Genomic DNA, 60,948 nt, shown 5'->3' with positions numbered 1-60,948 from the left:
CACATTCCCTACCACCAGTGTCCCTAGCCTCCCTCCCGCCACCCCTGCCCCATCCCACCCTCTGCCTCTGTGGCATGGTGTCATCTTTTTGACCTGCATGGTGACTGAGAGGAGTGCAGAGAAAGTAGGAATTTGCGGAAGAATTGCTTTATTTTGTGGCTTTGTATACCTACAGTAGGAGTGATACAGGGAAAGCAGAATGAACGTATTTTCTACTTTTAAAATTAAAATTTTTTTTTTTTTTACATTTTCTTCTTTGTTTATCTTTTATAAAATTCTTTTTGATTCAGCTGTGCTTAGAGCTTACTCAGGGATCAAGCCTGGTGGGGCTTGGGGGACCATGTGGGGTGCTGGGAATCCAACCCAGGATGGCTACATGCCAGGTAACCGTTGTACCCACTGTACTAACGCTCTGGCCTCTGGGTATCATACTTTCCTCTCCCTCAGTACAACCCCGGACAAGTGACTTCTGTAAGCCTTGGCTTTCCTGTTTGAAAAATGGAATTGGTTAGCAATAAGTACACGGTGCTTATACATTAAGTATTAACATAGCATACTTGGCACTGTTTCGAAGATTGACAGTAATGTAGGTAATGTACCCAGCATAATGCCTGGCTGTCTCCAGGGAGTTAACGATTAGAGGGGGTCATGGAAAACAGCCTGGAGGTGGGCCTGTAATACTCCAGAGGACCACTAGATGGCAGAGAGTCCACAAGAAAAGCTGTCCTGGTTGAGTACTGGGGACTTGGCAGGGATTCCTTGCTCGCTGCCTCTGGGAAGAAAGAGCAGACTGTCAGATGACTAGGGAAGGAGCCTACCGCCTACAGTATTTCTCTACTCGCACCTGTAGACTTCTCAAATCTGAAAGTCTTAGTACCCCCAGAGCCAATGATTTTGCTCATTTCTTTTTTCTTTTTTTTTTTTTGGTTGGGACGGGGGGTGGGGGGGCCTGGTTGTGCTCAGAGTTTACCCCTGGCTTAGTACTCAGGGTTCACTCCTGGTGGGCGCTGGGGACCACATGGGGTCCGGGGGATCAAACCCAGGCCGGCCACGTGCAAGGCAAGCTCCTTTCCCTCGTACTGTCGCCTCGCCCTGGTTCTGCTCATTTCTGAAGTAATTGCTACCAGTTGCCTTGATTGAGTGTCATGAAATCACTGGCCTTTCAGTTAATTTTCAGCCAAGCACCAACTCTCATATCAAGCTCCCTTTTTTATAAAGATAGACAGATTCTGTCTCTATAAACAGTATCATTAAATTTTAGCTTCCAGGGAAGAATGAAATGTGTAGGTGGGGTCTGAGAGTAACTAGCTTCTTTCTGTGCCGAAGAAATTTGGATTGGTTGGAATGTATGCACACAGAAATCCTGACCCACATTCTTACACAGTCTAAACCTGGTGGTTCAAGATGGATAAGGGAAATACTCAGCTTTCACCTGGACCCCTCAGAAGGATTTCCTACCCTGACACAGCCCAGCTTCCTTTTGCCCCTCGGGGAGGGAAGCTGTAGATTAAAGAGTGCACAGCCTCCCTGTTTTGGCAAAGACCCTTGAGTAGAAGCTTAACAGTCTCGGCGTTTGGGCAGATGCCTTTCTGAATTAGGAGACCGTGGGTCCACTAGTCATGAGGCCTGATAGGAGACTGACAGGGCATCGGTAGGCCTGAGGCTTAGACAAACCCGGCCACGCCCCAGCAGCCCGGCTTTTCGGTTCACTGGCTGCCAGCTGGCCCTGCTCTCGCCCTGCCTGGTGGTGTCTCCATCATTGTACGCCACCTGGGAGCCGGCTACCCAGCGTGGTACTGAACACATCGTGAGTTCAGGCGTTTGAGTAGAGGAAAGGCGGGGAGGGAGGGGAATTGGGAGTGTGCAAGAAACCGGTAGGGGAGTGACATGTACGAATCATCACACCGTCTATTCATAAAGCTGCTGGCAAAATGTTTCAGGTTTGTCTTCAGGAAAGCTTGTGAGACAAATTGAACGGGTGTTTATTTCACAGCTGAAGAATCTGACTTAAAAATGGAGCTTCTCTCAGATTTCCCGGGTTGAACCCTAGTGTTGGTTCTGACTTCCATGCTGTCGCTGCCTGGTGCCTGCCGTGTGCGCTCAGCGGGCTCAGTGCTGAGGAGGGCTGCGACTACACTCTCACACTTCACCGTCGGTTCACCTCCAGCACCTTTCCCGGCCACTTCCCCTGCGGAGCCGAGCTCCCCGGCACGGGCACGTTGCTGTCATTTGCTTAGGTTGAGGACAAAGTGGCTCTGGGAAGATCTGTCTGTTGCTGTTCTGGCTTCCAGATTAAGGAATCTGGGTTTTGCTTTCTTCATATGAACTTTCCCCTTTGGATATTAAAGGGGAAATTCATCCCCCTTTGGGGTTGAGAACTTGGACATCAGGTAAGCCGGAACGTTAGAAGAAAAAGGGGTCGGCTGGAGTTGCTGTGGAACTTGGTTTTTATCTTGGTTTCTATCCTATCTGCCCCATCAGATAACTGGCTTGAGACAAGTCTGCTTCTTTCATCGCTACAACCAAATTGTTCCCGTGCTGTGGGGCTTGTGAGGATTGGAGCAGTTTGCACAGAGAGAGCTGAGTGCGCTGCCTCGTGCTCGCCCCGGGTCTGGCCCCCGAGCTGCCACGGGCGCTGCCTGTGTGCCTTCTGCTCCGGAGAGCTGCGAGCTGGGGTGTGGAGCCCAGGCTGGTTCTTGGGAAGCTCACCCCAGGGGCTCCAGAATCAGATGCATTTGTACTTTCCCAGGAGAAGGGGGAGGATGTCTTTAAACTTCTCGCTGGCTGCTGGGCCTTGGGACAAAGGGGAGACAAGCCCCAGGGCTGAGACAATCATGTCTTTATTATCTCAGATGTCTCAGGCCTGTCCCCCGCCTGGAGATATATGGCTGAGAAGGCGAGCTCCGTGGCCTCGGCCTGGTTCCAGGGCCCAGGAATGTCTGGCTGTTTTATAGCAAACAGGATCACGCACAACAGCCCGGCATCCCGGCATCCCCACCCCTGCAAGCTCCTTCTCCCGGCCAGCTTGTAAAACAGTGGGACCTACAGCAGTGTGACAGGGCCCCAGGCCTCTTGGGGTCCCAGCAGCCTGGCACAGGGCAGTCATCATGGGCAGTGGCAGTCCTGGCCCAGGCTCTGGGCTCAGGACCAGCAGTGCAGGCCTGACCGTACCCAGGGGTCATCTTCCAGGCCAGCCTTGCCCACTCAGCTCTCGCACACGAGCCACGGGCTGGCCGGACCGTCCCCATCCTCTCATTTGACCCGTTGGGAGCAGCTGTGGCGTCGCTGGGAAGGCTTGTTTACAGATGCCCTTGGCGCAGGATGGGGAGGCCAGCAGCGAGGAGTCCTTGGGTTCCAGCGTCCAGCTGCTCGCAGGTGTTGGTGGTCCTTCCCGCTGCATCTCCCCGAGATGAGTCCACAGTGTTGTCTTTGGCTGGGGCTGCAGGAACTTGGAGACGAGGAGGCAGGGAAACATTGGGCCAGATGATTGTCCGGCACCATGTGGGCCAGCCCTCTGGGTGCAGCAGTTGAGCACCCACACCACAGCGCCTCGGGGGTCCCACAGGCCTGGACCAACAGTGGATGGACTTGGTTTCATCTGTCCCCCGCGCCCGCCACCCCAGCTCCATTGTTCTGAGGACTCTGGAGAGCTGTCACAGAGCTACAGCGTTTGGGAACTGCCCAGCACTTGCCCACTTCTGGGCTGTTCTGCACGTGGCCGCAGTCCACCACATGCCGGCCCAGTGGTGGGGTTTGGAGTACCCGCCTCATTTGACCTAGAGCTCCCTGCAGGAGCCTTGGCTGGGCGGGGATGCCTGTATGGACAGTTGTGTGCCGTGGACTCCGGGAAAGTGCAGGTTTGTAAGAGGCCTTCTCGGCTTCTCTGTCGAGTGTGTGCCAGCGGGAGTGCGGGAGCACCGGCCCGGGTCACGTGGCCCAGGAGTCTCGTGTTCATGGAGTGCCAGAATGGGGGCAGGAGCCTTGTCAGCGGTGATAGTAATGGCTAGCGGCCAGTCGGGAGATGGGCAACATGGCCGGTTCTCCATGGCTCTGTGTTCCTAACTGAGAAACGGCTCCGTGACTTACCCAAGACAGCTGCAGTCATTAGGTGACAGGGCGTTTGTTGTTTGTTTGTTTAGGGGCCACACCCGGATGTGGTCAGGGGTGACTCCTGGCAGTGTTTAGGGCTCCCTGTAGTGCCAGGAATTGAACCCAGGCAAAGCATGCCTTCAGCCAGTTGAGCTATCTCTCAGCCCCCACTCCAGGGCTTTTAACCACTAGTTTCCCCTTGCATGGGGATGGGGCATTAGAATACATGGTATTCTTTTTTTTTTTTTTTTCTTTTTGGGTCACACCCGGCGATGCACAGGGGTTACTCCTGGCTCTGCACTCAGGAATTGGGGACCATATGGGATGCTGGGATTCGAACCCAGGTCGGCTGCGTGCAAGGCAAACACCCTACCCGCTGTGCTATCACTCCAACACCTAGAATGCATGGTATTCTAGCATGTATCTACATGTATTAGAATACATGGTATCTAACTTGCGATACATGGTGTCTAACTTGAAAAGTCACCAGATTTATTTTGAAGCATCAGTACTAAGAAGCAAGAGTTTGGGTCTCCAAGGCAGGGGACATTGGTTAGAAGCCGAGAACGTCTTGCTAAAGCGTTGTTGTCTTTGCCGGGCGACCTGGACAGAGCCCTGACCCCGGAGGGCAAGTGGAGGGCAGTGCCCCGCCTTCCTCCTCACTGACTCACTCCTCCCATCCAAGTGAACAACTCTGGCTGCACATGGGTGCCTGAGCAGTGAGGGCCAGGGGTCACACGGCAGTGAGCTCAGCTTGAGTGCGGGAGAGGAGAGCTGGGCTGTGTGTGTGAGCACCGCCACCCGCAGACACGTGGCTGTGGTCACTGGACTCGGAGGAGGACAGTGCATGACCCTGCCAGAAATGAAGAGACCTGGGGCCCGAGTGATAAGACAGTGGGGAGGGCTTTTGCCTTGCACATGGCTGACCCGGGTTCGATACCCAGCACTCCATATGGTCCCCAAGCACCGAGGGGAGTGATCCTTGAGCAAAGAGCCAAGAGTTAACCTTGAGCATTGCCAGGTGTGGCCCCCAAACAAACAAACAAAAAACATCACAATGCAGGGAGCAGGTTCGAGAGCTGTTGAGCGGATGCCTGCCTCCCTCCTGGCTCCGTTCCACAGTTGCTCTGAGATGGTAAGTTGTGGGGTGCCGAGACGCAGCCTTGGGGCTGACTTCCCTAAGGTCACCCAGCGAGGGCAGGGCCTGGACGAGGCTCATTCCCCATCTGTGCATGCAAGCTCAGCTCTCGGGCCTTCTCCTGCCGGGACGTGCCTGTTCTTTCGAAGAGGAAGCCCCAAGTCCCCCTGGGAAGATTGCGCTCCCCTCGGCCGCCCCCTTTCCAGACTGAGCTGTGTGAACCAGCGTGGCGCTGCAGCCTCCTGGGCACTTCAGATCCTTCCAGCTCCCTGATGAATCGGGGTGTGGGGGGGCAGCCACTCGCCCCGTCCCGATGGCACTAGCCAGGCCATCCCTGACGCTTCCCAGGCTGCTCCAGCTGCTGTGGAAGCTGGCGCTAGGCGGCAGCCTGGGCCGCGGGAGGGCCTGGGGGACGGGAGGACTCCCAGAGAGACCCGGCACGTTCCACTGTCATCAGAGCTTGACGGGACCGAGGGCCTGCAGTGTCCCCGTGCTCCAGCACACCCTGCAGAACCTGGGTGCGTGGACACTTCCCCAGGCCACGGAGCCAGTCCTGTGCAGAATTAGCTCCTGTCGGAGCCACCCTGTCTGCATGGGCGCGGGGGAAAGCCGCACAGGACAGAGGCTCGAGACTAGACCTGGGTCGGCGCTGTGAGGTCTTTGTTTCCTTTGGAACTTAGGGCCTTGCACATGCAAGGCAGGTCTACCACTGAGTTCCATCCCTATTAATAAGATGAGATTAAAGAAAATAATAATAGCTATTATTACTATCTGGAAGTTACTGGTGCCCGCTCGAGCAAATCCGTGGGCAACGGGATGACAGCGATACAGTGATTACTATCTGTGTGTCGGTGGTGCTTGGGCACACTCAGTGGTGCTCAGGGCTTCCTCCTGGCTCTGTACTCGGGGATCACTCTTGGTGGGCTCGAAGGACCAGCTGTGGTGCTGGGGATCAAACCTGGGTTGGCCATGTGAGGGACAAGCACCCCGCCTGCGGTACTGTTGTTCCAGCCCGACAGGTGAGATTTAGAGGTTACTCACGGGCGGCCAGCAGAGGAGCAAGAGCGAGGGAGACTCCGTTTTCCTGGAGAGAGAAGGGGACAGGAACCTCTGAAGGCTGTGGCCGCACACGGGGTCCTGTGACTCAGCTCTCTGGGAAGAGGCCGGCTAGAAACACGCCTCCCTCCCTGTTGGGCCTGAGCGGCGGGCGGACCCGCCAGCTTCCTGACACGTGGGCTCAGGTGAGTGTTGTCAGAGCAGCAGCAGCAGTGCTCAGGGGTTCCCTGTTGGCCTGGCCGCCCTTTCCCGCTGCCCCCAGCTGGTCTGGATGCGCTCCTCGGCCACACCGGCCGTGAGGTGTGCAGGGCTGCGTTTCCGGGGGGGCTTCTGACCTCGCCTTCAGGTGAGCTCCCGCTAGAGCCACCCCTGGGGCCCAGCAGAGTCGTCGCTGGGCTCGGCTTGTCCTGGGTGCCATGTGCCGCCTCAGTTGGGAGAGTCCTGCGGCTGCTTGCTGCGTCTGCGGGGCAGGGCCATGTCTGAATTCCCTGGGCTCCGGCCACCGTAAAGCCTCGAATGCTTGGGTCTCACCCAAGGGCCTGACCTTTGCTCGCCTCACCTGTTGGATTGGCCAGGGCAGCACAAGCATGACTTGGCCCCACATTCCCTTACAGGTGGCCTAGGAGGGCGCAGGGCCGGGTGCCGGGTGCGACTTCTTGTTTATGGCGGAGTATATGGCTTCTCGTTCCCAGCTTCCTCTTCCTGGCTGGTCCCAGGCTTGGGGACAGTGGCCGGGGCACCCGGCCAGAGTATGCCCTGTCAGGTACTGTCAGCTCTTCGGCAAGCCCCCCGGCCCTCCTCCTCACCTAGAGAAGGCCCTGGGTTATTGGTGTTGTTCTTGGCGGACCACCGGGGCCCGCAGCAAACAGGGAGGCGAGTGTGCAGCCGGCCTGGGCCTGTTTGTGTTGGCCTGGGCAGGCGGGGGATTAGCTCAGCTGGGCTGCTAATTGCCTTCGAAGTGCTGGGCCTGGATGCTGACAAGGGCTGGGCCCCTAGGCCCCTCCTCCCCGGCCGGCACTATGCCAGGCTTGGGGGTCTGGCCCAGAAGGGCCCCTGCTCTCCCTGTCAGCGCCTGCTTTGCCTAGGCCCTGGAGAGGCGGGCAGGGGGTCACCAGGGCCGGCGGCTCAGGAAGGAGTGGGGGAGACACTATGAAGTCATCGCCTGGCCGGGCCACTCCACCCCTCCCCCACGTCACGGAGACACCCCCCCTCGTGGAGTCAGCGCCTTTTCCTGAAGTTCAGCACTTTCTCTCCTTGCTGGGAGGCTGGGCGCCTCCAGGCCCTTCCTGTCAGCGTGTCCTTCTGTCCCGGGGTCTGTCCTTCCTCACCCTCGCTGCCGTACAGCCTTTCCTGTCTCTCCCAGGTGCCCAGCCCCTGTGCTTCCTTCCACCCGCCGGCGTCCTGGGCTTCTCGGCTCACGACACACTCGAAACCCTGCCCTTGGTCTACCCGGGCCTGCTGGCTGTCAGGAAGGGGCTGGGCGGAGTCCGCTCCATCACCCCAGTCCTGAGACCCTCAGGCCTGAGCCTGGCCCCGGCCTGGAGTCCGGACAGGACCCGCCCAGGTGCCCAGAGCCCCTTGCCCCCAGGTGCCGCTCCTCAGGTCCCACCCGCTCTGACTGTCCGCCCGGCCTCCTGCTTCTCTGCAGACCCTCTCACTCTTCTGTCAGGGCCTCGGCCCCCGGCCCCGGGCGAGTGTTTCCTGCTGGGTCTGCCCTCAGCTCTGCCTGCTCTGCCCTCTGGGTGGGGCCAGGGCACCCGCTCTCAGCCCCTAATGATCCATACCCTCTGTTCCCATCTCATCTCATCTCATCTTACCTCCCGGCTTCTCAGTTTTAGAGTCACCCTCTCCTCCACCCTGAAAAGGGAAAACCCATGCACGGTCACCTGCCAGGCTTTATATTTGTCATCTTACCTGACAGCCCCAAGAAGTAATTTTGATTTTGGCGGGGGAGTGGTATAGGGGAGGTTTGGGCCACACCCAACAGTACTCAGGACTTACTCCTGACTCTGCACTCAGGGATCACTCGAGGCGAGCTCGGGTACCGTACATGATGCCAGGGATTGAGCCCCAGTTGCAGTCACGCAAGGCAGGCACCTCACCCACCGTACTGTCACTTTGGCCCAGTAGGTTTGATTCTGAGTGATTTAGTCTCTTACTGTTCAGTCCCATTTGAAGGTGGTGTAGGGACAAGGTGGAGCTGGGGTACGGTGACCACCCCCTGTTACAGATAAAGAAAATGGGTCTCAGAAGGGGATAATGAATCTTTTGAGATACTGTATAGCGAAGAAGAGTCAGAGCCGGGATCCCAACTCACTTCTGCCTGACCCAAAGCCCAGGACTTCTTACAGATCTAGAAACCAGTTGGACATGGACACCTCAATGTCTTTGCTACCCTCATGGATTCTTCCTCTCACCTTGCTTCTCTCTGCCCTTGACCCCAGCGGATGCTGCAGTGTCCTTTTCTGTCCAGCCTTACTTGGCCTTGTCCCCTGTGTTTCTCTCTTCCCACTGTCTGTGGGTACTGCTGCGTTCCTCTAAGCCCTTCCTCAGGTTCCTTGGCCCCAGGAAACGTAAAGTTTATGGCAGCCTGGGAGGAACTGCTGTGTGAGGGGACAGGTGTGGCATGAGGGTAAGGGTTGAGGTCTTCATCCCCCTGGACCACGGTTCCTGAACACTGGCCCTGTGTCTCCTCATCAGCATGGCTTTATTTACACATTCTCCTTGCCTGTGGGACTCCTCGGGTCTGGGATTCAATCCTGACCCCAACTTCCAGCTCAGACTATCTGGATCCCCGCGTCCTAGCTGGGATTTGGTTCTTTTCCATCTTTCCCCTTTCCCCTGCATTGCCACCTGCCTCTCCAGAGTGTCCTCTCTCGCCAGAATCATCTGTCTTAGAAAGGCTTGGGCCAGTTCATTAGGTCTAAGCTGGGCTAGATGCCTTGTTACGGGCTGGTGGTGGGGGGCGGGGTGTGTGTGTGTGTGTGTGTTTTGGGTCAGTTCATTAGGTGAAAGCTGGGCTAGTTGCTTTCTTACAGTATGTGTATGTGTGTGTGTGTGTGTGTGTGTGTGTGTATTTGTGACTTACCTCATACTCTTCAGTTATTCAGAAAGTAAGAGGCCACAGGCAAGGGGAACCCCATCTCTAAAATTTACTACTATAGGGGCTAGAGGGATAGCACAGCGGGTAGGGCGTTTGCCTTGCACGCGGCCGACCTGGGTTCAAATCCCAGCATCCCATATGGTCCCCTGAGCACAGCCAGGGGTAATTCCTGAATGCAGAGCCAGGAGTAACCCCTGTGCATCGCCAGGTGTGACCCAAAAAAGCAAAATAACTAAATAAATAAATAAAATTTACTACTATTTATCTGCTTTCCACATGTCCTTCCCCAAGTCTCTTCTTCCTCTTCTGGGGGGAAAGAAATAAATCGCTGCCACAATTGCAAGATAAAGAAATAATCATTTTATCGTGCATCAGACTATTCGGGGTCGGGGGGTTGTCACAATGGCGAGGACCTGGTATAAAACTGGAGGGTGGGGGGGTAGCAGAGGGGTAGCAGCATCCAGAACTGGGACTTCTCTTCCCAGTGGTTCGCCTTGGCGTGGGCGAGGCTCTGGAGAGGGCGTCCCACGCCACGCAGACCCGCCTGCCGTCCCACAGTGGGGGCGCTGCAGCGGGCCCGGGCCAGCTCCTTCTCTTTTCCTTTTGGGACAGTTCGAGCTGGTCGTCCAAGTAGCTCCGTTCTCCTGCAACTGTGGATTCCTTTGGCTTCAGGGGAGCTGTCAGGGTGGGGGCAGAGGTTGCTCGAGTCCAGTTTGTGCTCAGGTCACAGCCTTCAGACCCCCGGAGGAGCCCCCTAGGAGGGCAGAAAGGTGTAGCTTCTGGAAGGGTACAGGTTGTCCCACTTGGTGGGCCTGTTCCCGTCAGGGCCGGGACCTGGCGGAGGGGAGAGCGGCGCAGTGCTGTCTCTGCTTCCTGTGTCAGGGTCGGGCTCTGGCCAGCGAGGGAGAGTATTTTCCCTGGCAGGGAGCAGACAGCTCGCCAGACTCGCCTGAGGAGAGTGGGCCCGGCCGGGCAGCCTCGGGGACACTTGGTCAGCTCAGCTTTCATCCACATCAGAGCCAGCCTGCCCGGAGATTATCCCCCATTCAGATCCGTCCCCAGCTTCTCCGTACTTTGGCCTCCTCCTTGGATGGACACCGAGCAGAGAGCCTGGCCCGAGCCCAGCGTGCTGACCCTCTCCCCGGGGGAGCCGGCAGCAGGAGGCGCAACCCCCGGACTGCACCTCCGACTGAATTCAGACGCCGAGCCCTGAGCCAAGAGCCTGGGGCGTGAGACGTTCCAGAGGGGATCCCAAACCTCAAACCTAGAACCCCAATGTGGGGGAAGCGCAGAGGGCGGCAGACAGCCAGTTCCCTTGGTGGCCGGGAATCCATCTGGGAACAGTTGGGTCAGGCCACACCAGCGCTAGCCGTGCCCAGAGCTCTTGGCTCAGGGCTCCTGACAGCTCTGGCTGCTCACAGGGCCAGGCCGGGGCTGCTGGGGCCACCTTGGGATGGGGACAGGGCTCCTCTTCCGTAGGGTGGCGCTGGGGGGAGGGTGCCTCAGTTGCTGAGAGTGCCCCCTTGCACCCCCACCCCGTCAGCCTTGCCGCTGTCCGGACCTTCTGGAAGGACCCAGGCTTCGGCTCAGCCTGTGGATTGCAGCCCCTGCTCGCTCTCTCCCTCACACCATCCAGCCTGGGCCCCTCCCCACGGCTCAGACCTGGGGGGCCTGTGGGCAGGGAGTCCTGGGGAGCCTTGTGCATGCCGGGCCCTGCCCAGTGCTGCCCTCAGCCGGGACAGGCAGCGGCATTCCTGTCCACCTCCCAAGAACGTGGCGGTCAGGGTCGTTGGACAGAGTGCAGGGGGAGAGAGCGCTCTTGCACGTGGCCGATGAGTGTGTCAGTGTGTGGGGCTGTGCTTCCCGTTCTCGGGGTCCTGAGGGGGAGGCTCCCTGCAGCGGCCCTGCCGGAAGTGCTCCCTTGGGAAGGGAGCCTCTGCCCCTGCAGTAAGGGCTGACGTGCCAAGGGGGGGCGGCAGAGGGGGCTGGGCCCTGAGGCGGGACTAGAGCTTCCTCTTGTCCGGCTCACACCAGCTCTGCCTACTCCGAGAGTGACCTCCAGCCGCTCCGGGTGACTAGCCTTTGTCTTTCTGCCCTTGACCTTCCCCAGGGCCTTGAGAGACAAGGTGACCCGGCTGAAGCTGCCAGGGGTCCGTGTGTATGCATGGTGTGCCATGTCCATTGGGCTGGCACCTTGTCCCCCCCTCCCCCACGCCACCGGGCCCCCGCTTCCCCGCCATGGCTGAGTCGGTTGGCATGTGGCCGGGACACTCCTCGTTACCCACCTTCGGCGTGCAGGTAGAAAGACGGACACGTGACAGCGGAGCGGTCAGCAGCGGCCACATGTGGACAGCTGGAGGCACAAGCAACGTCCTTTTGGTCAGTGGCAGCCACCGAGGTCCAGGCTTCAGAGAGACCCCGGCGGGCGCCCTGCCGGGGCCGGGGTGCAGGGGGGTTACGTGTCTCCTGCCTGGTTTCGGCAATAAATAACAGAGGAGGACCCAAAAACCAAACCAAAACAAAAAATACAACCAGTATCTTTGGGGGCGGGTGGCGGGGGGGACTGTGTGAACGGCCGGCCGTCCCCAGCCCGCGGCGGCGCCGGGCGCGGGGCAGCAGTCACCGGCACGTGTGCAGCTCCACCAGCCGCTGGCACTGGCGGCACTTGACGAAGCAGCACCAGTGGAACTTGCAGCTGCAGCGTTCGGCCAGCTCCACCTGGGCCGTGTGGAAGCCGCGGCCGCAGCACAGCAGCTCGCAGCCGTCGATGGCCTTGGACGTCTTGTTGCACACGCGGCCCCGCGTGCCCAGCACGCCGCTGCGCATGTCCTGCTCGCAGAAGTCCGGGCTGGGCTCCAGGTACACCAGGTCCTCGTCCGTGTGCGGCTTGAACTGCGCGTTGCGCGGCACCAGCGCCCTGGAGGAGCCCACCCGGCGGGGCTCCACCTCGGTGGCGCCGTCGAACTTCTCCTTCAGCGCGTGGCCCACCTGGCGGAAGGGCGGCACGGCGCGCCAGCACGTCTTCACCTCGCAGGAGCCCGACACGCCGTGGCACTTGCACTCCACCCGCATGTGCGTCAGGATGGCCTGCGGGGAGGGGCGGGGAGGGGAGAGCTGGCCGCGGGCTGTGCTGCGTGGCCGAATCGCACCCTATCCCCGGGGGGTGCTTGGAGCTGGTGGCCCAGGGGCTGCTTGGGTCTGACTATTTTTGCTTTTTGGACTGGAGCACAGCGGGTAGGGTGTTTGCCTTGCACGTGGCCGACCCAGGTTCAATTCCTCCGATCCTCTCGGAGAGCCCGGCAAGCTACCGAGAGTATCCCGTCCGCGTGGCAGAGCCTGGCAAGCTCCCCTGGGCATATTCGATAATGCCAAAAACAGTAACAAGTCTCACAATGGGGACATTACTGGTGCTCGCTCGAGCAAATGGATGAACAACGGGATGACAGTGCTACAGTGCTCTTTGGATCACACCCGGCGATGTGCAGGGGTTACTCCTAGCTCTGCACTCAGGAATTACTCCTGGCAGTGCTCGGGGGACCATATGGGATGCCGGAAATCAAAGCTGGGTCGGTGACGTGCAAGGCAAATGCCCTACCTGCTGTTCTATCCACTCCAGCCCCGGGTCTGTACTCTTTCTTGAGTGTGGGGCACAGCTCAGGATGTTTGTGGGGACCCCAGCAAGGTTCACCGCCCTGCTGCCTCCTAGGTGTGTGACCGAGAGGCCGCCACCCCCCACCTTGGTCTCTCTCCGGGTGTTGGGGTGGTCTGGGCTGTGTGAGCACAGGGTGGGGGAGGTGCTCCCACTCTTCTGTAACTCTGCTCCCCTGTGTCGCATCCTGCCAGCCCGGACCCCGTGGGGCAGCAGAGGCGCTGCTTGGAGCCTGACCACAGACACGGTCTCGGAACGGTGTGTGGGTGGGGCAGCGTCTGCCCCAGCCATGAGAGTGGCGGTGGGGAAGGACGGGGCGGGGGTGGGGAGGTGGGGCCACGCTACCTTTCTGCCCGCCTCGTTGTTGTGGAGGTTCATGAGGGCGCGGCTGGACGAGGCCCCCTTGCTCCTCTCCCGCACGTCCACGAACGACTGGGAGAAGGCCACGCCGTAGGCGATGTTGTCCGAGCAGCCGGACCACTGGAAGCCTGGGCGTGGTGGGCACAGGGGGCCGCGGGTGAGCGGGGGCCCGGGGCAGGCCCCCAGCGCCCCCAGCATGTGCCGCCGCTCCTGCGCTTACCCTGGGGGCTGACCCCGTGGACCGTTCTGTCGCAGCCACACTTCTCCAGCTCCCCGCTGCTGCAGGCGCGCGTCACGGCGAAGGCCACGCCTGCCGAAGAGATGGCGTACACGAAGGCCGCCTCCCGGGTGCCTGTGGGGGCAGATGGAGGCAGGCCTGGGTCCTGGGCCCCCAACCCTCCCCGCAGAGGCAGGAGGGACCCTCGCAGACGCCCCCGGCCTCGTGCCCACAGCTCCTCAGCCTGGTCTTCGTCACCCTCCATTGGACAGAGGTGACTGACCACATGGAGGTCCCTTGGGGCGTGGCTGAGTCAGCGAGCTGACCACTGAGGGGCGCTGCTCCCATCCTCCCCGAGACTGGGGAGGTCATTTAAGGGAGACAAGGCCTTGAGGGGGCGGTCTTGGTCCCCCTGCAGAGCTGTCGGCAGAGCCAGGCTCTTCCGGGGCCTGTGCCCCAGCTGTCCACCAGCTCCCAGGGTCCCACCCAGCCCTTCCTGTCGAGGGGCCCTGGAGGACACTGCTCCATCTCCCTAAGAGTGAAGTCAGCAGGGCTGGAGCGATAGCCAGCGGGTAGGGTGCTTGCCTTCCACGCGGGCAACGGCCAACGCGGGTTCAATCCCCAGCATCCCATATGGTCCCCTGAGCACCACCAGGGGTAATTCCTGAGTGCAGAGCTAGGGGTAACCCCTGAGCATCGCTGGTGTGACCCAAAAAGCAAGAAAAAAAAAAAAAAGTGAAGTCGGGGGGCTGGAGAGAGTACAGTGGGAAAGGTGCTTATCTTACATGCAGCCAACCTAGATTTCATCCCTGGCATCCCATATGGTCCCCTGAGCACAGAGTCAGGAGTAAGCCCCGGACACAGCTGGGTACGGTTTCAAGCCTCCCCTCTCCTACAAGAGTAAAATCAGCGGAACCCCTACTGCTTACCACTCCCGGTGCGGATTGGGAGAGCCTGTCACGCCACTGTAGACCAGGGGTGCCTTCTGCACACAAACCACCTTGGCACTATGCCAGGCCACAGATGGCCATGTGCAGGGCCAGGGAGGGGAAGGGACTTGGTCCCAGTCACCCAGCCAGAAAGTGCCAGAAGCAAGACTCAGAACATGGGTGTGTCTGCACCCCCTTCCCCAGGCTGTCTACTCCCAGGCTCCCCAGGGTGCCATTCTGGCGTGGCCTCTTCCCCTTCTTGAATGGATGCTTTTAATTCTCGTAGGAGCTGTGCCTTGGGGTGCCACTGCTGTGAAACCCCTGTGTGTGCGTGTGTGCATGTGTGTATGAACATGTGTGTGCATGCACACGTGTGTTCATGTGTACACATGTGCATGTGCATGCATGTGTGTGCACGTGTGTATGTGTGTGTGTGCATGCGTGAGTATGTGCACACATGGAGGGCTGAGTGGGACCAGCAGGGCCTGCTCCTCACCCAACCGTGTGAGGGTCTCTGTGTGCTCGTGACTGTTCTTCTGTGTCCTGCTGGAGCGCCCGTGTCCGCAGGAGCGGAGGGGCCGGTTTTGGCCCCATGGCTGGCAATTACCTCTGCGACACCCAGGCCAGAGCGCTACCCCCGGGAGCATTGGCCGTGGTCAGAGTGAGACAATCGCCTCCTCTGTGCGCGTGTCTGTCTGTGGACGGGCAGCAGGAGCCGAGGGCTGGGCTGGGGGCAGCGCCGTCCCCAAAGGCTTAGGACGCCCTGTTCTCAGCTGGCCCTCGAGCCGGGCTCCTGCCCACCACCCACTCTCCTCGGCCCACTCTGCCCGGGCCCGGCTATTTGGGGCCGGCCTCAGGGGGCCTGGCAGGAGCCACGGGGCCTCGGCAGTCTGGGAGGGAATCTTCTCCAAGTTAATCGAGGTTAATAGCAGGATCGTGTTGGTTGGTTTTGTGCTGTGGCCGCCCAGAGAGAGACGACTTCAGTTTCTGGTATTTCTGGTATTTCCAGGCCTGAACCAGCACAAATCTTTGCCCCGAAGACCCAGGGGGGAGGGAGACCCAGGGGGGAGGGAGAGCTAGGGGTGGGGCAGATAGGGCGGGCGGGGTGGCCCAGACCCCGGCCTGGCATGCTGCTTTCTCTCTGCCCCTCTGGGCACTCAGGCAGTCCCCAGGCTCTCCCCCCGCCACAGCCCCGGGGGCACAGAGCTGCCTGTGGTGGTGTTCAGGGAGAGAACTCGCCTCCTCCAAACCCACACCACGGCCCACTCTCCGGTCCCTCCTCCTGGAACAGGGATGCTGACTTCTCAGCCCAAGGTGGGTGTGGAGAGAGACCCCAGAGGAAGGTCACAGGGGCCTGCGCTTAGATACGAGGTGGTGCCAGGCCCTGAGATCATTCACATGCTCACCACAGCGACCCTCTCACACTTCATTTTACAGATAAGGAAACTGAGGCACTGAGTGGGGAAGCACCTTGCCTGACAGTCCCCAGCCACGGAGTGGTAGGGCCCAAATTGGGACTGGGCAGCTTGGCTCCCAGCCGTTCAGCCTGGCCGCGATCTTGCCTCTAGCGCCCCACAGCCCCCGGGAATATGCAGACAGGCGCTCTCTTCTGTAGGGCAGCCCCAAATTGCACGTACCCTACCTAGGTCTGGCCCATTTCCCTTTTTTTCAGGGGGATGGGTTTGGGGCCACAACCTGCAGTGCTTAGGGGTTCTTCTGGCTCTGTGTTCAGGCTTGACCCCTGGCAACCCTTTGGGGACCATCTGTGGGCTGGGGTCGAATCAGGATGTTGCAGCTGATGGAAGACAAGTGCGTGTCTTCCGTGCCGTCTCTCTGTCCCCTGCCCAGCAAGGCAAGGAGCCCCCACAGGACACTGTGACCAAGTCACCTTGCCTCTGGAGTCAGTGGCAGCATCCTTCCAGAAGTGTCTGATTGTTCTCCTTGGCTCCCGGGTGGTGGTCCTCCCCAGATCCCACCCATGCCCGGGGGCTCCGACTGGAGTCTTGCTGGCTAGTGGGCACTAAGCTGTGAGGCTGAGGCAGCAGGGACTGGGGTACGCCCTGTGGAGTGGAGGGGCTCCCTGGGCACCTGGGCGATGACTGCCCTGACCAGTGGCAGGAGGCGCTAGTCCTGCCCTTTTCTTCCTGGGACGAGCCGAGGTGAGGCGGAGTTCTCGAAGGTGCTGGCAGCGGGCTGGCACCCTTCTCCATAAAGTCATTTGCCCTGACCCACTGCCAGCTACCTTCTCCTCATAGCACTTCCGGCCCGCCGCCCCCCCCCGCCCCTGACCCCCTGGGTCGGCCTCAGCCGTTTTTCCTGAGGTCAGACGGCCGGGGAGGCAGAGCTGTCTGCAGAATGTGCGACTTTCTGAAGCCCATGTGCTGAGTCCGCCTGTGACACCCAGAGCAACTGGCTAGGCAGCCCTGCCTTCTGGGGGGGAAGGCGAGGCCCACGGCTGGTGTGGGGCCATACAGGAATAGACATAGTGGCCCATCGGAGTCCTCTGGCCACCCCCACCCCTCCCGGTCTCTCCCGCAGGGCGGAGGGGAAAGGAGCCCTCTGAGCCACAGCGCAGTTGGAGGAGAAGCTGGTGAAGCTGGGCCAGGCCTCAGGGCAGCAGGCGGGGGTGCTGGCACCGGGTCACTGGGCACGTCCTGGCCGGCCGCAGCGGGCCCTGGCCCCTGATGCTCTCCCCAGCCCGCCCTCTGCCGGCCTTTGCTCTCTTTTCTGCGAAAGCTCCTCTTGAAACCACCTCCTGAAGCATCTGTGGGTCTAAGAGGCTTGAGGGCCAGGGAAAGAAAAAGGCCTGGCAGCTGGTCAAAGCCGAGGCGAGACTTCAGTGGCACCGTCTTCCTCTCCGCGCCTCCTTCCCCGGCCCCCCCTCGGGGAGATGGCATTGCCCGCTTCTGCTCCCCCTGCGCCTCGCAGGCTGGAACACGCGCTTGCGTCTTCTCTCTGTCTCCGGGATCCTTTGCTGTGCTGCGGCTCCTCGCTTGCCTCTAGCCCACCAGCACCCGGGGGGGCTGCACACTGCAGACCTCACAGCTGCATGCCCGGCGGGGCCCTGGGGAAGGAAGTGGGCACTCGCGGGTCAGACCCGAGCACAGATGGGAGCACAGACGGGAGCCGGTAAGAGGGGTTTTGAAAATCCCAGTGGGGTGAACAACGGGAAGTGTTTCGCTTGTCCCTGGCTCGAAAGGCGCTCGAGACACCGCAGCTACGCGGAGTGTGGTGGGGGGAGTGTGGCCACTCGACTTGCCTGGGTGTGAGAGTCTGTCGGGTCTGTTCTGGGGCCACTAACACAGCCAACGGCTTCCTTTGGGCAGGTGCGTCCTTGCTTGCTCCTCTCCAGCTATGGTCACTGCTGTGAGCCCCTCATACGGCATACCGAGAAATGGGGGTGGGTGGGGACTGTCCTCCAGGACACTTCTCTGTTGGCCCTGAGAGGTAGGCATGTCCCCACCCCCACCGGGGTAGTGGGACTCCCACATTAAGCAGACAGGCCTCTCCGAGAGGTCCAGCCTAACAGCCCCCGCATATGCAGACGCGGTCCAGCCCAAGGTGGCCGGCCAGCAGCACGGTGTCTGAGACGAAGCCAGACCCATGGCTTGTGGACAGACGAACTTGGGTTTGATTCTTCCCTGTGCCATGGTCAGTGGACCCCAGTGCCCTCCAGCAGGGCAGGCAGAGTCTGGGGGTGGGGGCGGGGGCTCTGGACGGAGAGTGCCCCTCGCGTGGCATGATGCCAGTCAGGCGGTAGAGGCGCTGGCGGAAGGGGCCGGGCCCCGGGGCCCACTTGGCCCTTCCTGGTCTGTGGCTTCAGCACAAGCCCCGCACACCTGCTCTGGCCCCTCCCCGAAGCAAACCCCTCTCATCCTCCCAGCAGCTACTTCTGGAGCACCAGGCCTGGGTGGTGGCCGGAGCACAGAGGCTGCCCCACGTCCCAGTGGCTGCCCACTCTCCCTAGGATGCCCGGCTGCCCTGATGCCAGTGTTACCAGATTTCTGGTGGGTTTTTCAGCCAAGGGAAGCCCACGGCTTGGCCCTCATTCATTGGGTGGCTGTTGCCTGACCATTGGTTTGTAGTCCAGGAGAAAGGGGGCCTCTGCGTGTAGGGCTGGCGGCAGCGAGAGCCGCAGCAGGGCCAGTGGTGAGGAGGCTGCCCCTCTCCCCGGAGGGAGCGGTCAGTGCTGCAGCGGCGCCTGTCTGGGCCCTGGCGAGACCACTGGCAGGTCTGTCTGGGATGGGCGAGGTGCCAGGTCCCGAGAGCACGTGGGCCTCGCCATGGGGCCTGGGTTGAGAATGGCTCCAAGAGGCCGGCCTGAGCCAGCGGCTGCTGACGCCTGGGGCCGGTCCTGGGGACAGCCACGTAGCAGGTCACTGAATCCTACAACAATTCCACGGGGCACACACGTGTTCCCATGTCACCGACCCGTGAGGACCCCGTAGCCCAAGGACTGATGTGCTCCACCTAAGGTCACGCTGCCCAACTCAGCCTGCCCAGAACCTGCTGCCCAGGTGCTGAGCTCAGACCTCGGGACAGACAAGCCTGTCCTGCTCAGGAGAGACCCAGGAAGATCTTTCCAAGAAGAATTTTACTAGGGGAGAAAGTGAAAGCACACGGGAGTGAGGTGCTGGGTGAAGGGGAAGAGCCCTGCCACGTGGCTGAGGACCGGAGGCTGGCAGCACACTGGACCCGGCTCCCAGGACACGAGGTGATTGACCAGGAATCCAGACCTCACCTGGCTCAGGTTCCTGCAAGCTGCAGAGCATCTCAGAGTCTGAGCATGTTTTTTTTTTTTTTTTCCCCTCCCTACACCCCCTTTTCCTTTTGCTTTTCAGCCACACCCAGCAATGCTCAGGCTTACCAGGACTTACTCCTGGCTCTGCACACAGGAATCACTCCTGGCAGTGCTGGGGGGTCATGTGGGATGCTGGGGATTGAACCTGGGTCCGCTGTGTGCCAGGCAAACACTCTGCCTACTGTCCTTTCACTCTGGCCTTGACTCTGAGCTTGACACAGCCGTACGCGGCTCCTGCCACACGGCCACGGAGGAGCCATCTCTCGGGCCCTCACCAGCTGCAGGCCAGGGTGATGCTCAGGCTTACTCCTGGCTCTGCGCTCAGGGTCACACCTGATGATGCTCTGGGAGCCATATGGTGTGCCAAGGATCGAACGTGGGTCAGCTGTGTGCAAGGTAGGCACCCTGCCCGCTGTCCTATCCTCGGCCCCATCACCTTCGCTTTTTTTTTTTTTATTTTTGGGTCACACCTGGCGATGCACAGGGGTTACTCCTGGCTCTGCACTCAGGAATCACCCCTGGCGGTGCTCAGGGGACCATATGGGATGCTGGGATTTGAACCCAGGTCGGCCGAGTGCAAGGCAAACGCCCTACCCACTGTGCTATCACCCCAGCCCCACCTTCGCTTTTTGAGGAGATGGTTTGGGGCTGGAGAGGGGCTAGAGAGACAGGCCCCCCTGGTCATCTGAAAGGTGTCACACACAATGTGGAGATGTGAGAAAGGGAGCGAGGGAGGAAGAGGGAGGGAGAGACAAGGAAAGAGCTAGAAGAGGCCACACTCAGTAGTGCTGAGGGCTTACTCCTGGTTCTGTGCTCAGGGCTCACTCCTGGTGGTACTGGGGGATCATATAAGGGTGCTGGGGATCGAACCTGGGTTTGGCTGCATGCAAGGCAAAACATTTTCTTTGCCTGCTGTACTGTTGCTCCGACCTTGCTTTACAACATTTCTATACGATTTTTATTTGTGATTTGTTTTTGGATCACAGCCAGCTGTGTGCTCAGGGCTTATTCCTGGCTCTGCTGAGGGATCACTTCTGGTGGGGCTCAGGGGACCCTTTGGGGTGCCAGGGATCAAATTCCAGTTGGTCGTGTGCAGGCAAGCGCCTTCACCCCTGTACTATCTCCCCGACCCCTCTCTACGTTTGAAATGGCAGCAGAGCAAAACATCACCAAGAAAAGTGGGAACTCCACCAGCCTGAGCCGAGAGTTTTGGGTCCCACAGGAAAGGGCACCCCCTGCCTGCAGGAGGGAGCCGACAAGGTGCGGGGCTGCAGGGGTGCAACGGGGAGGCCTACTGACTGCCCCACAGGCGCCCCCTCGCTGAGTGCCCGTGGTACATGGGGGCTTCCCACTCTCAGGGTCTGCCTCTGGGCCTCCTTGAGCCGGCCACTCTGGGCGCTCCGAGGGGCTCCCCCTGAGCCGACCCTCACCTCCCCGGCAGGGCCGCTTCGGCCGAGCAGCAGAGCTCGGTGGCGCCAAGGCCGAGCGTGCCTCCTTGGCCTCCCCAGCTCCCAGGAGAAGGCTTCCAAATTTCTATCACAGTTGGTTTCCAACAACATCCAAATGCCCTGCCACAAGCCCAGCAGCCTCGGCCGGCCGTCCAGGACCACAGGTGCCAAGACAAAGGTTGGCGCAGGCAACGGCCTTCCTGCTGCCGGGGCAGGGCCGGGCGGCGGGTGGCTCCGCAGTGTCAGTTTCACGCTCAGGAAGTGGAAAAAGGCAGCTGGTTTAGCGCTTCCTCGAGGGCCCGCGGCTTGACCCGGAGCCTCTCCAGGGGCCTTCCCGTCGCATACAACGTCCCCTCTGCCCGGGCCCACCTTCCTTCGCTGTAACAGCATCTCCCATTTCTGATCTCAGTCTTCCCTGAGCACCCCAGCTGAGGCTGGGGAGGGGACGGCCCTCCCCCACCACCTCACAGCATCTTCTTGTCGGTAGGGGGGAGTCAGCATGACAGAGCTGGGGTGCTGGGCTAAGTCCTGACTCTGCCACTTTATTTTTTTTCTTTTTTGGGTCCCACCCAGTAATGCACAGGAATTACTCCTGGCGGTGCTCGGGGGACCGTAGGAGATGCCGGGGATTGAACCCAGGTTGGCCATGTGCAAGGCAAATGCCCTACTCGCTGTACAACTGCTCCGGCCTGATTCTGCCGCTCTTAAGTTCTAGAGCAAGGTACTCTAGATCCCCGTGCCTCAGTTTCTCCTTTTGCAGCATGAAAGTGCATCTAGAGAGCAGCTGAGTTAGTCACTACTTCAGTGACTGGTCAGTGCCGTCGCCGTGAACCCCGTGCCCCTGCCGAGCTGGGAGGGTGGGCCTGTGCCCACCGGACTCCGTAGAGTCCAGGAGGACGGGCGGGGGTGGCGGGCTGAGTTCTCAGTAGCAATCACCCAAGGGACAGACCCAGGCTACAGCTTCCTGTCGAGAATGAGCCCCCCAACTCCTGGGTCTGTTCCCGGGTGCAGCGCTGTCCTTGGCCCTGCCCAGCCTCGGCTGCTCCCTCGGGAGGATGGAGGTGCCCTCAGGGCGCACCCCCGCCAGCCGCGCCCTCACCCGCAGCCCCTGCGGGCGCCCCTCTCACCTTGTGTCACCACCTTGCCAAAGACGGGCAGGGAGTCGAGCGTGGAGCAGTTCCAGCGCCGGTTCCGGAACTGATACTGGCACTCCTCGATGGCCAGCTGGGCGCCGCGGCGCACGGAGTCCATCACCTCCAGGTTCCGCTTGCACAGCTGCACCTGCCGCTGGATCAGCCCCTTGAGCTTCTCACACGTCTCCTCCTCCGAGATGCTCCCCACCGACGAGAGCTTGGCCAGGTACCTGGGGAGGGGAGAGGAGAGCCGGGTGGGGTGCGGGGCAGCGGGGGGGAGGGTAGTGCTCCCCAGGCCACCGGAGGAGCCCCGGGCTCTGGGAACTGACCCCTCTCTGCATCTCTGTACAGCGGCAAGGCAGGTAGAGCACTCAGCGGGGAGCTGAGGGGAGCCCTTCCTGCTCTGTGCCTGGTGTGACCCCCCCCCCCCCGCCATCTGGCCCATGCCTCTGTGTGGAGGGGCTTGAGGCTGAGAGGCCACGGCGGGACGCCCTGCCAGCCCGTGATCTGAGTCCCTCGGCAGGATGCTCTCGGCCAGCCACGCCCAGTGTCAGAGCCACAGCACCAGGGGAGGGGCCTGGGGATGGGCGGGTGGGGGATCGATCGGGGGCACATTCCGACATGAGTGGACGTGGCGTTCCCACGTGCTGGCTCTCCCACCGGGGGCCTCAACAATCATAGTCTGGTTCTGTCGCAGCTCTCGGACCTGGCACCTGTGGGACTCAGCCTGTCTGTCAGCGGAGGCCATGCCTGGCCGTCCATGGGACCGACTGCGTGTCCGCCTGTTGCAGCCTCACCCCGAATCCGGAACATGGGAATATGCTCGCTTTGATGGATTCCAAAATGAAGGGGTGGGGTGATGGGGCCTTAGTGTGCCAAAGTCCCCCACCCGGTCCCCCGCACTGTGTGCCCAGGAGCGAGACTCAACCGTGGGGGCGTGGTGGGAGGGGAGCGTGGCCCCTCTCTCCAGGGAAAGGGCGGCGCGAGCTCAGTGCCTGGTGCCGGGGCTGTTCAGGGGCGACACCAGCGGAGTCAGAGCCCAGAGTGCCTGGCCCCGGCCCCTGCTGTGGTCCGGCCAGAGATGCCAGAGCAGGGCCCAATGGCCGCCTGACGGGGCAGAAGCACCAAGTGCAGAGGCCTGGAGCGGCCTTTCCCACAGTGGGTGACACTGTCTCCCGGGGTGCTGGGACACGCCTGGGTGTCGGGGAGGACCTTCCTGTGTGCTTACCCGAAGGCTGATTTTCAAAAGCAGTGAGAGCGATTTTTGTTTTCCTGAAGAGGACGTGGCAGGCCAAGTTTGGGGGGTGGGGGAGAGGTTACTGTTGGGGCAGCTGTCTGGCTTCTTGTGGGAGCAGGGGCATGTAGAGCCACTGACGAGGAAGGGGCCCCAAAGGGGGTCTGTCCCGGACCCTCACTTCCTGCCTCCTGGGAGGAAACAGCCTGCGGGGCCCTGAACACGGGAGAGGTGTCCTTCATGGGGAGTTGGGCCTCCTGTAGGGTGACCAGTGAGTGTGTGTGTGTGTGTGTGTGTGTGTGTGTGTGTGTGTGTGTGTGTGTGTGTGTAAGTGAGTGTGTATGTGGCAGGGGGTGGGGGAGTCTGAAGGGAGGAGGCTGAGGCCGACTCTGAGGGAGCTGTCCAAACTTGACAGACAACCTTCTCTGAGACTCAGTTTCTCCTTGTCTCTTAGGTGTGAGCCCCTGGGCGAAGACACTGATGTGGGGGCTCGAGGGAGCCTGTGCACGAGACGTGGTCTCCTGTGGGCCCCAGGCCACAGGGCGGGAGCGAAACCTTGAGTCACTGAATGAGTGAATGAGAGGCGACCACACAGAGAAGTGCCTCGGACTGTGTTTCTCGTGGGGAGTCACGTGGTGGTGGCAGTGAGAGCAGCTGTCTTTCACAGCACTTCGCTAGGACTTGCCTCAGTCCTTTAACCCTCAGCGTCATCCAACCGACCCTTCTTTTATAGAGGAGAAACCGAGGCACAGACGGGTTAAGTACTTCGCTTTGTTTGCAAGTCAGAAGTGCGGCAGCCTTGAACCTGGTTCTGCCCGACTTCAAAGCCTCAGGTGGAGACAATGCTCTTTTATGTGGCTTGGGACCCCAGTGGGCAGACGGGCAGGGAGGGGCTGGGCTGGCCCCAGGGCAGACTGTTGGCCAGGGAGCTCCCCAGCCCGGGCAGTGGGTGAGCAGTGGGGTCCTCTGGGCCAGAGCGAGGTCCCCCCAACCGGCTTGCATGTGGGTAGTGCTGGCCTGGGGACAGTGCAGCCGCTGGGACCTGTTCTAGCCAGGGCTTGGGGGGCATCTGGCCTTGGAGCCTGCACCCGGGGGGAGCGGGGGCACAGCTGGGCAGCCTGCAGTGGCCTGTGGGGCATGCTAGAGGGGCGCTCTTGAGAAGCCCTAGGGATGCTCCGTCTGAGCCCGGGGAGGTCTGACCTGGGGGCCATCTCCCCCTCAGTACTGCCTCAGCCCCCTGGCGGGGGGCCTGGCTGCAGGAAGGAGCAAGACTGGACGGGGCTGCGGCCTCTGGCTCTCCGCTGAGCAGCCTGAGGGATGGGCACGGTCTCCAGGACCTCTCTCCTCCTGTCAGCAGGGCACAGGGCCAGGCGAGTGATTTGGGGGGAGGCATGTCCACCCCCCCACCTTGTCCTGTCCCCAGGGTCCTTGTTACCCCATCTCCTGCACCAGGACACACCCAGGGGATGCAGGAGGGTGGTGAGTGTCCTGATGAGTCCGAGCCTCTCAGAGGGAGGTGACTGAGGGTCGGCGGAAGAGGCGGGGGGCCTGTCTGAAATTGAGGGGTCCCCTAGGGAGCGGGTCCCACCTGGCGCTCTTGGCCTGCAGGGGGCGCCAAGAGTCCAGCTATTGGCGGTGGGCCAGGCCCACACTGAGGCCGGGAGGGACGGGGCGGCCAGCCTGACGTGGGATTCTCTCCTGCCCGGATGCTAGGGATGAGCGCCTGGGGAAAGGAGTGTGTCCTTCTGGGAGGCGGGGCACCGAGCTGACCTGTCCACGGCACACCTGCTGGAGCCACTGCCCCCTTTGCTGAGCGGGTCTGTGCGGGGCCTGGTGGAGCAGCCTGGGGGCCGCCCTGTGAGCCCTGGACAAGCCCTGCCCACCCGGCCCTGTACCCCCCTCAGGAAACAGGGTCCACCTGCTGGGGGCTCCTACATGCCGGGAGACGCCTCTGGGCCCGGTGGTCCCGGCGGACACCCACTCTCCTCCCCTGTGCCTGGCTCCGCGGGGACCTGGCTGAAACTGCAGTGGAAGGGACCAGAGGGGCGGGTGGCAGGGAGTGGCAGGGCTGCCAACGGCCGTGAGTCACCGGGACGGCGTCCAGGAAGAGGCTGCGAAACCTCCTCTGCTGAGGGGTGCGCCTGCCCCCACGGCTGGCACCCGCGCCCACCGCCCGACCCTGCCTTAACTTCCTGGGTTCAGCCGCTGACCCCCCCCCTCTGCCCCACCCGCATCTGTTCCGCAGGTTCCAGCCTTGCCTGCGGAGGGCTGGGCGCCAGGGTGGCGAGTGGGTGACCGGAGATGGGCCCCTGGCAGCACGGGCCCAGGCCCACCTGCTCTCTTGTTCTGGGACCTAGTTGGGGCGTGGAGCCTTGCCCTGCAGAGGCTGGAGAGGGGGCTCAGTGCCCCCCACCCAGTGCCCTGGCCCCTGGTCTCCTCGCAGCCTGGCACGGGGTGTGCGTGTGGGTGGAGGTCAGTAATGTGGCCCCAGTGACCGGGGCTCCACCCAGGCTGCTCCCTTCTCCACTCATGGGAGGGAAGAGAGTGGCGGTGTGGGATGGGGAGGGGATGGGCCTGCTGAGACCCCAGGGAACCTTAAGAGCCCCCTTCCCGTACCTTCTGGTGGCTCAACCTTTCCCCCAGAGACATGCGTGCCACATGCTGACCCAGGCGCTACAGCGGGCTCAAATGTCCATGCACAGGCCTTTTCTGGGGGAGCGAGAATGGCCCGGGTCGGGCCCCGAGTGTCACTGTTTTCCCCCTCAGCCCATTCCCGTGGCCCTGTTTGGTGTTTCTTCCAGCCACGGCTGAGTCGGGCTCTGAACATCCCCACCTGCGCCCCAGCCACCAGGTCCTGAGTCCCTGCCGTGCCCTCCACCAGGCCACCCTGCTCCACTGCCTGCCGGCGAGGTCCCCGTCTCCTCCTGGGGGGGGCAGGCTGAGGGGTCCTCCCAGGAGCCTTCTCCGCCCCTCCCCACCCTGCACCCGGCCTGCGTCTGCAGCCCGCGAGGCTGGAGGGCCCTGCCAGGGAGATCAGATCCTCCCAGCCACCTGCTGTTTTCATTAGAAACTAAAATTAGCTGGGCTGGTCCCAAGCTTTTCCAGGTTTGCTTGCTTAAAAAAAAAAAAAAGCCCACAAAAAACATATATATTAAAAGTCTGCATTCTCCAGGTTCCTAGAAGGAAGTGCTCACCTCTCGCCTGCTCCTGGACTCTGGGAGGAGAGAGGGGACGGAAAATAGCCCGAGTGCTTTGGAGGCCAGAGAGATCAGTGTCGTGGGTGCTGGCCATGATGCCGGCCGCTGCCCCCTCCCGCGGCCTCCCTGCTGGCTGGGCCACATTTAGAGCTTCCTTCGGGGTGTCAGGCCGAGACTCCAGGGAGGAGGAGGAGCCGGAAGGAAAGATGGAGGGCTGCAGAGTGGGGAGCCCCCACCCCCGGCCCGGGCCAGGCGGGGCTCTCGGCCAGCGAGGTGAGGCACACTGGTCTCCTACCTTGGAAGGTGTCTGAGTCCCTGGCCCTCGTGTCCTGTCGCTCTCACCTGTCCCGGGACCCTGGGCCCTCAGCGTGGACATCAGGGTGAGGCGTTGTGCTCCCTGTGGCAAATCAGTGGGTCCCCTGAGCTCAGTGTGTCCGTCTAAGGAATGGGCAGAATGACAGCTCTGACCTCTGGGGCTGCCACAAAGCCACGTTCACTCGGCAGGTGGTCCTGGTGAGACCACCCTACCAAGGTGGTCGCCCTCCCTCCCTCCCTCTACCCCCTTACGGCCTGGTCTCAGGCCCTGGAGCTGGACCCCTGACCTGTTCTGCCCATTGAGCTGTTTTTGCTGGGTCCCATCAGCCTCTTCCCAGCTGGCTTCTCAGATGGCTGAGGGGGCGACACCGCCCTGGGGGGCACGGGCTGCCTCAGCAGCGCCCCACACGGCCCGGCTGGCCCGAGGCTCAGCAGGGAGCACCAGATCAGCGAAGGTGTGGGCTTCGGGTTCCAGCACACCCAGGGATCCTCCGAGGGGTGGGAGTGATGAGCTGGAGTGGGGCTCCTGGCAGGGTGGGGGGTTAGGAGACCCTGACTGGGGACCCTGGGCTGAGGAGGGCGGGGACACGGGGAGCCCGGTGCAGGCTCTGGTGTGCCCAGGGCGCGTAGCAGCTGTTTGCGGGTCTCCTACACTCTAACCTGGGGTATCTGCCGGGCGCCCCGTGGGGTGAAGAGAGTCTGGGCGGTCTTTCGGCGGAACCCGGTCCCCTAACGGGGTCTCTGTGGAGCCGACCGCCCCTCCGCCTGACCGCCAAGGAAACTGTGGTTGGGAGAGGCGCAAGGTCAAGGCCATGCTGTGGGTCCCGGGGGTCATCCTGACTCCCGGCCAGGCTCCAGCAGTGGGCCCGGGGCCCAGGGCTGCTTTGGGGAGTGCGGGTGCTGGGGAGGGAGGCTCAGTCCTTGAGAGGCCGCCCACACCGTGTCGGGGTCCATGGAAGGAGTTGCTGCTGCCAAGGCCTGAGCCCCCGGAGGAGCCCCCATGACGAGGTGCCCGCCTCAGAGATGCTCACAGCAGCGAGAGAGAGAGAGAGTGTGTGTGTGGGGGGGGGCATGGGGGTGGCACGCTGCTGCCTCCACCCCCTTCTTCCCTGGGCATCAGGGTTCTGCCCCCTCTCCCCTACTCCCCTGAATCTCCAGAACTCGCAGTACTACTCTGCCTGGGCAGGTACTCTTTCCTTAGTACTGGGGTGGGGTGGGAGTAGGGGGAGATGATGACACCCCCCCCCCGTGGAGCCCCAGCTCCCACATCTGCACCTTTGGGTTGTATTTCCCCGCACTGGTCTCCCTGGGACCCCCCCAGTGCCTCTATTCTCCATCCTCAGAAGCCTCAGCCCCCTTCTTTCCCACCCCTCGTACGACTTCCCCCGAGGCCCGCCCACCCGTCCTGCGGAGAGCCCCTCGCTGCCGGCTGGGGCCCCCGCCCTCATGCCCTGCTCACATGTCTATTCCCGGGCCGGGGAGCAGCGTGATGGAGCCCGGTAGACTTCCCCTCCGTGTGGTGGTGGTGGGGAGTGGCATCACACTGGGGCCCTTCCTGACCTGGCAGTGTCCTCAGAGTTGCTTTTCTCATCCCTGCAGCCACCAAACTAGCCACCTCTCCCGATGCTTGGCGACAGGCTCGTGTCTGGCGGCTTCCAGAGGGCTCTGGAGCCTGCGGGCCCGTCTTGGGGAGCCCGTGGCCACCCTGCCACCCCCATTCTCAGGGGCTGATGGGGAAAGCTTAGGCTCCCTCCCTGGCTTGAGAGTCCCTCCCTGCATCACGGGGCTGGCTGGAGCTGGGGGCTGCAGGCCACCGTCTTCTGCCGTGAAGGGGGGATCCGGTGAGGGGTGTGGGCTGGAGCCTGCCTCCATCCTCCCCGCACTTCCTGCTCTTGCTCACGGCCTCGCCTGGGTTCCCTTGTGAGCAGGGAGTCGGCGGGAGGCGCCTCCCCGCACACAGCCCTGCTCTGTCCACCGCCTCCCTCCCCTGCTCTTCTCGGACCAGGTCCCCTCCACCACGGGGGTCTGACTTCTTGGCAGGGGGACTTCTAAAACATAGTTTGGTTTCAAGTTTGCCAGGAGATGTGGGAGGTGGAGGGGGGTTTGGCAGGGAGAGGGGGAACTGGTGGGGTCACGGCAGGGAGCGAGCCTTATCCTGAGTTTGGCCGAATCACAGAAGATGCAGTTCAGGACTCCGAGATAAAACCTGGCAGCCCCTGTGGAAATCTGGACAGCACCCGTGGGGTCGCCGTGTCGCCTTCCAGCCGAGGCTGCCAAGCACACCAGCAGCGGCTCTCGCGAGTTCCTCGGGAGTGGGGGTGACCGCTGCCACCCCCCGTCCGTGGTCCTCCCCCGCCTGTCCCGGCTGGCTCGGCCTGAACCCTTCTTCCCAGAGGGAGGGACCAGAGGAGGCTCAGTGCAAATGCTCAGCTTCCCAAACGCACCTACAGGGCCTGGATGGGGCGAGTTTCAACAGGTTTAGGGAGCACTGTCTTGTCAGAGGCTTGCTGAGTTGCTCAATTGCTAATCCCAGGCTGAGGGAAGAGTTAGGACACAGCAGACAGCTGGGTCGTGACTGCTGAGCGCCTCGGGCAAAGCCGGGTCCAGGGGCCCTGTGTGCAGGGCGAGGGGAGCCGGCGTTCAGAGCCCGCCTTGGAGGAGGAGTCTGCCTTGCCCGGCGGGGTGGGGGTCAGACAGAACTGCTGCTCTGCCGGGGGGGGGGTCAGTTGGAGGGGGATGGCCCCACTTGCTGGCATCCCACTTGGCTTGTGTTCCCCTGCCCTGTGACTCAGGGCAGGGGGGCAGCCCCTCGTGCCCTGTCGAGGACTTTGAAGGGCTTGGGTGTCGCACCAGGGGACCTCAACTACCGCTGCAGGACCCAGCCCTGCCCGCCTCAGCCTGTGTTAACTGAGCACCTACTATAAGCCAGGCCCTCCGAGGGGGCAGGGGTGTTTATCGCCTGTCAGAAGCACCTGAAACCACACTATTAGACTACAGTCTCTGGTCAGTAAACAGTCTAGAGGCGGCTGCTAACACCAGGCAGAGATGGACAGATGAGGGCCAGTCAGTCTCCAGTGCTGTTGGGAAGCCCCCGGCTCTGTACCTGTGGAGTGAAGCACCCTTGAGCCTTGTCCTGGCTCTGGGGTGGGGGCTGGCGGGGGCCCTTAATGGCTCTGATGTGGTAAAGGGAATGAAAAAGCTCTTCATAAACTGGTGATTCCCATGGGAGTGGGGTCACCCTCCACCTGCCCTGCCCCGGGACATGGGGCACTATCTGGAGGGATTTTCAGTTGACTCTGGGCGGGGGGGGGGCGGGGTGCTCCTGGCTGGCATCAGTGGGCCCATCTTGGATGCTGCTCCGTCTCCCGCAATGCCCACGATGGGCCCAGCAATCAGGGAGGTGAGCTGAAGAGGGGGTGGCTTGTTGTGACTGGAACCCAGTGTCCCGAACTGGGAAGGCGGTGGGCTTTTACTCTAGCAAGGGAGGGACCCCTTTGTTCTGGAATCTGGTGGCTCTGCCTGGCCACCCCTTTACCTGGGGGCCTGACATTGCCTCTTCAGCTTGGTGCCCCCCTCCTGCTGCTGCTGCCAAGTGGGTACCCCTGCCCACTGCCCGACTGGGTGAGCTGGTACTGGGGGGCTTAGCTGAGACACACCTAGGATGGAGGTGGTTATGTCCACTGAGGGAGGCTTGCCCTGGACTCACTGAGAATGTGTCCAGCAGCCACTGCTCTTGGGGCTCCCAGGACAAGTGTGACTCGGGACACAGAGGGCCCTGGCAATGGGCCCTGGGGGAGATGATAGGCTGGGGGAGCAGGGCCTGTGGGAGGGGACACCTGCTCCCCCAGAGCCCTGACTGGGTGCCGTGCCCTGGTACCTCTTACAGATGAAGAAGCTGAAGTCCCCGTCCAGGTGACTCAGAAAGGTGAATCGACACACCAGTGACAGCACAGCAGGATGGGGCTGCCTACCCCACCTCCCCGTGGTGGCCATCTGCTGGGTCCCAGCTTCGCACCCCACAGACCTGCAGGGCCGCCACACTCAAAGGAGTGGAGCTTCTCTCTCCTCTCTCCCGAGGACAGCAGCCGGGGTCGGGGGACAGAGCGAGGGCTGGGGTCTGGCCTCACAGGGGGACACACAGGCATTTCCCAGCCGGGCCTGTGCAGAGGCTGGGCTCGCACCCTACCGCCAGGCCTGTTTCGCGCCATCCTTCCCTCCCTGGTGGGGGGAGCTGCCACAAGCTGTCAGCTCACTCGGGTGCCAGACTCGAGTCTAATCAACAGCTCCCGGCTTCTCCGGGCTTGCCCAGGCCTCAGGCGGCGGAGCCCTCCCAGCCCTGGCTCTGTTCTGCCCCGCAGCTGCACACCGCAGGACACCTGGGCTCCCTGCCGGCCGTGCGTCCTACAGGGGACAGGCTGCTCTGCCACAGGCCAGTCTGCCGGCCCTGGGCTGGAGGGAGCGTGGACAGTCACATCACTCCTCGCCTCTCCAAGGGCTACCCCCCATCCTCTGGAGCTGGACTCCAGCCTCACTGGCCTGGGAAGGACAGCGCTCACCACTAAGCCTGGTGGGACACTTGCCTGCCCAGGGCTTTCTTTTCTGCCCAGAGGTGGCCTCTGGGTTCAACGCTTGCCATGGACTAACTAGGGGACCTGGGGCACTGTGGTCCCCCATCTTCCCATCTGCCAGGATTTCGGGAACACGAGGGAGCTGGTCCATCATTCTTAGTACAGCGGATCCTACCAGCACCTCCAGCTGGCCCCAGCTTACATGATCTCCCCTCGGGCATCTGCAGCGTGGACACGGCCCTACCCACGTGAGGCGAAGAAGCCTCTCTCTCCCTTTTCTCTCTGAACCCCTCATACCTGTTCCCAAGCAGCCAGGTGGGTGTCATCTCTTTCCCCCAGAACCGGCTTGGTCTTGGCTGCTGCCCGCCCTCGCTCTCCATCAGAGCCCCCTCTGGCTGGGAGGGGGCTGGGTACCACCCCTGTGCTCCTCCTGCCTGGAGCGGAGCAGAGACCCTTGGCGGGAAGCCCAGGGTGGAGCAGGAACGAACCGGGTCACCCAGCGCCCTGCTTTGTGGCAACCTGAACCATCCCCGTCGCCCGAGAACAGGTTTGCCCACCTCCCTCTCCCCACCCCTGCAGCAGAGAGCCCCAGACTTGGGCTGTGGAATTCCCCGTGGTGAGGCTGACCCAGAGCTGGGGGACGGCTCCCCAGCTAGGACTGTTGTGGGGGGGGGGGCGGTGGATTCTGTGGATGGGGCCCCCATGGCTCTGCCTCAGGGCAGGAGGGTGGAATGACACTGCCTGGGAGCCCTCGAGCAGGGCCCCTTCTCAGCTCCGCCTTTGGGTGGGTGGTGCACCCTCCAGGGGCAGGGCAGGGCAGGATTCCCCACGGCAGATGCTGCTCCTGCTTAGGCTACTTCTCTCCCGGTCCATGTGTGGCGCGGGGCACCTGCTCATACCACTTCCTGTTCTTCCCAATACACTCATTTTGGAGCCCTGCCCTGCTCTGAGCCTAAGCTCTTAACTTGGGGGCCAGGAACCCCAGACGCCCCTAGTCTCCCATCAGTCCCCTCTCCTTGGCCCAGACAGTACTCGAGGGGGGAGGTGACCTAGAAGGGGCAGTGGGAGGAGGGGCGGTGCCCTGCCCCGGAACCCCCTTCTTGCCATCGCCACTGAAGTGTTAATCAAACGAAAGCTCCAAGAAAAACAAAAAGTCTGTGGCCACTTCAGGCTGCCTTGGAGTTCCTCGCCTGCCGGCCCTGAGAACAGCGGGGCGGGGGTGGGGCGGGGGGAGTCCACATCACCTCCATGCCGCTCCCACCCCGTCCCTCGGTGGCTGACCCCCACTGACGCCCCCTTTCCAGCCTTCAGGAACCTGGTTGGCCACAATGACCTCATAGCAACAGCCAGTGGGCATTCGGGGCAATTTCATGGGAGATATTTGTTCTTTGGTCTTGATGCACAGAGAATTTTTTTCCTCTCCCACTGTCTCCATGGAAACCCCAGCGACACTCTTGGCCATCCCCCTTCCCACCTCATGCTTCTCCGGATCAATATTGGAGCTTGGCTCCCCACTGGCTGCCCACAGCGGATGGGGGCAGAACTCTGGGCAGGCGGACTGGAGCCGGGATGTAGTCTAGGCGCTGGTCATGGCAGGCGCTACCCCGAGTCCTCCTGCTCTCCGGTTCCTTTAGAACCCACCGTTCCTTTAGGACCCACCTCTCAGCAAATCCCGCTCCCTCCCAAGGGAGTCCTCTGAGCCAGGCCAGTCAGGGAGATAAAAACAGGGTCCCCAGCGGCCACTCTTCTTCCTCCACGAAGAGGAGAGCTGGTGTCCTGCAAAGCTGGACGGAGTTTCCTCCTGCCCCAGAGGGAGAGCGAGGCGGCCGGCGCGGTCCGCGGGCTCCCGGAGGCCAGCGCCCCAGTTCCTTCCCTCCTTGGAGCCCTGGCTCCCGCCCCCCAAGCAGAAACAGGTCCCTGCACGCCTGCAGCCCAGCCCGCAGCGCGGCGCAGCGCGGCGCCCGGAGCTCGCGACGGCTCCGGGACTTGTCGGGATTAACCTGCTCTCGGGTCCCGGAGCCCTTCCCGGGACTGGGCTCCCTCCACGACCTGTCAGCCCGGGCTGCGTGCGCCCCAGGTGCCGCCGTCACCCGTGCCGCCTCCGGGCTGGGAGCGGGACCCGGGGCCGGCGGGGGGTGGCCCGAGGGAGGCCCCGGCAGGCAGGCAGCGAGCGAGCCTCGCGCCCCGCGGCCGAGACACCTGCCGGGCGCCCCCGCGCCCGCTGCCCCGCGCCGCCCGGCACCACCCCGCGCCGCTGCCCCCCGGGGCCTGCCCCGCCCCACCGTGCCCGGCCCCCTGCCCGGCCCCGCCGGTTCCGGCCCAACTTACAGCCAGTTGCTGGCGGCGGCCGAGAAGACGGCGAAGACCAGGAGGCGCAGCGAACGCAGGCACGAGCGGGGACTCATGGTGCGGCCGCGGGCGCCCGGCCGCGGGGGGCCTCCCGTCCGGGCCGCAGGTGGGCGCCCGGCGGGTGGGCTGGGGCGCGGCGCCGGGCGCGGGCCGGGGCGCGCGCGGGGCTCTGCCTCCGTGCCTGCCGGCAGCCCTGCCCGCTGCTGCGCCCGCTGCCCGGCGCGGACTAGACTGTCAGCGCCGCCCCAGCGCCTGCGAGCGGCGGCGGAGGCGGGCGGCCGGCCGGGGGGGCGGGCCGGGGGCGGGCCGAGGATGGGGTTACCTGGGCGGGCCCAGCGGCCCGGGACACCCGGGGGCGGGCCGGAGCGGCAGCCTCGGCGGCCTCCCTTCCCCGCGGGACCCGGCTTCTCCCGGGGCCTCCCCGGCCGGGCGCCCGGGAGGACTTGGGGCCCGAGCCCGCTCCAGGCGCGCTTGGCAACGCGCCGCCTCGCCCTGCCAGCCCAGAGGCGCGGCGACCCAGCTGGCCGGTCCCCGCCCGGGCCTTGGGGACAGGCGGGCACAGCTCCCCCAGCCCGCCGCGTCGGGCACTGCAGCGCCGCCCGCCCCGCCTCGTCCCGCCTCGCCCCCCGCCGGCGCCTCGGAGCCCGACTCCGGCTGGACCGTGGCCGCCCCGGCCGGGCGCTCCTGCCAGCCGCGCGCACCTAGCCGCGTGCGCTCCGGGCGCCTGGCGCTGCGCTCGGGCGCGCTCGGGGCAGCGTGGCCGCCCCCTCGCCCGGCCCCTCCCTGCCTTCTGGCCCGCATATCCTTCGGCCCAGCCCCCTCGCTGGCGCTCACCTCCCTCCAGCCTTCCGGGAGCTGGACGGGGCCTCCCCAGCTTCGGGCAGCTTGGGACAGTGACCCGAGACTCCGGGAACCCGAAACCTCGCTGCTGGCGAGCTACGAAAACTGGACGCGCCCTGAGCTGCAGAATCTTAACTAAGCCCTTTACCTCTCTGGGTGTCCGTTTCCTCGTCGAAGTGGACATTGGACCGGGGAGGGCTTTGTGAATGTGGAAGGAGCCTAGGAAAGGTCTTACTGGGCGCAGTCTGTTTTGCGTGTAGGTGTCCAGGGCGCTTGTTTAATAGCTGTCCCTAGGTGCAGCCCCCAGCGCCGCGTCTGGCCCCGCGCGGGGTGACTGACTGCCTTGCGTAAAGAATGAATGAAGTGGAACTGCCCAGACCCAGCGCAGAGCCTCCGGTGTCCTTCTCGCTTTGCTCATCCTCCTGGGCTATGGGCACCGGGAAGAGATTGCTCCTTCCAGCTCACACCCTCTAGGATCTCTTGAGCTGGCTCTTTCCCCTCCTCTGCCTGCCTCAGCCTGTGTCCGACAGGTATCCAGAGGGCAGGGCCCTCCTGTCTAAAAGGGGGCGCTCAGACGCAGAGAGCGCTTGGGGCTGGAGCCTTAAGCAGGGTCCCGTCCCAGAGCATGGGCTCGGTTCCCACTCAGACGGTGCCATCTGCGCCTGGGACTGGTCCTCACTCCCCCCCGGGCTGCCCCCTGCCCGGCACGGAGGCGGGACTTGATAAACATTTGGTGCTGAGAGCGGGCAGAGGTGGCAGGGACTTGTGGAGTTGAGCAAGAGTACAGATGGAGGCTCACGTACCATATGTCTAAATATTTGCAAGTTATAAATCAGGCTAACAAAATGTGAAATAAAATATGTTCCATTCTGTTACCTTGACAAGTACAATTTCATAACAGGCTGGAAGGCCAGCTCTGGGTGCAGACTTCCCTGTGTCCCTGCAACGGGAGCAGTGACAAGGCACAGGTGGCCCCTCCTGTCCCACTCTGCCCTGTGTGGGGCCTCACTCACGCCCAGGACCGTCTCAGCCCAGACATGAGCCGTCTCAGCCCGCACGTGGGGATGTCTCAACCTCCCCCCCACCACACACACACATGGGAATGTCAGCACGCACAAGTGCCAGCCGTGCTGTCCCTTCCCCCACAGCTCCCTGGCCACCCTCTTCCTGCGGTAGCCTGTCTTTGGGGGCGGGGGGATGGAGCCACACAAGAGCCCTTTTCCCCTTTGGGATGTGACTCGAGACCCTCTGGGCAGTGGCTCCAGGGTTCGGAGAACCCAGAATGGGGCACGTGCTTATGTCCCCTTGGTCTCCTCTGCCCTTCCATGTGGGTTTGACTGGAGGAGAGAGAGTGCAGGCTCTGTGGGGCGTGTCTGACAGGGTGACACGGAGGAACTGAACTATTCTGAGCCAACATGGTCGCAGGCAGAGACCAAGACCACACCAGAAAAACTGGCAGGCCTTGCCCTGCAGAAAAAAAAGTAGTATATATTGATTTTGGGGCCACAACCACCTAGTGGTACTCGGATTTTACTCCTGTTCTGTGCTCAAGGATCATTCCTGGTGGGGCTCGGGGAGCCATATTGAATCTGGGTGGGCTGTGTGCCAGGCCAGCCCCCTACCCGCTGTATTATAGCTCCGCCTTCCCCATGGAAATATTGAGGTTTCCTACGTGGGGCACATCTCTGAGCGTGGCACCAGCTGTTAGCTCTTCACATCACCGCCATCCATCTAGAAAATTGGTTCTTTATTATCATCCCTTTCACAGATGAGGAGAAGCAAGTTTAGCAGGACAGGTAACTCATCCAAGGAAAGGGCTTGGCCCAGAGTCACATCTTCTACCTCCACGAGACCCTGTGCTCAGCACTCAGGGGTTTGGGCCTGAGCACATGCCCCAGCCTTGGGGGAGCTGTTGCACCGCCAGTGTCTGTATCTGCCAGGTGGGGACATTGCCGGAGCACCTCTTCCTGGGGTCCCTGGGAGACACGCAAGAAGCTGCCGAGCTGAGAGCAGGAAGGGAAGAGGTCCAAGGCTAGCCAGGCCCACCCCACGGGAGGTAAGGGAGAGGAGGCGGCCTGCAGCCTGAGGCAGCGGGAAGCCTGCATGGAAATGCTCTTCCCGCTTTCAAGGCAGCTCAATGGTGAGGAGAGAAGCACACATTGATTTACAAGTTCAATGTCAACAACTCTTCAATGCGCAATCACATTTCCTCCTGCTAGCACCAGCGTCTCTGGTGCTTCTGAGGTGCTAGCTCCTCTCGACGTTTGCTTCAGTTGACTGTTGAGTCTGGGCCACACCTCTAGGCTGTAGGGTGCAGACCCTACCCCCGGCCCAGGTGCTGCTCTAATCTGCTCTAGGGTCTGGAAGAAAAATGAAGACACAGATGCTGTGCTTGTTCTTTTTTATTTTGCAGATAGAGAAACTGAGGCAAGGCAGGGTGAAATGGACTGACTGATCACGCAGCTTCTAAGGGTCACAGTCAGGGCTGGGACACAGGGTCCCAGCACCCACTCCACTGTCCAGTAGACAAGAGTCTTCCACCGTGAGGATCACTGACTGGGCCAGAGGAAGGGCATGGGTTTCCAAAAGGCTCCTCCTGGACACTATTACCCATCCTCAAAGCTTGTGGTGGGCACTGTGCCTAGTGTACCGAGCGAGCTACCCACACATCTGGGCTAAAGGCCCCCGTGCTGCTTTCTTTTTCTTGGTTGAGGGAAACAATTCCTTCACTTTGGGGGCCCGGACTTGGGATCTAGGACATCTGTTAGCCTACACATGCGTTGTTCGAGGAGATTAAAAGTTAGAGTTCTCCTTTCCTGCGGTGTGGCTTGTGTCATCTTGGCATCTCGGGCTTGACCTCTCAGATGTGTCCTCCTGTGCTGTCCACACTGAAGACCTCTTTGGCCAGGTTCAGGAAGGGGCCAGGGATGTCTATCTGATCTGTCTCAGCGGCATGCCTGTTGGTGCGACTCGGGCAGCTCCCTTACCCATTCTGGGGCTGATGGTTGCTCACTAAAGGGCTTTCTAGGATACAGTGTGAAGTGGGGATGGGGAAGTCTCAGGAAGACCTGAGTTTGCTCCGGGGCCTGCGGATCTCTTTGCTCTCTGACCCTGTTTCTGCAGCCATGAGAGAAGGATGGGAAGGGATATTCTTATCCCATGATCAATGGGATAATATGTGTAAGTCTTTTTTTTTTTTTAATTTTATTGAATCACCATGAGAGAGTTACAAGCTTTCATGTTTGGGTTACAATGTGTGTAACCCTTTACTGTGAGGTTCATCTCCTCACCTAGTGTTCAGCAAGTACCTGCTCTTTATCAGCTTCTATGCTTTCAATCAGAAGTCATACCTGGTGGTCTGCAGGGCTGTTTGGCTTAATCTACCAAGTATTTAAAAATATATGGCCCCCAAGCACTGCCAGAAGTGATTCCTAAACGCAGAGCCCGGAGTAAGCCCTGAACACTGCCGGGTGTGGCATGTGCATGTGCTCTCGCATGTGCGAGTACACACACACACACACACACACACACACACACACACACACACACACAACGAAAATGGAAGAAAAAAGGGGAAAAATTAAGACAGAACACTTAATGTCACAGGTGTACCTTTTTTTTTTTCTTTTTTGAGTCCTGATTATACAAACCATCTGTAAACTTGTTTTGAAACTAATAGGGACATTTGATTAGGGTATTAGTGTTAATTTCATTTGGGGAGATAATAGCATGGTGGTTATGTAAGAAGAAAGAAGCTCTGGGTTTTAGACAGGTGGGCTGGCAAATGTTAAACAACTAGCTCTCTGTGGCAGGCAGGTGGGGGGTCCTGCTAGGGAGGCCCTAGTAGTCCGGGCACTGCCTGCGCTCTTGCGCTGATGCACTGATCTGCCAATTCAGGCGTCCGCGAGAATCGCCAGGAGTGTCTCCTAGTCGCCCTGGGCACTGCTTTGGGTGGTCCCTCACCCCAAATTGACTTGCTGGCATTTTAAGATCAGGGGATTTCACATTAGAAATGAGATCTTACACTTCGCTAGGAAGATCTGAGGTTGTATAGATGGTGTTGGGCTGCACACTTAATTTTCAATGCTGATAAATGATTTTTCAAAAAACAAAGTGTGAAGTTGTTAAAAGGATTTTTTTTTCAGTTCACTGTGTTTCTTTTCCCCCTATCCTGATGTACCACAAGTCCGTGTTGTGGAGAAGCTCTGGTGTGAAGGAAGGGTCGCAGACTCAGGGAAAGTGGGGCCCTCTGTTGGGGCCTTGCCAGTCTGGGCAGGTCTTTCTACATTCCGGTCTCGGGGATGGAGAAGTGCCTTCGGGAATTCATTCCAGGACGCCTTTGCTCAGATGCTCAGACCTTCCTACCTAGATCCAGCTGCAAACTTTCCTGCCTTAGCTGAAGCCCAGTTCTCCACCTGGAACTCTAGAATTGACCCTTCCTTCCTTCCTTCCTTCCTTCCTTCCTTCCTTCCTTCCTTCCTTCCTTCCTTCCTTCCTTCCTTCCTTCCTTCCTTCCTTCCTTCCTTCCTTCCTTCCTTCCTTCCTTCCTTCCTTCCCTTCACTTTCTTTCTTCCCTTTCTTTCTTTCTTTCTTTCTTTCTTTCTTTCTTTCTTTCTTTCTTTCTTTCTTTCTTTCTTTCTTTCTTTCTTTCTTTCTTTCTTTCTTTCTTTCTTTCTTTCTTTCTTTCCTCCTTCCTTCCTTTCTCCTTCCTTCCTTCCTTCCTTCCTTCCTTCCTTCCTTCCTTCCTTCCTTCCTTCCTTCCTTCCTTCCTTCCTTCCTTCCTTCCTTCCTTCCTTCCTTCTTCCTTTCTCTCTTTCTCTCTCTCTTTCTCTCTCTCTTTCTTTCTTTCTTTCTTTCTTTCTTTCTTTCTTTCTTTCTTTCTTTCTTTCTTTCTTTCTTTCTTTCTTTCTTTCTTTCTTTCTTTCTTTCTTTCTTTCTTTCTTCCTTCCTTTCTTCCTTTCCTCTTGTTCTTTCTATTTTGTTTTTGCCATACCCAGTGGTGCTCAGGGCTTACTCTTGCACTCAGGCATCGTGGTGGGCTTTTCTTGTTGCGTCCTTAGTCCCCCCCCGAGGAGAAGTTGCGTAGACCCCCCACCAAAGGACAGGGCTCCTCACTGATCAGGGCAGAGGACATTCACCTTTGCCAGCATTCTGGGAGTCCCTTTTGGGCCCTGGTTGGCAGGTCTGGGATCTTGGCTATGGGTCCAGCCTGAAGATGGGGTGCTGGTCCCTCTGACCTCCGATCCTGTCTGCCCGTCCCCCTAGTAATGATGACCAGTAATTGTTTTTCTCCACCTTCACCCCGTTTTCTGCTCCTTTAGGGACCCCATCTCCTTAAGTCAACTGCGAGCATGTTCTTTCAAACTTTCAGACTCAGGGAGCCATGGTGAGAACACCTCTCATGGCCAAGCTGGAATCTTGTAAAATGTTCGAGCTACAAAATGATGCTGCTTCCTTAAGGAAGCAGAGGAGAATGTGGGGGGAAATGGAAACTCCCCGAGTTCTCTGCCTGACATCAGAAATTTTATGGAGCCTGTGGAGAAGCTAAAGAAACTAAAGAAGCTGAGAACAGCTTCCACCCGTAAGGCCCAGCTTAGGAAGCTCAGCTCTGGGGCGAGAGGGCCTGCTGAGGCCCAGCTCTGCACGGGCAGAACCCTAAGGCAGTTCCTTGGCCTGAAGGGAACTTGGTGGTGGTGCTGGGGGAGGCGGGGGGTGCGGGGGAGAGCGAACTTGACTTTTTCTTGAATTTGTTTCACATTACCTTCCAGGGAAAAACCCAGAAGGCTCTAGAACTAAAAGCTAGCCTTGTATGGACCACTAAAAGGAGGCAAGCACCCAAGACAGCCTTGGACCTCTATAATCCTGCAGTTTCAGATGAATGGCCTGGCTTGTAAGGAAGGGAATATTCAAGGTAAGTCACAGGCCTTCTGTTCAGTTACTGGTAACGATGCAATTGACAGCTAAGGATTCACGAACATACCTGATGCTTACTTGCTTTTGAATGTTTCTTTTTCTGGTCTTGTCTTTACCAGGGTCTTCATAATAAATGGTTTGCGGAGATGTTTCAATAGAGAATTTCCAAAATGTTCTCAAGCAGAAGGAGTGATATTAATCTGCATCTCTTTCTTATATCCTAACCCAACATCCAGTAAGTTGGACAAGAAGGCAATAGTGGAGTTGACTCACAGAGCTGTTTTTCATCAAGCCTGCCCTCCTGCCAGGAAGGTATAAGCAAAGGCCCTGGGGTCAGCTAGTCTTAAGGCTCTGACCTAGGCCTATTCCTCTGGACTGTATGACTTTCGGCATATCCTCAATAGGTCCCTCTGTCACCCCTCTTGACTTTGGTATGTACTTTCAGCCCTGCAGGTATGAGGATGCTCCTTTGCTAGCCCCATGATGGGCTCATTCCTATCAAGATTTGGTCTCAGTGATATGTCCCAGGAGGCATCCTTTAGGTTCCTGGTTGCATATTCTTTCTTGCCTCTGGAATTCCCCCCCCCCCCAAGTACTATCAACCTAACCCAAATGGTTAGGAAACAGTTGCTTGTAAATGTCCTTGTGTAATATGTCTCCTCCAGTGCTCTCTTCTCCCCAGGAGCACAGGGGTTGTTTCTGCCTGCGCGCTACAGTGCTCCTGGCCTCTGAGCACCTGGCACCTGGTGCTGCGTGAGTCCACGGAAGGCGCTTCTCCAAGTCTCAGTTTCTTCACACAGAAAACAGGCCAAGGCTGGCATTAGAATGGACTGGACAAGTAAGTCTTAGCTCCTTTCCTGGTGTCACTGCTCGGGAAGGACTCCAGAGGCATAAAAGGTCTTTCAGTGACTCACCTGGAACACTCACATCGCACGGAATGTGCTGGAAGCTGGAATTGCAATGCTGGGATGGTCATGGTGACCCGCGTTTCTGCCATAAGGGATGGACCAAAGGGCCTTCTGAGACCTGAGTGAAATCACTTTCCCCTGGAGAGGAGACGGCAGGTCTTCCTGAGTGCAGGGGCTCAGGGCCCCATGGGGTGCAGGAATTCAGGGAGGGATGTGTGTGTGTGTGTGTGTGTGTTGGGGGCGGGGGACTCCATTCTACCCTGGCTGCGGCTTCTCCACTTCTTTTGAACTTTTGAGGAGCAAGAGGGGGTTCCCCCTAGAATACCAGAATAGTGTCTCCTGTGTGGTCAGGGGCGACTTCTTGGGGGAAGTGACATTTAAGCTCGGGCCTCAAGGGTTGACCAAGGCCAGAAAAATCGTACAGGAGTTAAGGCACCTGCCTTGCATTGTGACTGACCTGGGTTCCCGGCACCCCTGATTGTACCCAAGCATCTCCAGGAGAGATTCCCGAGCACCGAGCCAGGAGTAAGCCCTGAACACGGACAGGTGTGGCCCCCAAACAAGCAGACAGTTGATCAGGGTAGCTCTCGAGTGGGAAGTGAGACGTGATGTGTCTGGAAATCTAGATGGTGTGCAGGGAGGGAGCGAGCGGCAGTCTTTTGTATCCGGGGGTTGCTGTGATAAGGTTGGGAGCAGGGAGCAGGGGTGAGAGGGCAGGAGCAGGGACAGGACGTCGCTTGGGTGAGGGGCTCCTTTGAGGAGACTTGAGTTGCCGGGTGGCGGATGCATGAGTGTGTGCTGCTTGTGCGCGCTTCCTTGTGTGTCTGTGTGTGGGGCGCAGCTGAGGGGGCTGCGGGCTGCGTCCGTGGCCTCCAGCCAGGCGCTGTGCACACAGATGCCCGGCCGGCATTGCCCCCGGTGCAGACACCCTGACACTGGAGTGTCAGAACCCCGCCGGGCAGGAGCAGCTGCTTCTAAATCAAGGCCAAAGGCAGCCGAGGGGCCGGCTTGGGTTTGGTTGACTGCTCTGTGGCCGAGGGGGGGCTGGGGAGGAAGGGGGCTCTCTGCGAGGGTTTCTGGGCCAGAGCGAGCCAGCCTGGTGCGGGGAAGTTTATTTTGGAAGCTGGGATGATGCAAAATTAAGTGGGGAGGAAAAAATAGATGAGGCGGCTCTGAGGGTCTGTCTGTGGCTGGCGGGGCCGAGAGTGTCCAGTGAGAGCCCGAGTGTCATTGGGCAAATATGGGGTGGCGACTTTCTGCACGGCTGCTATAAATACCCGTGCGTGGCCACCTCCCGGGGTTTCCCGGCATCTGGGTGTGGAGATCAAGGTGTGGACTCAAGGCACTTCTGGGCAGGGATGGAGGGTGGCCAGGGCACTGCTCGGATCCTTGTCCTGGGGGGTGTGGATGGACATTGAGGTCAGAGGCTGAGGCTGAGGGCAGGAAGGAGAGGTGCTTCTTGACTCACCGGCAGTGCGTCTCCCCTGTTCTTCCAGAGCCTTAGTCTTCTCGTCTGTAAGATGGGGATGAGCAAAATGCAGAAGGCGACCTCCCAGCCTGGGCATGCAACAGAGTTCTCTCCTGTGGGCGAATCTTTGAGGTACTGTGTGTGCCAGGTGAGTTCTCTCACTGTGTCTCCTTATTCTCATCGAAAAACCAGAGAAGAGGTCTGCGGGGGGCAGAGTGGGCAGCGTGTGTGTGGAAACGGGGCTCCCAGGGGGGCGGAGGGCTGTGATGTGCATGGTGTTTTGGAGGCTACTGCGGCTTAGGCTGGCATATTCCCTCAGCCTCCTGCAGCCCCCCCCCCCGCCCCGAGGCACCCCCACCCTGCTGCCGGACTAAGAGATAAATGACCATGATGCCAGACCCCTGCGGACCTGTGATGAGCCAGGAACGTTGTTTCCTTTTTGTTTTATGAAATGTAATTTTAAAAAATTTTTGTCTAATAAAGTTATGGTGATTTACAATGAGCTCATGACAGAGCTTTATGCACATAATGTTCCATCCCTCCACCCCCAACCAGAGAGCCACTTCTGAAAGTCTTTGGGACCCCTGGATCGAAGAGATGGAGCCGGGCCTTCGTTCTCTCTCCTCTTCCCACTGGGTCCCTGTCCCACAGACTCCAGGACCAGTGCTCCCAGCAGCTGGAGGGGGACTTGGTTCTGGTTCTGCTCGCCAACATCCACGTTCATCCTTCTGGGTCAGAGTGTACTGCCCCGCCTGGAGATCCCAGTGGCTATAGGACATGTGCCAGTGGCCAGAGACTCGGGCAGACCCGAGGGAGGACAGCATAGAGTAGAGCCCTCCCCCAACGCACATGCGAGAACTAAACCTTGGCTGTTTGGAGCCATTGAGAATTTGCAATTGCTTGTTCCTGCGAGTGGGTGTGTCCTGACCCAGCTGCTCGTGGAGGAGACAGATGGGACAGTGAAAGACTGAAGCTTCAGGATCCGCCAATTCATAATTCTCCCTTCTTTCCTTTCTTTTTTTGTGTATGTAGCCACCCACATATCTATTCGTCTCATCCCTCCATCCATTCGTCCATCCACCCACTATTCAATCCATTATCCATCCATCCACCCAATCATCCATCCATCCATCCATCCATCCATCCATCCACTCACCTGTCCAACCATCCATCATCTATCCACCCCCTAGCCTCTCATCTATCTATCCACACATCCACTCATCCACCAACCTACCCAATCATCTCTGCATCCAGAGACTCAAACTCAGGTCAGCTGAGTGACTGCACTTCTCCAGTGTCCCCAGTGCCTCATTGAAGGCTTTTCTCTGTGTCTACTCGACTCCTCTCCGTCCTCAGGTCAGGCCTCCTGCAGGGAACCTTCTCTCACAGGCTCCTAGGTGCCCAGGGGACCGGGGAGGCCCACTGAACTCGCTTCCCCGTGCCTCACTGGTTACAACTGTGATTTCTGAGAGATCGCTGAGGCATAACAGGAATTTGCCAGCATTGGCCTCTGGACTGAGTGCCTAGAGTGGCCCCCAACTTTTATTTCCAGGAGTCCTCATCCTTGGCAGGCTCACTGTCCAATCTGGACTTGGCGATCAGACTCACCCTAGAGATTTGCTGAGTATCACAACTCCCCTCTAGGCCCCTGACTCATGGCAGCCTTGGGGTCCACCTCAAACCTGCATCTTCATTTGGAAAACAAAAGAGGAGGAAGAGAGAACCCTTCGACGGAGGAGAAATTTAGATTTGGGGGGAGGGAAGGATGTTGGGCCCTACCTGATGGTGGCTCGGGACTTATTCCTGACACTGTGTTCAGAGATCATTCTTGGTGGTGCTCAGGGGATCACACCAGGGTTGACAGCTTGCAAGGCATCTGCCTTACCTGCCGTTCTCTTTCTCTCTCCCTCCAGGGTGTGTGGCCTTCATTGCCCCACTGGAGTGGGGGCTTAGGGTGCCCTGGGACCACGAGGGCCCAAGAGCAGGAAGTGGGCTACTGGGCGGCAGGTGGTGGTGCGGCGGGGAGTGGGGGAAGGAGCCCCTCCTCCTTCCTCAGAGCCCTTCCTCCCCTTTGAGCCCCTCACCGCCCCTTCCTCTTGGACCCACGTCCTCCCTTTGGTCAGGGAGAAGGCGCTGCCTGAGGGTCCTCACACTCGATCTGGGCCACGGGTCCTGCTAAAAAAAAAAAACAAAAACCTGGGGTGTAGTTTCTGGAGGGGAGACTTGCCCACGGGGCCGTGTCAGAATGAAGCAGGTGGGTGCCGGCTTCCTCCCAGGGCCTGCCTCCCCACAAGATGCTGCTTGGTTCTCACGGGAAGTGGGAGCCCGCAGTCTGAATCAGACCCATGCAGGAAAATTCGAGACCCGCGGTCGGCCCAATGAAGCCGCCGGCCCTCCTGCCTCTCTCTGCCTGGTTCCGAGCCAGGCCCCACCCAGAGCCCCGAATCCCAGGCGGGCGTTGCTGGCTCCTGAGCAGGCTAAGGAATGAAGGGACCGTCCCAGCGTGCCCGGAGCCGGCTCCGTGGAGCCTTCGGGAAGACAGACCGGAGCCCTCGCGCCAGGCCGGCCTCTCAGAACGTTCCGGGGCCTTCCTGTTGCGGTTTAGTCTTTGGAGACATGCTCTGGCCTTGAACCCATCGGGGGCTGGCCCCATGCGAGGCCTGAAGTTTGTTCAGCCGTTTTGGGCTCCTGGTGGCAGGGAGCTCGGCCTTAAGCAAAGTCCACACTGACCACGGGTTGCCAGGGCGACTCTGCAAGCGGCCGAGCCCATTCAGATGTGGCCGGCAGAGCCTGTCACCGCTACCCTCCAGGCTGGGTTTGGGCAGGTTTTCTCGTGCGGGACAGAGCGTGGTCTTCTGCCCACTGGCATCCTGGCTTTTCCCGGCTCCTCTGCATCGAGGCTGTGCCCCCGGTGACTCGGGTGCGGGTCCAGAGAAGCCTGGCAGTGGCTTGCTGAGCTCTCAGCTTCGATGCCCCCTTCTCCAGGAGGGCTTCCGTGCCTGCTGCTCTGCATGGTCCTGTCCACGCTGGCGAGGACCTCATCACCCATGTCTTTGTCCCAGGCCGTGCCGGTCAGGAGAGCAGTTCTGAGGCCAAGGGAGGCTCTGGTCTCAGTCACAGCCCCGGGCTCTCGAGCGATTCTCGTGGTAGGTGCTGGGCCCATGCACAGCCGGGTGTCTGCCGTCAAAGGGGCTGCTCAGACTTCAAGCAGCCCAGTTACGCATTTTTCCTTTCTTTTCTTTACTCGGGCCCTGGGTCCGGGTTGGATGCTGCCCCCAGGCTGCCTGGCAATATGGGGCCTCGGAGGCTGCTCCCGGTGATGCCCAGGGGACCATGTGGTGCTGGGAGTCAGAGCTATGCTCTCCTTGGGTATGTCTGGGCTACTGAGTTGGGCAGGTGTGTGCCTTTCCCAAGAGAATGACTCTGGGGGCCTGAGGAGGGCAGGAATCTTCAGGGTTTTTTTTTTCTTTTTTTTTGGAGGCTAGGGGATATCCCTTGGAAAACACTCCATAGGGGACCCTGGGCCTCAGCAGAGCTCAGAACATGGCATGACTGGTGCTAAGCTGTGGGTCTGGCTCCCCAAACACCCCACTTCAGGGTCTTGCAAAGGGATCTTGTGGCAATAGAGGCTTTAGGGGGAATAGCAGGTGAACCCTGGTGAAACCAGGGTTCTGCCTGTATCATGAATTTGTACCATTCTCTTTTGGTAAACATAAAAACAACGTTATTTAAACACCGTGGTTTACAAAGCTGTTCATAATACGGTTGTTTTGAGTATTCAGTGTTCCAACACCAATCCCACCACCAGTGTGACCTTTCCTCCACCACTGTCCCCAGCCCACCCCCACCACTCCCCCAGCCTGCCCCTTTAGCAGGAACAAAACCATTTCTTTTACATAGTTTGTTACAGTAAAATTGCTAACGGAGTTGTCAAAAAATGCTTAAGTAAAAGAAAATTTTGAAAGTCATTATATCTCATAATAGCACTGTAGCACTGTCATCCCGTTGTTTATCAATTTGCTCGAGCGGGCACCAGTAACATTTCCATTGTGAGACTTGTTACTGTTTTTGGCATATCAAATACGCCACGGGTAGCTTGCCAGACTCTGCTGTGAGCGCGGGATACTCTTGGTAGCTTGCCGGGCTCTCTGAGAGGGATGGAGGAATCGAACCCGGGTTGTCTGCATGTAAGGCAAACGTCCTACCCACTATGCTCTCGCTCCAAGCCTATGTCTCATACTGGAGTTGTTAAAGTCTCTATCGGAGGATCTACTGCACCGGCTTTCTTGCTGGCTGAGCCTCTGTGTTAATGATTTCCTGGGCTCAAAGCTTCTACGCTCCTTTCCCATCTAATTTGCTGTGCTCCTCCTGAGCGTCGGTACTGTGGCATTTGGAGGTGTCACTCCAGGATCTAGAGATCCAGGACAGCCTTCAGGCTGCCCCCTCCCGAGGAGGCCCCGGAGCCTTCAGCCTGAAGACGGGTGTCCCTGTGGGTTTCAGCCGCTTGGCTTGCTTCTCTTCTGAGATTAGCTACTGAGTTTGCGCCATTCCTTCTTACCATGCTTCATGACTGTTCTCTGCTCAGCTCTGAAGGCTGGGGGCGGCAGCCGTGCTTAGACCCAGGCGAAGGTGGCCCTGTCCTGTCCCTGTCCCCGCCCCAGCCTCTGGTGCCTGCATTCCTGCCCACAGGGTCAGGCACAGAGGGGTCTGGCCGCCACAGTCCACCCATAGCCCCACCATCCCCTTGCAGAGGCCTGTGTGTGCATGTGGCGGGGAGAGGGAACTGTGTGCGGGTGTGTGGGAGCCCCGAGGGTGGGCTGTATGCTCAGGCGGTGTGGGCACTGCCAGGCAGAGGGTGGGGGCTGAAGCCAGTTGGGGCCTGCACAGGATTTGGGCGTGAGGTCTGGGGTGCACATCTGGAGCCCAGGGAGAGAGAGCCAGGGGGAAGCCTGCAGGGGACCCCCGCTTGCTCCTGAGGCACCGCAGAGCCTCATCTTGTTCCTATCTGGGCTCCTGCCTCCCAGGGTGCCTGGGGCCTGCCCCTCCCGGGGCTTCTCTGCTTCTGTGCCCGGGACAGGGGTGGGAGGGGTAACGCGTGCTTTCTCTGCCTGCTGTGGTCCCTACCCCTCACCGTCCGAGTCGGCCGTGCTCCCCATCGCAGAGTGCTCAGGAGCGGGGAGTCTCCTCAGGCCGAGGGGCACAGGTCAGCCGTGCTCCCCAAGGTCACATTCACAGGCTGGGGTGCTGCTCCTCAGAAATCAGGAGGCTCCAGGGCAGGGGATGAGGGGTGGGGGTGGGCCTGGGTGCACAGGAAATCAGAGCCACTGGGCCTCAGCCGTGTCCAGGGGCAACGTGGGAAATCTTGGGCCTTCTGCAGCCTCGGCAGATGAACAGCAGGTCAGGTGAATTAAGGGCTGGGGGCACACTGACTCAGCTCAGCTCTCTGAGGCCCGTGCTCACTGGTGCTGTCCCAGGAAGCAGGACTCCATCCCTGGGAAGGGACTGAGCCCTCAGTGTCCCTGCAGGGGAAGGGTCGGGCCCTGCAGGGACGGGTTTCACCCAGCATCACCGTCACACAGCTCAGGGTGGCAGTTGTTCCCCTCTGGTTCCCGGGGTGCAGGAAGGAAGCGTTGGCTGTGGCCGGGGGCACGGCCCGGCCTCGGGCTGCAGAGCCGCACCCTCCTGCCACCCCATCCTCCGGCGCTGGCAGAAGCCTCAGAGCAGGAAGAGGCAAATCCGGACTCCTGCTGCCCTTGGCTCCCGCACAGACCCGGAGGTGACCGTGGGGCACCCTGGGGCCGTGGAGCGGCCAGGAGCTGTGGGGGGTGGTGGTGGATGGAGTGAGCCCGAGGAAACCCATCCGGGCACTGCCAGCCCAGCAGGAAGCGCGGTTGCTTGCTCGGCCAGGCTGTGGGCGGAGGGCAGCCCCGGGGCGCGCACTCCGCAGGGTGGTTTCCAAGGACAGAGCACACACAGTGCCTGGCTGCTGATTGGGTGTGCACCTGAGGTGAAGGGGCAGTTCTGGAATATTCTGGGAAGTGATGGAGGGAAACCAGAGGACTTCAGGTCTGAAAGCAGGGTGGGAAGTATGAGCTGGAGAATCTGATGAGTCTCATGCCATAGAAGATGGGACTGCCTCTTCCCCAGGGACAAGGGTCCTGGCCCTGCTGTCAGGGAGGCATCTGCTCAGCTGGGGACAGGAGGATCTGTGTGGCCCAAGAGGGAGAGGATGTCTGCCTGCTGTCCTTCCCTCCCTCCCTCCCTCCCTCCCTCCCTCCCTCCCTCCCTCCCTCCCTCCCTCCCTCCTTCCTTCCTTCCTTCCTTCCTTCCTTCCTTCCTTCCTTCCTTCCTTCCTTCCTTCCTTCCTTCCTTCCTTCCTTCCTTCCTTCCTTCCCTCCTTCCTTCCTTCCTTCCCTCCTTCCTCCCTTCCTTTTCCTTTCTTTTGAGTTTGGGTCACACCTGGCTCCGTGCTCAGGAATCACTCCTGGTGGTGCTCAAGAGACCATCTGGGGTGCCAGGGATTGCCCCTGTGTTGGCTGTGTACAAAGCAAGTGTCCTCCCTGCTGTACCTTGTCTCTGGCTCTAGCCTCGCATTTCTTAGCACTCGTGTTCCTTTCAGATCTCATCTGTGGGTGGTCAGGTTTCTTTCTTTCCAAGGAACAGGCCCTGAGCAGCAAATTATTACAGAGCAGCGCAACAGAGGACTAATGGTTCTCCTCACATTGGAGCATCGGGCTAGAAAGTCTGCTGTGTGCAAGGGGAAACCAGCTGAAGCAAAGCAAGGCAAATGCAACACAGCCCAGGAACAGGAATGGTGGCCTTGCGCAGACGGTCAGAGAGAGAGAGAGAGCGAGAGAGAGACAGAGACACAGAGAGACAGAGTGAGAGAGAGAACATTTCCAGGCCCAGCTATTCTCGGTCTGGGACTTCATTCTCCTGTAGGCACCCTCAGTGGGGCGCTGAGATGACCTTGTCCAGAGGTTCTCTTTTCTCTCTCTTCCACCACATCCTGTTTTAATCTAGACCCACCTCTATGACCCACAGGTGGGGGAGAAATCATAGAAATCATTCTCCCGAACAAGAGGCAATTTCATGCACCCAAATTTGAGGAGGCAGATTCAAACTGTCCTTATTTACTTGTAGTTGTGATTGACAATACAAAGAAGGACAGGGCAGAATAAATGGCAGTTTCAGATCTATGATGAGAAATCAGAGAAGGCTTCCTTGAGGAATTGCCCATTGAATAGGGGTTTGAAGCATCAGCAGGAGTGAACCAAGCCAGCCTGTGTATAGTGTGTCTCGGGCAGAGAGAATAAAGCAGGGCGGGGCTGAGTGCAGTGACCAGCGGAGAGTGGGTTGGGCAGCAGCCCAGCCTGTGTGGATTTCTGAGCTGTGAAGGTGACAATAGGAATCCCGGCATTTTTCTTGGGAGCAATGGGAAGCCTTGGAGGATTGTAACTGGGAGGTGGCCTCAGTGACCACACATTCCTTGACGACTCTGGCTGCACAATGGAGAGGCTCCAAGGGGTAATCAGTGTCAAGGGACAGGTGGTTGGCTACAGTGGGAGATGGCTGTGGTGTGACTACGTGACATAGAAGGTTGAGATGGATGAATTTGAAATACATTAAACATTTATTTTTTTATTTATTGAATCACTGTGAGATACACAGTTACAAGTTGATTATGATTGGATTTTAGTCATATAATGTTCCAACGGGCTGGAGCGATAGCACAGCGGTGGGGCATTTGCCTTTCATGTGGCCGACTCGTGTTCGATTCCTCCGCCCCTCTCGGAGAGCCCAGCAAGCTACTGAGAGTATCGCGCCTGCACAGCAGATCCTGGCAAGCTACCCGTGCATATTGATATGCCAAAAACAGTAACAATAAGTCTCTCAATGAGAGACGTTACTGGTGCACGCTCGAACAAATAGATGAGCAATGGGCTGACAATGACAGTGACAGTGAATGTTCCAATACCTGTCCCTTTGCCAGTGCACATTTCCCACCACCAGTGTCCCCAGTTTTCCTCCCGCCATCCCCCTCCGCCTCTCTGGCAGGTACTTCTCTCTCTCTCTCTCTCTCTCTCTCTCTCTCTCTCTCTCTCTCTCTCTCTCTCTCTCTCACTCTCTCTCTCTCTCTCCTCTTGGGCATTATGGTTTGCAATACAGGTACTGAAAGGTTATCATGTATATCACTTTACCCCTTTTTAGAACTCAGCTCTTGTCCAAAGTGACCGTTTCCAGCTATTATCATTATAATGGTCCCTTCTTTATCGTAACTGCCCTCTGACCCCCATCCATTTGTGTAAAACTTCCAGACATGAACCAGCCCTCCTGGTCCTTGTATCTCCTGCCCTTGGGTATTAGTCCCAGATTACTTATTCTTTATTTTTTTATATTCCTCAAATGAGTGCAGTTAGTCTATGCCTGTGTCTTTTTTTTTTTAATAAATTTTATTGAATCACCATGTGGAGGGTTACATAGTTCTCAGGATTATGTCAGTTATACAATACTCAAACACCCTTCCCTTCACCAGTGCCCCTATTCCATCACCAACCACCCCAGTATACCTCCCACCCCCTCCCGCCCCCGCCCCCGTCCCCGCCCTTGTAAGTGATAAGTTTCACTTCGTTTAAGCTTTATCTTGGTTACATTCTATGTTTCAACACATAACTCGCTATTGTTGCTGGGGTTTCCCCCAAAAAAGAAAAAGACAGTCCTATTGTCAAGGAATCATTTGATAGTTCTCCATTGCTGAGAATGTAGACATATTAAGTCCCGCTGTTTGTTACATAACTTTTCTATTTTTTTTTCCCCCTCGTCCCACGCCACCGAGTTCACGCCTGTTTAGTATTCACCATGCTGCCTGACCAAGGGAAAAAAAACTGAAAGAGATGGTTATTTCCCGTCATCAGCCGGCGTGGGGCTCTGTATGCCTGTGTCTTTCCTTCTGATTCATTTCACTCAGTATGATACTCTTCGTGTCCATAAGCCAATTTCATGACTTGATTTTTCCTTGTGGCTACATAGTATTCCGTTGTATAGATATACCATAGTTTCTTTATCCAGTTGTCTGTTGTTGGGCACTCAGGTTGTTGAAATATATTTTAGAGGTAACATTGACAGACCTTGGGACCTGACTGGATAGGTAGGGGGCAGGTGAGGAGAGAGGAACTTGCCAGGTCGCTTTGAGATTCCACTTGGTCCCAGCAACCCACAGAGGGATTTGGCAGCTTTGGATTCTGAGTTTGGAGCACTCAGCCGTGGAAGCTCAGAAACAAGATGACTTATTCCCAAACAGTGTGTAAGTGATTGAGTCAAGGTTCCAATTCAGTGTACCAAACCCAGTCGTTTCTCCTTGTTCTCACACTCCCTATAGTGCCCAGTAAGGCTTTGGAAAAACCAGTGGCAGATTTGGAGAGACTTTGGGGGGACCGGCTCCCACTGAGTTGCCGAGGGATCTAGAAGGTCCAGGGCAGAAGCTCAGCTGGTGGTGGTGGAGGGCTCAGGAAGACCTTGGTCTCTTCTCTCCTTGAGAGCCAGTATATGGGAAACACGTGTACATATGCATGCATGCATGTGTGCACACGTGTGTTTGTGTGGCGTGTTGGGGAATTTCAGTGTCTCAGATAAACAAGGACTCTAGGAGCAGTTCTGGACTTTGAATCTGGCCCCAAGGCTTCAGGAAGGCCCTTCCGACCCCCCAGACCCCTGGCTTGAGATGTATACCTTACAATGCCTACCTGGCCAGAGTCTCTTGCCTGCACGCCTGGCTGTCTTCCCCGGGGCCCCTTGAAGGGGATGGGCTCCAGCTTCCCGCCCCACCCCGAGCAGAGCTCCCGGCAGCCGAAGACCACTGGAACCTAGCTACAGCCATGCTGGAGGCCCCTCTCCACATGTTCGGACAGGCCTCATGCATGAAGGTACTGGCAGAGGAACCCAGGTGTGTGTAATCCCATCAGCGGCCAACATCCAGAGAGAGACTTAAAAGCAAGCTCTCAGAAGCAATATCTTTAGCCTACTTCTCCCTCTGGGAGAAACTGGCAATCTTCTGAGAATGTCCTGCCCACATGGGACAGCCTTGCAAGCTTCCCATGGTGTATTCATATGCAAAATCCAGTAACAAGCTGGATCTCATTCCCCTGACCCTGAAGAGCCCCCAGTGCAACATTGTTAAGAGGGCCGAGTCGAGATGGATTTCTAAGATCTCAGGGAAAGGACGAAATGAGATGTTACTGAACCCGCCCGAGAAATCGGTGATTAATGGGATTTCGTGATTTCGTGAATGCCTACCTGGCCAGAGCACAGGTGAGCTGAGGCTGTGGCCCCAAGTCGGGGTGTATGATCAGACTTGGAATTTGAGCAGCACCTGGAGGATCAAGCATGATTCCCTATGTGGGAGTTCGGGTGGGAATTCTCAGAGATTCAGCTTCTGTGAGTCCAGAGAGCACATGGCGGGAAGTGGGCTGCACCAGCCTTAGCCCGGGCGGTTATGTCTGTGCCCACAGCTCTGTAGAGCTTGCTCCCCTCCAGCAAGCCTCCCACACCCCAATTTCCAGCATGCCCAGCCTCCTCCATACCCTGGATGCTCTGTGGACTGGGACCTTTCCGGGCTGTTTTCCCGCCCAGAGAGACAAAGTCGGGTTGCCCAGTCAGCTGAGTGACCTGACGCGACTTAACCTCCTGGTCCCTCAGTTAATGTAGGGATCCAGAGGAGATGCTCTCCTCGCCCTCAGAGTGTGTCGTCAGGGTTCATGAGATAGCATGTGAGGGGTGCCTGACACAGCCAGCAGTGTTGTGCTTCCTGCCGGCTTGTCATTGTAGCTTTGTGCCTGTGTCCCTTATAGACCAGGAACCTCTCAGAAGGCTGCATTTACACCTCAGCGGCCCCTGGACACTCACGGTCTGGAGGGTGCCAGCCAGGGTGGGTCTTGGGGAAGGCTGGTTGGGTGGATGTGCGGCCCAGCAGTGCCTTGCTCAAGACCCAGGTGTAGAGGTGAGGAGAGCGGAGTCTGGGATTGGAGAGGCCTGATGTCATATGCTCCTCCTGACTCATACTGAGTCTGATGGTTCCAGCCACTTTACCTAAGCTGCTCCCCTCTCTGCCAGATAGGATTAAAAGGCACTTTGTAGGATTCTGGGCTAAAGTGTTAAGTCATGTAACTCAATCAGGAGGAAAGCCTGATAGTGTGCAGTTCTTGTGATCAATCAGCGAATCCCATGCACGTGGCTTGTGTGTGTGTGTGTGTCTGGGGACATGGCTTTCCCAGAATCCCTCCCTCGAGTCTCTACTTCCTAGATAAGCTTGACTGGGGCTTCAGGAGTGGGTTCCAGAGACTGGGACCGTCTGGGGTAGGCAGGAGTGAGGCTAAGTCATTGAGTCCATTCTAGTCCTCTCCCTGACTTAGTGATTGGCTTAACGTGGGATGATACTCAGCTCTGTCACATCCAAGCGATTCTCAGAATCTTGCATCAGGGACTCCTGATGCTTTCTGGTAGCCTACTATCACGAATGAAGCCATCTCTGTCTTGGAAGTTGCTGGCAGAGGTCTTTGGGACTGTCAGGAAGGCAAGTCTGGAAAAAGGCAAATTGAATGAGAGAAAGAAATTTGGTCAGTGCTGCAGTTTGTGTGCTTGTTTGTTTGGGGAGGCACACTTGGGGATGCTCAGGGGGTGATTCCTGACTCTGCACCCGGAAATTACTCCTGGCTGTGCTCAAGGGACCATGTGGGATTCTAGAGATCAAATCTTGGTCGATTTCATGTACTATTGCTCCAGCCCTGGTCCTTAACAGTAGTGTTAAGCTGCTGGATCAAGCCTTTCCTGAAGGACTTTGAAAAAAAAAAGCTAATAAGTCACCTATATTGTTTATGGTTGTTTTAATTGGGTTTTATGTTCCTAGTAACCAAAATCATCCTTATGGATACAACCCATACATTTCCCCACCTTGGGTAGCTGTCACTTCCTTTCTGTGGGTGGAGTGACATCGGCTCAGGCCACATTTCCTCCATGAGGACATGGACTCTGTGAGAACCAGCTGACGTTGCTGCCCGTCGGAAACCAGACCACCCAGAAGCTGAAAGATTATGGAAACATAAAGAAAACCAGAGCAGGGAAAATCCAAGTGAATGCTTCCAGAATAACCAAAAAGAAAAAAAAAGTGGTGGCAACACTAATAGCAAAGTAATTGACCACCCCCCTCCCCACTGATGAGGGCAGATCCAGACCAGAGCCACCTGCAGGGCGTGCTGTCCACAGGGGCAAAGCCCCCTGCTTCTGGCTACCAGCCCCCAGCACTCTGCATTTCTTTTCGTGGAACTTGGGGTCCCAGCTTCCCTAGCTAGAGGTGGACTAAACAGAAGCTCCTTACTGGCATTGAATCTTTCCCGGAACATGGATCCACTGTCTTACCCCGGTTGTAAGCCTGCTCCTGGCCCCTCTGCGTTCCAAACCCTGCGGTGCACCCGAGTCCCCATCCTAGGGCTCTGCCCCCTTCATCTTGTGAGCTCACAGCCGCCTCCAAACATATTTCCTTTGGCGAATGCTCACAAGATTACTTTCTGTATTTGCAACCAAAGAATCCTTGGCATTATACCTACTGGTGGGGCTGAGGCACGGTGAGAGAGGGTTTGTCACTCATGGAGAAGTCAACTTTGGGTAGGGTGATTCCCCCGTCAGGCCCTGGTTACGCATTTGGTGGGACCATTCTCGGAAGGGGATCTGGGCCACTGGTTAGGGAACCAGGAGAAACCTGCAGAGTCACTGTGCTTCAAGCATCGTCGTCACGTACCGTCACAGACCTTGGTGCTAGAGGGATGATTATGATGGAAATCAGTTTCAAGGAATTGCTGACTTATTTAGCTAAATAATTCTGGGGCACCCCTTCTGGCCGCGTTCAGGTGCTTCTCCTAGTTTAGTACTCCAGGGTTGCTCCTAGTACTCAGGGGATCACGTAGAATTGGGGATCAAACCCAGGCCTCCTACATTCAGAGCATGTGCTCCAGCCCGGTTATATTATCTTTTATTATTTTGCAGCCATATCCAAGAACTTTACTGCACACAGCTTGGCTGCCAGGGCTTGGCAGGCGGGGCCAGCACACTGCCCTGCGACCCTGGACACTGGATTGGGGAAAACCTAGAGGTTCCAGCCGAGAAGGGTGAGGGCCCTTGACCTGCGAGCACAGTGTCACTGGGACATGGGGTGGGAGCTGTTTTGCAGAGGTGGGATTGGATAGATCTTCATAAAGAAACATCACTGGGGAGGAAACGCCGCTCAAGTTTCTCCTGATGCCCAGGGCACAATGGGGAGCAGCGGGGCCGGGCTGTGGGCAAGACCCCACCGACAGTGGCTCAAGGACGTACGCACGAAGAGTTAGTCAGGTGGGGCCAGAACAGTAGCACAGGGGGTAGGGCACTTGCCTGGCATGCAGCCAACCCGGGTTCAATCTCTAGCACCCCATAGCACCCCCCCAAGTACTGCCAGAGTGATCCCTAAGCGCAGAGCCAGGAGTAGTCCTGAGCACCCCAGGTGTGGCCCCCAAACCAAAAAAAGCAAGGTGTGAGTGGAGGAAGGTGCTGCACCCCGCAGAGGTGAGGCTCCCCTGGGGCAGAGCAGAGCTGAGCTGGAGGAAGAGGTGCTGGGTCCTGACAGTGTGGCTTGGGTCTCTGCTCGGGCTCTGCAGAGTCAGCCCACTTCTGGGCTCTCACAGACCCAGGCGCCAGGAATCCATGCTCATTTGGCTTTAACCCTTCGAGGGCCAGAACTGGTGAAGGAAGGGTGCGGCTGGGCCCTGAGGCTGTTTTAGAAAAGCACCCAGGGGTCTTACCCCTGAGAGGCTTGCCTTGAGCACTGAACTATCAGCAGTGCCTGAACAAAGCCAGATACAGTCCTCCAGAACTAATGAAATAATTCAGTTATTTACGAATGGAAAGGCACATTTAGCACAACCTAAGGCCTAATACGGCCACTTTCCTGGGGAGGTGTGAACCCCAGGGGCTCTTCCCCAGGAAGGGGACCTTGTGGTAGAATTGGTAGACTCAACAAATGAAAATGCAGTCCTGTGTGTGTGTGTGTGTGTGTGTGTGTGTGTGTGTGTGTGCATGTGCATGTGTGTGTGTGCGCATGTGCGTGTGTGTGTGTGCGCATGTGCGTGTGCGCATGTGCGTGCGTGTGTGTGTGTGTGTGTGTGTGTGTGTGTTTGGGGGTTTCAACCTCATGCACACAACACATATGCTCTATTGCTGAGCTGTATTATCCCTGGCCCCCAGTTATATGTAATTTCAGAGAAACAATACTTTTCTTTAGTACAAAAAAGTCTCCTGTAGTATTTTCGACGGATGTATACTCAATAATTACTCCTTGTGGTTTTGTGCGCTTCCAGCTGAGCTGAGCACGCTGCCTTGCCCTGCCCCAGACTCCCTCTGTGGTGCCCTGCACAGATTAGTTCCTGAAAGGAGGAGGAGAGGCCCCATGGGCGTGATCTGTTCCTGGAGGGCCTGCGGGCCTGGGCCTGCGTGAGTGACTGGGGAGAGGCGGGTGGAGGGAGAGGGAAGGGCAGCAAGGTCCTGGCTCGCTGAGTGTCTGCAGACGGGACCCTGCACTTGTCGGGGCCATGCACTCAGCGTGGCCCCCCAGGCTGCCATGGACAAGGCTCTCTACTTGTTTGTTTTTGTTTTGGGGCCACATGCCGCAGTGCTCAGGGCTTGTTCATGGCTCTGTACTCAGGAATTACTCCTGGCAGGGCTCAGGGGACCCTAGGGGTGCTAGGGATCAAACCCAGATTGGCCATGGGTAAGGCAAACACTACCTTGCTTTACCTCCCCACTGTACTGTCTCTCTGGCCCCTAGCCATGGTCTTCTAGTGCTCCCTTCTCTGCTCAGGGGGTCCATCATTGCCCACCGCGGTCCTCCCAGCTACGGCAGACTTAGACAAGCATGGGCCCTGGACCTAAGGGCTTCTAATTCAGAGCCAGATGGTCATGTGTCTCAGTGAGAAAGCTGAAGAGTCCTGACACCAGGGGTGCTGGGACAGCCAGCAGTTGGGACGGGAGCTGGAGTCCCAGGGAGGCGGAGAAGCAGCTAACAGAGGGCAGCCACGAGGGAGGAAAGCTGGGCAGACACAGAGGCTGTGGGGTCAGGAAACAAATCTTATTCTTTTTTTTTTTCTTTCTTTTTTTTGTTGAACCACACCTGTCTGTGCTCAGGGGTTACTCCTGGCTCTACACTCAGAAATTACGCCTGGCCATACTTGGGGGACCATATGGGATGTCGGGAATTGAATCCAGGGTGGCTGTGTGCAAGGCAAACACCTGTCACTGCAGTTCCAGACATGACTGTAACACACTGTAACACTGTTGTCCCGTTCATCGTGTTCATCGATTTGCTCGAGCGGGCACCAGTAATGTCTCCATTGTGAGACTTGTTGTTACTGTTTTTGGCATACCCAATATGCCTCGGGTAGCTTACAGGCTCTGCCATGCAGGCCGGATACTCTCAGTAGCTTGCTAGGCTCTCTGAGAGGGACGAAGGAATCGAACCCAGGTCATCCGCTTGCAAGGCAAATGCCCTATTCACTGTGCCATCACTCCAGTTCCAGATATGACTACTCAAAAAATTCTAGTCTAGGGGCTGGAGAGATAGCACAGCGGGTATGGTGTTTGCCTTGCACGTGGCCAACCTGGGTTCAATTCCCAGCATCCCATCTGGTCCCCTGAGCACCGCCAGGGGTAATTCCTGAGTGCAGAACCAGAAGTGACCCCTGTGCATCACCGGGTGTGACCCAAAAAGGAAAAAATGAAGATAAAAAAAATTCTAGTCTCGGGCCAGGGAGGTATCTCAGTAGATATGACTTTATTCTTAAAAAAATTCTCAGTCAAGGGCCAGGAAGGCAGCTCAGTGGTAGAGCTCTTTCTTTACAGATATAAGACCCTGTAATCCCCAGCACCGCAAAGAGAAAGGAAGGAAGGAAGGAAGAAACAGTTCTAGTCTGTGGGAAGCAGATCTCTAAGAAGTAGATGCTGTGTCTCAACAAGCAGAGAATATGGACACATGCTCCTGGACATGGTGGAGCTGCTTGTGAGGAGGTTTAACCAAGCCAGGAGACTACGGAGGAGGTGTGCCTTGAGAAAGGCCACGAAGAACACGTCAACCTTTGCTGGGAAACAAGGCATGCGCTGTTGGGGGGGAAGGCACGGAGAAGCCAGAGTTTTTGGTTCATTTCGGAATATAGGAGGCTGGATTGGAGATCCAGTCCAACTCGGAAGTTGCCTGTCTTGAGGCAATACATGCAGGAGGCTAGCTGAGGAAGGACTAGGACCAAATTGCTGCTTTCTGGGGCCAGGTCAGATCTGAACTAAGGTGTTCAGGCAGTGAGAGAGATCCTGAGGTCTCCTGAGCGTGGCTTCTATTTTCCACTGTTAAAAGGGTGGGGGGCCCAATAATTGTGCTCTAATTAAAATGAGTCCTAATGAAGAAGTAAAGAGCAAATATCCGCTGGCCAGCTGGAGAATTCACAGCCCGCCGAAAGCTGGGGCCCTCAAGCTTGGCTCCCCACTGGAATCACCGGGGTTCCTTTTACAACATAGGATTCCACGACCCCGCCCCTGGAGAATCTGACTTAATTGGTCCAGGGTGGGGCCCAGACAGCAAAATATTTTAATAGCTGCCCAGGTGATTCTATTTTGATTCTAAGGTATGGCTGAGAACCACTGGAATGCCAATTGGTTCCTTGCAGGAATATGTCTCCCCAAATCTTTGGATTTTTCTTGGGTAAAACCTTATTTTAAAGTCTTGCCTCAACTTTTCAAGAAGGCGAAGTGACGGTGAGCAACTCTCACCTCCTTCCTCTCTGAGGTACTGCTCTTTCTTTTGCAGACGAGGAAGCAGAGCTGTTGCATATCCAAGGACTGAGAGTGAGACAGTGCCAGAGCAGGTTGCACACCCAGGCGGGTGCCTCCTGGGCTCGGCTGGCGACCCGGCCCCGGGCCCAGCAGCGTGTGACCTCTGATAGGTGAGTTAGAGGTGTGAGGGCCAGGGGTTAGCCCCGGACATGCTGAGAAGGAAGGAAGGAAGGAAGGAAGGAAGGAAGGAAGGAAGGAAGGAAGGAAGGAAGGAAGGAAGGAAGGAAGGAAGGAAGGAAGGAAGGAAGGAAGGAAGGAAGGAGTGGGCTGGGCACGGGCACGGGCACGATGGCCCACTCATGCAGGGCCAGCACTGTAGCACAGAGCCCTTAGCCTCCGCAGCCTCTGTCAGCAGCACTCAAGCCCGTGGGCCCTGCCCAGGGAGTGGGGCCCGGTGGCTCTGCTCCCTGGGAGACCTGGCAGGCCCAGACTTGGGGCTCCATCAAGGGCCCTGCCGGCCCTGGCAGTGCTGGCTGGGCTGAGATGCTGAGATAAGCGGGCTCACCTGGTGGGGGGGTGGGGTGGGGGGTGGCAGGGAGGTTGCAGCACTGTTTGTTGCCATGACTCAAGGCAGCCCATCACCTGGCGGCAGCTGGGGCTCTGGGCTGTCCTCTGGGCGGCGGCTCTGTCTGGTTGAGGTGGGTCGGCCCCACCCAGTGAGGCTGCTCCTGGAGCCAGCCTGCCCTGCCATGGGACCTTTTGTAGACTTTGAGAATGGGGCCATGGGGGTTCCTGGGGAATAAGGCAGGAGGAAGGATTGAAGCAGCCCGCTCGCATGATTCAGGCGTGGGGTGTTCTCTGCTGTGTGGTACCAAGGCCTTCCTGGTCTGTCAGAGCCAGCCAGGCACACAGACCGCTAACACCTCAGACAGACCCTCTGCCCAGAGACGGTTGGCATCTGTGCAAATCGACTGCGGAGATTTGGGATGGGTAATGAGCTTCTTTGGTTTTTATTTTTTTAAGTTCAATCATTTTTTTCCCACAGTTATAAGCAGGTAGGGTGTTTGCCTTGCACATGTCTGACCCTTGTTCAATCCCTGTCATCCCATATGGTCCCCCTAGCCCCACCAGAAGTGATTCTGAGCATTGAGCCAGAAGTAAACCCTGAGCATCATTGTTGTGACACCCCCCCAAAAAAAATAAAAACAAACAAAAAAAAGTGATGCTTTCAACTTTTTCCTCAAAAAAAGGAAACTACTTTACAAACTTTATAATAGTGCTCCTGCCCCTGTGCCTGGCTGTCTTCACCAGGGCCCCTCGGAGGAGGGTGGGTTGAGTTTCCCTACCCGCCCTGAGCAGAGCCCCGGCAGCTGAAGATCTCCAGAACCCAGCCA

General features: G+C 58.7%; 1 protein-coding gene across 3 annotated transcripts; it reads right to left on the bottom strand.

Moving 5' to 3' along the window:
• Nucleotides 1-9,722: 9,722 nt before the first annotated feature.
• Nucleotides 9,723-34,916, bottom strand: WNT4 (Wnt family member 4). Of its 3 annotated transcripts, XR_008630229.1 has the most exons (6): nucleotides 33,566-34,221; nucleotides 21,918-22,153; nucleotides 13,616-13,747; nucleotides 13,381-13,523; nucleotides 11,672-12,473; nucleotides 9,723-10,140 (listed from the first exon to the last, which is right to left on the bottom strand). XR_008630229.1 is itself a non-coding variant. In XM_055138888.1 (5 exons), the coding sequence occupies exons 2-5, from the start codon at nucleotides 22,039-22,041 to the stop codon at nucleotides 12,006-12,008; spliced, it is 867 nt and encodes a 288-aa protein (XP_054994863.1). In that variant the 5' UTR covers nucleotides 22,042-22,153; nucleotides 34,575-34,916; the 3' UTR covers nucleotides 9,723-12,005. The 3 variants fall into 3 exon arrangements, 2 of the variants coding, with proteins under 2 accessions (XP_054994863.1, XP_054994862.1); XM_055138888.1 differs by lacking the exon at nucleotides 33,566-34,221 and adding an exon at nucleotides 34,575-34,916 and having other exon boundaries at nucleotides 9,723-12,473; XM_055138887.1 differs by having other exon boundaries at nucleotides 9,723-12,473.
• Nucleotides 34,917-60,948: the final 26,032 nt, after the last annotated feature.

This window comes from Sorex araneus, chromosome 5 (assembly GCF_027595985.1).
Source record: "Sorex araneus isolate mSorAra2 chromosome 5, mSorAra2.pri, whole genome shotgun sequence".
Classification (NCBI taxonomy): domain Eukaryota; kingdom Metazoa; phylum Chordata; class Mammalia; order Eulipotyphla; family Soricidae; genus Sorex; species Sorex araneus.
This window is presented reverse-complemented; position numbering and strand designations above follow the sequence as displayed.

Coding starts and splice junctions, on each gene's coding strand:
- WNT4 (XM_055138887.1), bottom strand. CDS start 33,642: ATGAGTCCCCGCTCGTGCCTGCGTTCGCTGCGCCTCCTGGTCTTCGCC. Junction 22,154..33,565: donor GCCGCCGCCAGCAACTGGCT/GTAAGTTGGGCC, acceptor TCCCCTCCCCAG/GTACCTGGCCAAGCTCTCGT. Junction 13,524..13,615: donor CCACGGGGTCAGCCCCCAGG/GTAAGCGCAGGA, acceptor CACCACGCCCAG/GCTTCCAGTGGTCCGGCTGC.